The 72,089-nt window shown below is 40.1% G+C and overlaps 1 protein-coding gene, 1 long non-coding RNA gene and 1 other non-coding gene across 3 annotated transcripts; 1 reads left to right on the top strand and 2 right to left on the bottom strand.

The window, feature by feature from the left end:
* Window positions 1–32,311: 32,311 nt before the first annotated feature.
* On the bottom strand, window positions 32,312–33,003 carry LOC138886171 (uncharacterized). The gene is made up of 2 exons (XM_070167208.1): window positions 32,817–33,003; window positions 32,312–32,733 (listed from the first exon to the last, which is right to left on the bottom strand). The coding sequence occupies exons 1-2, from the start codon at window positions 33,001–33,003 to the stop codon at window positions 32,312–32,314; spliced, it is 609 nt and encodes a 202-aa protein (XP_070023309.1).
* A 6,827-nt stretch (window positions 33,004–39,830) lies between these two features.
* Window positions 39,831–39,902, bottom strand: TRNAH-GUG (transfer RNA histidin (anticodon GUG)). Its single transcript has one exon. It is a non-coding gene; the product is annotated as a tRNA-His (tRNA).
* A 10,492-nt stretch (window positions 39,903–50,394) lies between these two features.
* LOC138886445 (uncharacterized) lies at window positions 50,395–51,737 on the top strand. The gene is made up of 2 exons (XR_011405174.1): window positions 50,395–50,703; window positions 51,485–51,737. It is a non-coding gene; the product is annotated as an uncharacterized lncRNA (long non-coding RNA).
* The last annotated feature ends 20,352 nt before the right edge of the window (window positions 51,738–72,089 follow it).

The following is a 72,089-nucleotide window of genomic DNA, read 5'->3' as shown; positions in this document are numbered from 1 at the left end:
TTTGTTCAGCGCCGATTCTCGTGACATGACTTGCGCACATATTGGGCCTAATCTTAAAAGTTAATCATAAAACCCTGGGAAGGTGATCAAAGCATTTAAGGGAAATAAGAACAGTTTGAGATTATTTGAAGCCCGAGTCATGTGGAACTGGGGCAAGTAAAACTTAAAGAAAACCGTTAAATGCAAGATTCGCCAAATTGGCATGAGGGTCGTTCATGAGAATGAGAGTGTCGCCCAACGGTGCTTTAGAAATGACAATTGAAAAAGCAAGTGTTTAACATAATTGTCAAGTCCAACACCATCGGAAGAGACTATAAATCTATGTTCAATTGTGTTGTTTGCACTTGGCATGTTTTAAAGACTGGAATGACGAAGGCATTTTGTTCTGCTACCTAAACACTTTATCCTTCGTTACCCCTTTTGAGCCTTATTTATTTTCTTTCATACCCCTCGTTCGGAATCAATAGCAACGACTAGGAAATACGAGCCTGGAAGGTAAAGAAAAAATCAAAAAAAAAACGAAAAAAAGAAGATAGGAACTACGTTCGACCTGATTCCTCAAAGAGGATACGTAGGCGCTTCACGGCTCGATCATTGGGTGCATAATGGCCACAATGGTCACAATGCGCATGGTGTAATAAAAAAAATTTAAAAAAAAAATTATTATAAATGAATAAGCCCCAAGCAAGAAACTGGGGCAAGGGTTGCGCTTATGGTAAGCAAAATTGGTTCCGAAGGTTGTAATTTTAAACCCCAAATTTATTTTGTTTTTGAGCCTTTAATACCCTTTCTTTCTAGCCTATCCAAAAACCCACATTACGGTCCAAAGAAAGACCTTCTGACCAGTCTGCAAAAGATGCCAAGTCAGACAAATGAGAGTCTTACCGGTGAACATAACACTCTGTTCCACAACAGAAAGGACTCCAATCTCCAGCAGAGAGAGTCATACCGGCAACACTCCAAATCCTCAGCTGGAAAGTGATACAAATGAGAGAGTCTTATTGGTGAAAATCTTTACGGACACCATAAGGCGATGAAAGCTGAGAGAAAAACCCAAAATGAGAGAGGCTTGATAGTGAAAACCCTTCGGGCACTACAAGTCGAATAAGATTGGGAATCCGATGGGGAATTGCCAATTGAAGGTCTTGAAAGACGATTGACGGCAGAGGATAGGCCACAGGTGCATGTCATGACCATTAGAGTCGGTATTTGCGTTTGATAGGTTTTTTTTATTCATAGTTTCTTTTGTTAAAGAGTCACCTTTTTCCTTTGTCTTTTATTTTGTTCCCTTTTATCTTTTCCTTTCATAGAAAATTCCCCAGTAGAGTCTGTCTGGTCAGAACAAGTGGGAAATGACTTCAAAATAGGCCATCAGCTTTCCAATTATGCAAGACGAGATCTAACTAGTACATCCGAGTGGTATAGTCAGCAAGGAACAAGCGCGAGGCCAATATCAAGAAATATATCCCCAACAAAAGGATTGACGAGTGTCAAGAGGGATATCCTTGCCAAAATCAAAGGTTATTAAAACCTCAAGGCCAAGGCCCGTGGACAAACAAGGAGAGCAATAAACATGATTTGGGAAATTCATGCGAGACTAAAAGGTCGGAAAAATGCAAGTTTCCGAGACATGCCACGAAAGAAGAGGGATATCCTCAGCAGAAATAGATTATCCCCAGCAAATAATATCATACCCAACAAGTTTTGGAACGCAGAGCAGGGAAGGAGAAAGGGAAAAGTCATCCCAGTAGGAGTATCACAACCAACTACCACGTTTTAAACTAACAAATTTTGTTTGATTTGAAACAGGTAAAGGAAATGGCATTAATGACAGAAAGGCATACCATAAGGGAGACTGTCAAACTGGGGCAGAAATTTTTTTTCCATTTAGAAAATTTTCTGGAAGTCAGGTACCCATTCGGGGAAGAATAAAGATAACACCAGTCTCAAGGGAAGTGGTCTTTGAACCAGTGTTACCCCCGACATAATAAGTTTCCAATGGAGGAAGTTGATCCCCAACAGACAGAAACAAAGGGATGACACTTGTGCTCAGAAAAGAAAAAGCCATTATCATCCCCAGCAGCTTCCAGAAGAATGAAGCATCAATTTGAAGGGATAAAATTCCCCAGCAGCGTTATACTTAACAACGTTATCCCAAGAAGATAACACTTTTATCCCCAACAGTGTTAAAAAAATAATAAATAAATTTGAATTTGAAGGAGGGGAAGAAAGGAGACTCCCCCAGTGGTATTATCCCCAGCAATCAGGCGTCCACCTGGAGAACAAGGAAGAGCAATGGAAGTATTAGAAGTCAGGCGTCCACCTGGAGAACAAGGAAGAACAATGGAAGTATTAGTAATCAGGCGTCCACCTGGAGAACAAGGAAGAATAGGGGAAATATCAGCAGTCAGGCATCCACCTGGAGAACAAGGAAGAACAATTGAAGTATTAGCAATCAGGCGTCCACCTGGAGAACAAGGAAAAATAGGGGAAATATCAGCAATCAGGCGTCCACCTGGAGAACAAGGAAGAACAGTTGAAGTATCAGCAGTCAGGAGCCCCCCTGAAGAATAGAATGGCGATTTATTGGTTGAAGTCAGGAGCCCCCCTGAAGAACAGAATGGCGATTTATTGGTTAAAGTTAGGAGCCCGCCTGAAGAAAGGAAAGGCGTTTTATTTTTAAAAGTTGTTAAAATCTTGCCAGCCAAAGAAAGGAATGGCATTTTGAAAAGTTGTTGAAGTCAGGAGCCCCCCTGAAAAACAGAATGGCGATTTATTGGTTGAAGTCAGGAGCCCCCCTGAAGAATAGAATGGCGACTTATTGGTTAAAGTCCGGAGCCCCCCTGAAAAACAGAATGGCGATTTATTGGTTGAAGTCAGGATCCCCCCTGAAGAATAGAATGGCGATTTATTGGTTGAAGTCAGGAGCCCCCCTGAAGAATAGAATGGCAATTTATTGGTTGAAGACAGGAGCACCCCCTGAAGAACAGAATGGCGATATATTGGTTGAAGTCAAGAGCCCGCCTGAAGAGAGGAAAGGCGTTTTCAAAAGTTGTTGAAATCTCGCCAACCTAAAGAGAGGAATGGCGATGTATTGGTTGAAGTCAGGAGCCCTCCTGAAGAACAGAATGGCGATGTATTGGTTGAAGTCAGGAGCCCGCCTGAAGAGAGGAATGGCGATTATTTTCAAAGTTGTTGTTGAAGTCAGGAGCCCGCCTGAAGAGAGGAATGGCGATTTATTTTCAAAGTTGTTGTTGAAGTCAGGAGCTCGCCTGAAGAGAGGAATGGCGATTTATTTTCAAAGTTGTTGTTGAAGTCAGGAGCCCGCCTGAAGAGAGGAAAGGCATTTTATTTTAGAAGTTGTTGTTGAAGTCAGGAGCCCGCCTGAAGAGAGGAATGACGTTTATTTTTAAAAAAGTTGTTGTTGATGTTGGGAGCCCGCCCAGATAACAGAAGCATACATTTCAGTCTTTACATTTCAGTTGTTGAAGTTGGGAACCCGCCCATAGAATAGAGGCATACATTCAGTCTTTACATTTCAAGCATTGAAGTTGGGAGCCCGCCCAGATAACAGAGGCATACATTTCAAGATCAAGTAAGAGGACAATAAAACAGAGGGTTACAATAGGAATCCCCAGCAGGAAACAATAAAATTCCCTGGCACCGGGAAGCAGAAGGTTGCAACAAGAGGTCCCAGCACAAACTCAAGTGCATGTGTCAAAAGGAAGAAAAGCATCAGAAGAAAAGCACCGGAAGAAATGCAAGCCGACAAGAAAGCAAGGCAACAAGAACAAATTGCAGTCTAGCCTAACTTCTTGTTTTCTTTTAAGCACGGTATAACAAGTAGATCGGTAAGCAGTGGTAATAGCATGCAACAACAGTAACATTGCAGTCTCACGGTAGTCCCAGCTACCAAAACTTTCCGAACTACATTGACCTGATTCATGTTTAACCCAGGATATGTAGGAAACCTTTGAAGCAAAGGTTCGGTCAAATCTTTTTCAAAAAATGTTTCAACGGAGTACTCGGATGGGCAAAAATCGCTCGCTTTATCTTTGCACGAAAACCCTTCGTGTCTTCGGGCAAAGAGGGGCAGCTGTAAGCAAGTGATTTTTGCCCTATATGAGAATTACTCCCAAAAATTCAAAAATAAAATAATTTTTTCTTGGTGTGCCATTTTTGTGATATTTTGTGATATTTTGAATAATTATTTGTATTTGTTTGTGCATGTTTATTTGCTAAATTAATAAAAAATACAAAAATATGTCGTCTTTCGCATGTAGGATTTAATTCTACAATTGTTAGTAATTAAACTTGTTTTACAAAAAAAAATAAAAATTACAAAAATAGGCATCGTTTGCATTTTTAGCATTTAACGTCCAAATACACAATTTTATGCTTAATTATTACTTAATTGTGCGTTAATTGTTATTTGGAATTAATTTGCACTTTTATACCTTAATTTAGTTCTTAATAATAGTTTAAGTATTTTTATAATTTAGTTTTAGAAAAATAAAAGAAGAAAAGAGAGCAAAATATAATAAAGAAAGTCGGAATTGGGCCTCTTCTTCGATTTCAAGCCACAGGCCCAAAAAATGGCCCAATCTTCCCAAACGACCCAGTCCATTTCGAACTGGGTCGACCCGCTCCATTAACCCAACACCCTTTCTTCATTTTTGTCCTAACACAAAACAAAGAAAAAAAGAAAAACAAGACAAAAACCCTAAAAATTATTTGCCCGCCCCCACCCTCTCTTCTTCTTCTCCATCACCAAAATGAAGACCTCCCATGGCTTCCCTTTGCCTTCAACCTCAAGCAGCCATGGCTGCCCCTACACACCTCAGCCTGCTCCGTAAGTTAGTCTGACCACCACCCTTCGTCCAACAAGTCCCAGCTTCACGTCCGCCATTGATGAAGCTCGTCGAGCTCAAGCTTGAGCTCAGGTTGCCATGGCTGCCCGTTTCTCTGCCATAGTTGCTACTGTTTCGTCGAGCTCAAATATGAGCTAACATGGCCGCGTCAAGCAGTGTCGCTGCTTCAAGATTCTAGCTTCATCGACGCATCCAAAACCAGTTTCCCCGGCATGCTGATGCCGGTGCTTCTGCTCGCCGCAGCTGCTTCCTCATCGTTCAAACGCGCCACTGCTGCCCGTTTCTGCCCCCGCTGCTTCTGCCGATGTTTCTTCTTCTCCCCGTCGTCCTCCTCAATGGACAGCTGCTGCCATGGTCACCGCTGCTGCTGCCGCGATGCTGTTCATTTTCCTCCTTCCAGTCACGACGAGGTCGAGCTGATGCTGTTTTGAATCGGCATCTGCTGCTTCACTTCATCGTTCTAGCTGCGGGCTGCTTCATCTTCTCTTCGTCTTCGTCGTCATTTGTTCGAGCTTTGGTCGAGGCTCGTTAAAACAGTCCCTACATAGTCAAGTTCGTCGTTTGTTTAGTCGATTTCGTCGTTGATTCATCTCCGGTTAGTTGTTTTTGAGTTTTTTTTTTTGTCCATATTTTTGTTTGATATTTTCCGGATCCAAAATCGTTAAATGATTCAATTCTTGTCTTGTTCGTTGTTCATCGTTGAAATAATTTTCTAGTGTGTTCATGTGTTTGATTGAATTAATTTTCAGATTTCAAATGGAAAGTTAAATAGTGGTTCTTCATGTTTATTTCATGTTTGTTTTATTGTTTAAGTAAGAATTTGTTAGTTTGATGTTTGTTAGATTCAACTTGAAATTTAATTAATTGTTTCTTCAATTTGTTTCATGTGTTTATGTACTGTTAGAAATTGTTAATATTGTTAAGTTCAAGCTTAAGTTCATAATTGTTTCTTCGTCGATCTTGTTATTTGTCTAAAAAGAATTTAGTTGTGTTGAAGGAAATATATTGATTTAATCGTTTGAATCCGTCATGCTTGTTGTTTAATATAGATTTCATTCATGTTCATACTTTGTTTGTTTGATCTTGAATCCGAAATTTGTATAGCTTGATTTCTTGTTTACCATTTATGATTATTTCTTGAAATTGTCTCATAATCTTGTTTAAAGTTTAATATAGGAATTGTTTGTTGTAATGTTGTTAGAGTTAATTTTAAGTTCAATATTATTGAATTTAGAAATCTAAATATGCTTGTTTGATTGTTGTTGTTGATTGAATCCGAAAATAGGTTTGTTGTTGCTAAAAATATTGTTCAAACAAATCTTAGTTGTTCTTTGTTGTTCAATTTGTGTTCATGTGATATTGTTGTTATGATGTTCATCCGTGTTCATATTGTTGTTTGAATTTATATAAAAATTTGTCATATTGGCTATATTTTGGTTGAGTGTGATTAATTGATGTGTTATAGCTGATGGGGTAGTTTGGTAATTTGCAGTACGTTCAGGGGTTAGTTTGGTAATTTCAGTAAGGTCGGAGGGGTAGTTTAGGAATTGTATATTTTGTAATTTTTTATATGAAGCATGGGGGACAAAATGAAATGGGGTGGGTTGTGATATAGTTATTTAATATAAAGGGGGACAAGACAAATTTTAGTGTGGGGAATCTTGTATTTGTTTATGTTAGGCATGAGGGACAAAATATAATGGGGTGGTGTGATATATTTATTTAATGTAATGAGGATGAGTGGGAAGATAATGGGTTTGGTAGAGAAAAAGGGTTGATTTTAATTGATTAAAAGATTTATGGGATGGGATATATATAGAAGTCTTGAAACACAAAGATAGAAAAAAAATACACAGATAAGAGAACTAATCTGAATATAGAGAAGAAGAGAAAGAAAATAAGAGAGAGAAAAAAAAAGGTTGAACATTTAAGAGAAAGAAATATTCCGAAAAATATTTAAGCTTTCAAAATAAAAAATAAAACTAAAAAAAAAATCTTCTGCTTTCTTTCTTTGTTTGAAATCAGTATTAATTGTTGTTGTTTCATTCAAAGCTTGAAGCTTTTGTTTTTGGGATTACTGCTCTACTGGTTTGCAAACTCTTTTCCTGGGTTGTTACTGTTGCTGGGCTGTTGTTGTTGTGTTGTACTGTTATTACTGCTGCTGATTCTCATCTTCATTTTCTTTTGCTTCCAATATCAGGTATATATTTTAGACTCATGTTGTGGAAAGCTTCAACATTGCCAAATAAATGAAGTTCGGAATTATAATTATGTCTTTTACTCGTTTAAATCTATTAGTTTAAATTTCAGTTTTGTTTCAGCTGGTTAATATAGTAGCTTACATTTGATGTGAGAACTGTTAGTTAATCATCCTTTTGAAATTCGCATAAGCTTTGTAATAATGTTATTTATTTCAGAATTTCATTAAGTATAGCTATATTCAAATTATAAGATAGAGAACATGGCAGAAAGCTAGCCATTAATTAAATCTTATGATATTGTTGGCTAAGTATGGAATAGTATGGAAGTATCAAGAAACTACATTACTAGCATATTTTGTCACAAAAGTCCGATTTTATTTAAAGCTAGATTGATGAAAGTTGTATGTTGTTCGTACATGGCGTGATAACAGTTACATGTATAACCATAAGTGAAAGGTGAGTTGATATAATTCGTTACGAGGTTAGAATATTAGGAATGGTTCAAACGTACAACTATATTGCATGTGATGCAATTTTATTGAATCAATTTGTATAATAGTTCTCTTTCTTATCAACTTGATTCTTATCTACCATTGTAAACAAATTAACCAAACAATTATAACTTTGGACTAAAAACAAGTATATGAGAAGGATATGGGATTTATGAGCACGAATTGCAACATTTTATATCAAAGATATGTAGAAATAGAGTTTGCATTAAATATAACAATGAAAATTCTTCAGAAACTATTAATTTGTTTATCAAATTAATTCTTTTCCAGTTTTATATGCGATTCGATTTTTGGATATATTAATGTTGTATCCACGATAAAAATGGTAGTATTTTTAGTTACATGTTGTTTGTTTCTTTTTCATATCATTAATTCTTTAAAATTTGAATAGTTTTGAGGTATATAATTCATACGCGTAAAATAAGACTTGCGGTCAACACATAATAACTTTTGAATTTATTTTTTTTCAAGAAAATTTGGAGACGTCTAAATCAGTGTTTCTCTATGGCTTTCATATAAAAATAAGTGGATGCAATAAACAATTTGTAGAGAATTTTATCAAGAATATTTTGTGAAATTAGGGATACGTTCGCGTGGCCTAAATTACATTTTTTAAGGCAGTTCGGATTATGCGTTCGCGCAACTTTGAGCCAAAATTTTAATAAAAAGAGATTCGTCGGAGGATATTAAATTAATTTCATAAAACCCGAGATGTGCGGTTCACTATTTAAGAAAGACGAATGTTCTTAATTTTATTTAAAGCACAATTTCGAATATCAAATATTTTTTTTATAATAAAAATAAAAATATTATCAACCTTTTTGTGTACACGTATGCGTGGCACGATTCTCTACAATTATAAAAGGTATATAATACGAATATACGTACGCGTGATTCGTTTATATAATTGTAAACAATCTAAACAAAAGCGGTAATAAAATCGGGCAACAAGAAAAAAGGTATTTAGTAAATCAAGATAATTAAGCCAAATATAAAAATGGTTAAGCGACCGTGCTAGAACCACGGAATTCGGGAATGCCTAACACCTTCTCCCGAATTAACAGAATTCCTTACTCAGGATTTCTGGTTCGCAGAATAACAAACAGAGTCATATTCTCCTCGATTCAGGGATTAAAACCGGTGACTTGGGACGCCTTAAAATTCCCAGGTGGCGACTCTGAAACAAACAAACAAATCCCGTTTCGACTGTCCTTTAATTGGAGAAAACTCCCTACGCACCCTCGCGGGGGGAAAAGGAGGTGTGACAATGGGGACAAAACATAATGTAGTGGAGGGGAATATTGTATTTGTTTATGTTAGGCATGGGGGACAAATTGTAATGAGTTGCGAATGATGTATTTATTTAATGTAGGCATGGGGGACAAGGTTTAAAATAAAGAAAACATTAAGTAGTGGGGACAAAGCATGCCTTGGGGGAACAATTTCGGGTTGGGGATTCAAGACTTGTCTTGCTATATATATAGGGTCATTTGACACATTAAAGAGGACTTGAATGAGAGAGGGGAGAAGACTTAGAGATTATTATTGGGAGAATATTTTTGAGAGTAATACATTCTGGAAAATTTCAAGAGTGTTAGAGAGTAAAAGAGAAAGACAACTTGAACTTCTACTTGAATAATTTCCGGTTGATACACGTGGACTGTTGTGTTAAATGTCATGTAGTATATAGTAGTTACATTTTTGTTTGGATAATAGAAGTAGCCTACATGCTTAGTGTATCAATGCAGGTTAATGCATGCTAGTCATGTATGTGTGCTGTTAGGTGAAAAAACATTCCCAGTGTAATAAGTTGTACCTTTAGACTTAGTCTGAGGGTGTAATATATTCTCTAATGTAAGCCAAATAGGAAAACTATCCACTTTAGTTAAAATTCTTTCTCCTTTTGCCAGATTGTCCCATATAAATTGATAAACTCATTTCACAGAACAAAGAATCAGTCCTAGGCCTCAATCTCATGAAGGCCGAGCCCAAATCGAAACAAATCAGTTAGGCCCATATCGAAAAAGGGGGCCTAAGTCTGGCCATCTCGCATGAGCTAGGTTTGGGCCCATAATTTTCGGCTAGTTATCCATAATCGCAGTCACATTTTATTATTCTGTAAAAGCATTTTAAATCCTGTTATAAGTAAACTCGCAATCATGTAATTAATTAGGACTGTCTACCGTTTTCAATTGATAGAGACGAACACGACAAGAAACGTAGTTGCTATAGGATATCCTTTTAAAATAAGAACGAGATGAGCCTCGATGAAAATAAACAAAACACGCAGATGCGGGGCCCTTGTTAAATGTAAATCATTGAAGCATTTAGTTTCCCGGACGGGTTGTTTAGCAAATCTCACAACCTTCCTAAAATGACAACACGTTAGTCTCTTTAGGATACGCTTTAATAAACTTTACCTTCTTAAACTCGGGTGCACATTTATGTGACCCAAATCCAAATCTCGACGGATTCGAAATGCCTCTCTAATCACGGGTACATTGACTGTGACGTGGTTCGAGATGCATGTCCATGACGTTGCAAATTCATTAGAAATAAAGAACGAGGTGAGCCTCGCCAAATAAAAATACAAATTGCGGGGCCCTCAATAAATATTGCTTTAAAAATTGTTTAGGCTTCGGGATGGACCGTTTAGTAAAATTCCACGGTCCTACCCAAAATAAATACGCTAGTCGCTTTAGGCGCGCCTTTAATAATTTAATTTCCTTAAACTCGGGTGCACATTGATGTGACCCAAATCCAAATCTCAACGGAGTCAAAGTGTGTCGACGACCACGGGTACATTGATTGTAACGCGGTTCGAGATACATTTTCACAACGTTGCAATTCCTTGTAAAAAATAATAATAATAATTATGAAAGCGGTCAAAAGTTAAAATTTGCACATAAGTTCATATTTGTATTAAATCAGATAATCAAGCCGAATATGGCAGTTTGAGTGACCATGCTAGAACCACAGAACTCGGGAATGCCTAACACCTTCTCCCGGGTTAACAGAATTCCTTATCCGGATTTCTGGTACGCAGACTGTAATATGGAGTCACTCTTTTCCTCGATTCGGGATTAAAATTGGTGACTTGGGACACCCTAAATCTCCCAAGTGGCGACTCTGAAATAAACAAATAAATCCCCTTTCGATTGTCCTTTAATTGGAAAATCTCCCTTGCACCCTCTCGGGTATGTAAAAAGGAGGTGTAACAACAACTGCCGGGGAAGTAAAGTCTTTAAACCAAGAAATGAAAAAGTGATGATCTCAAAAATAGAAAAAGAAAAAGTCTTTCTGAACAAATGCTGGGGAACAGGAAAGAAAAGAACTTATCTGAATGATATAACTGATCCCAACGATCATGTCGCGCATTCCGGATTAATCAACCCAGTCTATTTGTATCAATCAACCTTTCGGATGACCTCATCTTGCTGGGGATCGACAGGCACTCAACTCTTTGCCAAATGCGGATCCTTTCCGCCAATCTTGTCTTGTCACCTTATAGTGCCCTTCGAGGGGTTTTCACTAATAAGACTCTCTCATTTATCTCAACTCCCATCGCCTTACGGTGCCTGTGAAGATTTTCACCGATAAGACTCTCTCATTTCTCTCAACTCCTGTCGCCTTACGGTGCCTGTGAAGGTTTTCACCGATAAGACTCTCTCATTTTATTTTATTTTTCAGCTGGGGATCGGAGTGCTACCGATATGACTCTCTCTGTTGAGGGATTCTTTCGGCTATCAATTCATTTCTAGCTTGTGATCTTTCGGCTATCAATTTATTTCCAGCTTGGGGATCAAAGTGTTATTCCCGACTTCCATTTGCATTGATTTATCACTTCTCGGATACTGATCGGGAGGTCTTTTTTGGACATCAATATGGGTTTTTGTGTATGGTTAAAAGAAAAGGGGTAACAAGAGGTTCAAAATAATTTTGATGGGTAAAATATTACAACTCTTGGAATCAACTTTCTTTCCCAAAATTATACACACAAACTTCTGCCCCAGTTTTTTCTTGCTTGGGGATTTTTATTTTTTGTTACACTATGACCGAGCCGTGAGGCGCCTACGTATCCTTCTTTAAGGAATCAGGTCAAACGTAGTTCCCAAATCCTTTGTTTTTCTTGTGATTTTTCTTTTGTCTTTATTATCATTGTTTTCTCTCTTTTTCTTTTTCTTTCATGCTAATTACTGATTCCAAAATAGGGATATGAAAGAATAAATAAGGCTCAAAAGGGGAAGCAGAGGATAAAGTGTTTGGATAGAAGAAAGAATTGCCTCCGTCATTTCATTCTCCGATAAATGCCAACCACAAACAACAATTACAATCAAAAGAAATCATATATAATATCTCTTAACTACGTCAGAATTGATGGCCATGTCGACGCATTTTCCGTCGATATCTGTTAAACATAAAGCGCCATTGGACAACACTCTGGTTATAATGAATGGTCCTTGCCAATTCGGGGCGAACTTTCCTTTTGCTTCGGCCTGATGTGGCAGGATTCATTTCAACACTTGCTGCCCCACCTCAAATTTTCTAGGGCGCACCTTCTTGTTGTAGGCTCTCGCCACTCTCTTTTGATATAACTGGCCATGACACACAGCTGTCAATCTCTTTTCATCAATCAAGTTCAACTGCTCCAAACGGGTTTTGACCCACTCGTCATCATCAATCTCAGCTTCAGCGATAATCCGAAGGGATGGAATTTCAACTTCCGCCGGTATTACTACTTCAGTTCCATATACCAACAAATAAGGAGTTGCACCTACTGAAGTCCGAACAGTAGTGCGATAACCCAACAATGCAAATAGTTATTTCTCATGCCATTGTCTGGACCCTTCTATCATTTTCCTCGGTATCTTCTTTATGTTTTTGTTGGCTGCCTCAACTGCTCCATTCACCTTGGGACGATATGGGGTGGAATTGCGGTGTGCAATCTTAAACGGTTGACATACCTCTTTCATCAAATTGCTGTTAAGATTAGCACCACTATCCGTGATGATCACTTTTGGGACCCCAAATCTACAGATGATATGGGAGTGAACAAAATCCACCACTGCCTTCTTGGTTACCGACTTGAAAGTTTTAGCTTCAACCCACTTAGTGAAATAGTCGATGGTCACCAGAATGAACCTATGACCGTTGGTAGCTGCCGGCTCAATAGGTCCAATAACATCCATGCCCCAAGCAACAAATGGCCATGGCGCTGACATTGTATGCAATTCTGTCGGTGGAGAATGAATCAAATCTCCGTGTATCTGACATTGATGGCATTTCCGCACGAAATTGATACAATCACGCTCCATAGTGAGCCAATAATACCCTGCTCGAAGAATCTTCTTCGCCAATACATATCCGCTCATATGTGGCTCGCAAACTCCAGCATGCACCTCTGTCATAACTGTCGTGACTTGACTGGCATCTATACATCTCAGCAATCCTAAATCCGGGGTTCTTTTGTACAACACTCCTCCACTGAGGAAGAATCCACTTGACAATCGCCGAATGGCCCTTTTTTGATCTCCGGTGGCCTACTCCGGGTATATCCCCATCCTGAGGTACTCCTTTACGTCATAAAACCATGGCTCGCCATCCACTTCTTCTTCTACCATGTTGCAATAAGCATGTTGATCACGAACCTGGATATATAATGGGTCAACATGAATTTTGTCTGGGTGGTGCAACATCGATGCTAAAGTGGCCAATGCATCGGCAACCTCGTTGTGGACTCTTGGGATGTGTCTGAACTCTACTTATCGGAATCGCTTGCTCAGATCGTGCAAACATTGTCGATATGGTATGAGTTTTAAATCCCATGTTTCCCACTCACCCTGAATCTGATGCACCAGGAGGTCCGAGTCTCCCAAGACCAAAACGTCCGGGACATCCATGTCTGTAGCTAGTCGTAGACCCAAAATGCATGCCTCATACTCAGCCATGTTGTTGGTACAATAGAATCGCAGCTGAGCTGTAACAGGATAATGACGTCCTATCTTAGAAATAAGTACCGCTCCTATTCCAACTCCCTTCGCATTTGCGGCTCCATCAAAGAAAAGCTTCCAACCTGGTTCCTCAGGTAATTCCAACTCATCAATATGCATTACTTCCTCGTCAGGAAAATACATCCTCAATGGCTCGTATTCTTCATCAACAGGATTCTCAGCCAAGTGATCGGCCAGCGCTTGGGCTTTCATAGCCGTCCTCATCACATAGACGATATCAAACTCCGTGAGTAAAATTTGCCATTTTGCTAACCTCCCTGTAGGCATAGGCTTCTGGAAAATATACTTTAGTGGATCCAAGCGGGAAATGAGATAAGTAGTATATGCGGACAAATAGTGCTTCAATTTCTGAGTCACCCAAGTTAGGGCGCAACATGTCTTCTCGAGTTGAGTGTACTTGACCTCATATACTGTAAACTTCTTGCTAAGATAATAGATGGCTTGCTCCTTCCTTCTTGTAATGTCGTGTTGCCCCAACACGCAGCCAAACGAATTCTCCAGGACCGTTAGATAAAGAATTAATGGTCTCCCCGGCTCAGGTGGAACCAACACCGGTGGGTTTGATAAATATCCTTTGATCTGATCAAATGCCTCCTGACATTCCGCCGTCCATTCTATCGCAGCATCTTTCTTCAATAGTCGAAAGATGGGTTCATAAGTTATTGTGAGTTGAGCGATAAATCTGCTGATGTAGTTCAACCTTCCCAACAGACTCATTACTTCTGTCTTATTCTTCAGTGGTGGCAAATTTTGTATAGAGTTGATCTTTGACGGGTCCAGTTCAATACCCTGCCGACTGACGATGAATCCCAACAGCTTTCAGATGGAATACCAAAGGCACATTTAGCCGAGTTGAACTTAATATCATACCTTCAATGTCTTTGGAAAAACTTCCTTAGGTCTGCTACATGGTCTTTCTGATGCTTAGACTTTATGATGACATCGTCCACGTACACCTCGATTTCTTTGTGGATCATGTCATAAAACACAGTAGTCATTACTCTCATGTACGTTGCCCCAGCATTCTTCAAACCAAATGGCATCACCCGGTAGCAATAAGTTCCCCACGGTGTAATGAAGGTCGTCTTTTCCGCATCTTCTTCATCCATCAGAATCTGATGATACCAGCATAGCAATCTATAAAAAATCCAATCTCACGCCCGGCACACTTGTCGATTAAGATATGGATATTGGGTAAAGGAAAGTTGTCCTTTGGGCTTGCCCTGTTGAGATTACGATAATCGACACACACTCTGATTTTCCCATCTTTATTCGGCACCGGCACCACATTAGCCAATCAATCAGGATATCGAGTGACACGAATAACCTTTGCTTGCAGCTGCTTGGTTACTTCTTCTTTAATCTTCACACTCATATCCGTCTTGAACTTTCTCAATTTCTGCTTGACGGGAGGGCATACCGGGTCAGTGGGCAATTTATGGAGCACTAAATCCGTGATTAACCCCGGCATGTCATCATATGACCAAGCAAATACATCTTTGAATTCAATAAGTGTTTTGATAAGTTCCTCCCTGATATTTGGTGCAATGTGGATGCTTATTTTAGTTTCTCTGATATCACTGGCATCCCCTAAATTGATGTCTTCTGTGTCATTTAAGTTGGGCCTGGATTTTTCTTCAAACTGGCTTAACTCCCTATTTATATCCTCGAAGGCTTCATCCTCATCGTATTCCGATTCATTATCATAATCGACCTCTTGTGTGGTTAATTTGAAATCAGATTGATCTTTTAGACTAGGTTGAAGATCTGTTGTGCATGCCATGTCGTTAAGACCAGTATGAAAAGAACTGTTCAGAAAAAGAAAAGAAAGAAACAAGAATTAAAAATAAAAATAAAATAAGGAATGAAAAAAGAAACTTCTCATTTTATTGAATCATGGGATAACAAGGTTTCACACTTTGTTGAGAAATACTAATAATAAAAGGGAATCCAGATTACAACCCTGGAATAATCCAGAAAACAAAAGGAAAATCAGAGCCAACTACCAAGACTCCCTCCAAGTAGGAAGAGGAGTAGTTGTCCAATTGTTGACATTAGCCCTAGGCCCCACAAACTGTATTTCTGCCTTACTGGAACCCTCTCCAACCTCTATCATGTTGACATCTGCGAACATTCTCTCAAGGCCCTCATTCCAATCTCCATCTGTCCCGATCCAAGGTCCAAGAACTTTCGGGACAGGTAACTTTCTGCACCCTGCTTTGACAAATGATCTGGACAGTCGTGGGACTGGCTTAGGAAGGATCCAGACTCTTTTCTTCATCTTGCGGGACCGTTTTACGTCCGCTGCGGTAGGCTTGAATCCCAACCCAAAAGTATCCAGGTTCTTGGGCAAAGAGACTGACTCAACCATTCCCTGCAGATCAATCCCCAAACCTTTCCCTGGTACAAACCCGCTGTTCAACATCTCTGAGGCTATCATGAAGGTCGCAACTATGATTCTGGGAAGTGGAAGGACCCCACCCTCGGGAATTTTGTCCACTGATACTGAGTCAAAAACCTGATAAACCCATGGGCCCTTGTCATTGTCGGTTTATATGAAGGGCACAATAGCATCACTGATGGCATGTGTACCGTCATCCCCGTGTACCACAATCTCTTGTCTATCCCATTCAAATTTGACCATTTGATACAGCGTAGAAGGTACTGCTTTAGCTGCGTAGATCCAGGGTCGTCCCAACAAAAGATTGTACGATACCGCCACATCTATCACTTGAAATTCCATGGTGAACTCGACTGGACCAATGGTTAATTCTAGTACGATATCACCCACTGTGTCAGTACTGCTTCCATCAAAACCTCGGATGCAGACGCCGTTCTTGTGGATCCTACCATCAGCAACCTTTAGTTTGTTCAGAGTGGCCAAAGGACAGATATTTGCACTTGATCCATTATCAATTAGTACTCGAGTGACCGCCGAGTCTTCGTATTTTACCGTCAAGTAGAGTGCCCTGTTGTGTTCTGTACCCTCTACCGGTAACTCATCGTCAGAGAATGTTACTCGGTTTACTTCGAAGATCTTGTGCACTATTTTCTCCAAATGGTTCACTAAGAGCTTGTCCGGGACATGGGCCTCGTTCAGAATCTTCTTTAAGGCCCGACAATGATCGCTTGAGTGGATCAACAAGGATAGCAATGAAATCTGGGCTGGGGTTTTTCTCAACTGCTCTATAATTGAGTAGTCCTGGGTCTTCATCTTCTTCAAAAACTCTTCTGCTTCTTCCTCCGTTACTGGCTTTTTTATTGTTACAGGATTGGTCCTTCTCAGTTCCGCGGGAGCAAAACACCTTCCTGAACGGGTTAAGCCCTGGGCCTCGCATATTTCTTCCACAACTTCCTTCCCCTTATGTATCACTATCATTTGACTATAGCTCCATGGCACTGCTTTCTCACTTGTTATCGGCAACTGCATTACTGGCCTGATAACGATTGGTTTTACGCGGGCCCCCTTCACTACCAACACTGGGGTGCTTGATACTCCCGGCAGTACTACCTCGACTGACTCTGGTTTCTTTGCAGCAATAGATGAACCTTTCCCCACTACCACAAATGGCTTTCATCTACCTTTCCCAACTGTACCACTGCCCTTCCACTGGTCGACTTTTCATTTGGGCTAGCCTGAATCATCATTACCGTTTGTATGGGCTTTTTGGGTTTCCCTCCTTTGTGCACTAGTTCGATCATGTGGGCCTCATGGTGCACCGGTAATGGGTTTTCATTGATGTTGGGTGCCTCTGGTGCCTGAACCTCGATCCTATTTGTGTTAATAAGATCTTGTATGGCAGTCTTCAACTTCCAACACTTCTCGGTATCATGCCCAGGAGCCCCCAAACAATATTCGCAGCTCACTGAGTGGTCCAGATTTTTGGGAAGGGGATTAGGCAATTTGGTTTCGACAGGACTTAACAAGCCTATCTGCCTCAACTTGTGGAACAGATTAGTATAGGTTTCTCCCAACGGAGTAAATGTTCTTGGCCTCTGCATCCTTTCGTTCCTAAAAGCTTGATTTCTGTGGAAGCTTGGCCCTGAAGGATTCCTATATGCCATTGGTGGTGGATACGTGTTTTGGGGAGGTGGATATGTATGTTGGTGAGCCGGCGCACGCCATTGCGGGCGAGCCGGAGGCTGATTGTAGGTTTGGGCGTGATGGACAGAGAAATGTGGCTCTTGTGGTGGATGATAGGGTTGTGGAGGGTTGTATGGAGTGTGTGGATTATTTGGGTAGTGGGGTCCGGGCTGGTATCGAGGGGAAGGACCTCTTGACCTGGACCAAATGCCCACTTCGACTGTGGCGACCTCCTCTCTCTTCTTTTTCCCGAACGCACCCCCCATGCCGCCCTGGATAGCCTGAGTTGTGGCCTTGATTGCCGAATAACTCATTATCTTGTTGGACCTGAGTCCCTCTTCAACCATGCCGCCCATTTTTACTATTTCATTAAAAGATTTACCAACTGACGTAACCAGGTGACCAAAGTAAGTTGGCTCCAAAGTTTGTAAGAAGTAGTCCACCATTTCACCTTCCCTCATTGGCGGATCGACTCTCGCTGCTTGTTCCCTCCAACGGAATCCGAATTCCCTGAAGCTCTCTCCAGGCTTTTTCTCAAGTTTTAACAGTGTGAGACGGTCCGGGATGATCTCAAGGTTATACTGGAAGTGACCTGCAAATGCTTGTACTAGATCGTCCTAGGTATACCACCTGCTAGGATCCTGCCTCGTGTACCATTCGAGTGCGGACCCGCTTAAACTTTGACCAAAATAAGCTATCAAGAGCTCATCCTTTCCACCTGCTCCTCTCATCTTACTACAGAAACCTCGTAGATATGCCATGGGGTCACCATGTCCCTCGTATAGATCAAATTTGGGCATCTTAAAACCCGCCGGCAATTGAACATCGGGGAAAGGACATAGATCTTTGTAGGCCACACTAACTTGGCTGCCCAATCCATGCATATTCCTGAAGGATTGCTCCAGGCTTTTCATTTTATGAAGCACTTCATCCTGCTCCAGATTCTTAGCCGGCCTCTCAGTTTCTGCCGGGAGTTGAAGGTGAGGGGTGTAAGTGTATGGCTCGGGTGCTTTAAAGGTTGGTTCAGGGGGATAATACTGGTGATCGTGAGCCTGAAACAACGGCTCGCTTGAGGATCTTTACAGTGTGGCTGGTGGAGGTACCCCGAAGATAGGGACAGTTGGCGGAGGAAGGTTTTGTTTGGGTGATGGAGCTTGGGGATTATAGGAAGTTTCCCCTTGATAGTATTGGGCAATGGGGAAGTTCGTTGATGGACCAGTGGGAGGGTGTTCCGGAGTTTGAGCTGGCAAGAGGGTAGGAGTAGGGGAAGGGTTGGTGATGTTTGTCCCCTAGCCCAGGCTAGGTGCATCCCCGTTATCTCCTGTCTCAACCTGTCTACCTCTTCTTTCATTACTTGCATCTCTGTCTTTTCCTCCTCAACACTTTTGTCCGAACCAGACATACTTTTCAGAATGGGCCCTTTAGATCTTGTGTGATAGTGGTACTCTGCCAGAACGTTCTAACGAGCTAACTGTTTCGAAACTTCTTTCTCTGATATAAACAACAAACTTGTTAGCATTAGAATTTAACACATAGTGTAATTTCACATTAGGAATGCAATGTTCCTAGGCAGTTCCACCATTTCTAACATGTTTTTGCTTTGACTGCATGCGTCATTCCGGCTTATGTCCTTTCTTTATTCACTTTGCATCTTCTTTTTATCTTTTAGTGGTGGTCGAATCTTATGTGGATTGCCTACGTATCATGTCCCCGCATGAATCAGACCGGGCGTAGTTCTGCCACAAAGTAAAGACACAAAATTCTTTTGGAATCATTCAATTCATCACCAAAATTTGCTATTACAAGCTACTTATTTTAAACAAAGAACAGCAAAATACAGATTCCAAAATACTTAACCTGACTCGATGAAAAAACAACATATGGGAAGATAACAGACCCATAAAGTCAACAAACAAGACTTTAACTAGGGATACATTAAAGCTTTCAAAATAGGTGCCCGCGAGGCATCGTTCGGCCATGAAGGAGGCAAGACGGGTATCACGAGGTATTTGGTCACATTCTAGGCATCTCATGTAGATGTAGTGCCTAATCTCATCAATCCTACCCCGGATGTTATCCCTTTCCCTGAACAGTTGCTCTATTCGCCGGTTCTTTAGTCCCAATACTTGAGCATTGTCGACGAGTCGATCCTGGAACCTCTCCATTTGTTCTTCCATTCTGGCCATTAAATCATAACAGCGCCTTCTGTCTGCTCGGGCATCTCGGGCTTGTTTAAAGACCCGCTCCTGAAGAGTGGAGTTTGTTTCTCTTAATAGTCCAATGGTCGCTTTGTAATCCCTTATGACTTGCTGTAGATGCTTTTTCCGCGCCATTGTACCTTTTGCCCATCTGACTCGCATTCTTGCTATGCAAGCCTCGGATCTCTCCAAGTCCTCTCGGCTTTTGCTGACCTGATTCCTCAACTCTGCTATCAACCTCTCGTCGGACCGACTTTTCTGTCGGTCACCGGCATTCCTTCTGTCTTGGCGGATTCGGGCTCTCAGGGCCTTGTTTTCTTGAGTCAACTTGCTTTTCTCTCCTGTATCAATATCAATTTGCAAGCTGCTTTGATATTTCAGCCCCTCAATTTGTTGTTTTAGCTTTCCAATCTCGACCCGATTTTCTTTCTCTTTCGCTAGCCAACCCCATTGTGCTTGTGATGATTCTACAAAGTCTTAGACGTGAGCTCTCTTAGTTGGTCTCTGGTGCTCAAGCTCTCTTCTGTACCATGTGAGGTATTTTGGCGACACTTCGCCTTTGGCCCGGCCTTGTATACAAGTATCTAATTTCAGGGTTTGACATTCATTCCAGATTTTCCGAACGACTGCTTCAGGGAACTGCCCACTAGGCCCGATTTCGACCACCTGGACGCTGAGATCTTCTTCCTTTGGAACTATTTGGCACCGCCCCAACTATCTCAATACTCTGTATGGCGCATAGGGCTGGATACTTTGGAGACCCATCAACAACAAATGAGATTCGGCGGCTGACATGTGTATGATTTCATCTATGGGTAGCCACCCAAATGCCCATTCTATCTGGTTTGCTGAGACGGAACGCAGCAGAGTGACCCATTCAGTGACCCATTCAGTGACCCCTTCTGGCAAGTTGAACCCGTCGACCCTTGTGGAAAACTCTTCTATACAAGTCTTTTGTGATGACCCATTTTTCAGAAACTGAGGGGATGACATAAGTGTTCTATTATCCACATTTGCAGTAGTACATTGCAACCCTCAAAGAAACCTCCTCCGGTTTTGCAAACAGTAAGAGCACGGAAGATGTCTGCTATTATCATCGGTGCCAGAGTGATGTTGTCTTGCTTGAGCAAAGTGCTCACGACCCCAGCGACTTGTATGTTAATTTTCCCATCTTTTCTAGAGAATACTAGAAGGCCCAGAAAGGCCACCATAAAAGCAATACACCTATGTCTTTCCCATTTCAGCCGGTTTTCCCCGCTGCAGATCTTACCCTCGGGATTGTTGAACCCTCCAAAATGACCGTAGCTGTCGTACAGGAATGCCAAACTACAAAAACCCTCTGATAACTCTAGGTTGTGTATAATTCTGCGGATCTTCACGGTGTCTAAGAACCTGTGTATGGTCACGGTCCTTGGTGCAATAAGATACTGCTCTCTCATAGGGATTTTAGGACCCCCGATGTACCCTGCCAGTTCCTCTAGTGTCGGTGTGAGCTCAAAGTCTGAGAAATGAAATACATTGTGTGCTGGGTCCCAGAATGAAATTAACGCCCTTATAATGTCCCCTCTCGGATCAATGTCCAGTAACCCAACCAAGTTTCCCAAGTATATCTTGATTGTATCTCGCCCTGATTTTTCTAAGTCGTTCCACCACATGCGTAAGCCCAAAGGGATCCTGTTTATAATGGCCCCGGATGAATTCCTACTCGTGCTCATTCTGCACATTTATTAAGGTGATTTAGACAAAAAGTAAAATCTTTATTTGACTCAAAAACTAATTTTCCCATTTTCCCCTAATTTTCGAGAAAAGAAAGACTGATTTTCCAAACACGGCCTTTCAGCTCTTCAGGGATGAAGATTTTAAGGCTGTTTGGATTAACCGGCCAAAAGGTTAAAAGAATGACCAAAGGTGGTTGTTTATGCAAAGACAGCCTTCCGGCATCCCTTTAGGGAACATTTGGCTATTTTTGCAAAATGGCATCACCTGACTCTTTTATGAAAGTAGCAACATTTTGTCATTTTTCTGGTCATTTTTGCAAAATGGGAAGTTGGACCCGATAAGGGTTGCCTACGTATCTCACATCCGGTGAGAATCAAACCGACGTAGTTCGGGTAAGAAAAGTTAATTAAACCAAGAATCCAATTTTCTTCCTTAGAAAAAAAAAATATCAATATTTTGGCAGAGTTCTCACATTACTTGGACATTGTTTTTTTTTCTAAAGGAGTAGTTTTCAATTTTTCAAAATTCCCGTTTTCACAAACCGGTCAACATGCAAGTTCGAAGCAAATTAAATGCGCCAAACAAACAAGATGCAGCAGGATGGTCTTTTTTGTTTCAGGTTGATTTTCCTAGACGGGCCCAACCCCTGTGTTGAGCCCCCTAAGTCAAATGCAACGTGATGCAAATAAACGTTTCCTACTAGGGATCCAGCATGAAGTCATGTTTTACTAAGTTTCAAAACTGGGTTTTGTTCTAGACCTGGCTTACCCGAGCGGACAACTCGAGTCGAGGAGGGGGCAACTTACCGGGGACCTGCGAGATCGTCCGGCTTCGTAACTTATCCGAGCCTCTTTCTACTTGGGTATGACACTAACAGAATAGGGAGTCTCAAACCAGTGAGCAGCATCCCCGGAGGTAAGAAGAGAAGGGTTCGACACAGTTTATATATACAGTCAAATAATATCAAAGCGGTAACACACATCATTTTGCACATGAAGCACATATCACATGAAAATATCAGATAATAAACAAAGCCAAATAGAACAATTATTCTAAGCTCGAATTTCTAACCCTGAACCAGTGGTTTTGGGTTACGTCCCCAGCAGAGTCGCCAGAGCTATCACACCTCCTTTTCGCCCGTGCCGCTCGCAAAGAGGCATGGAAGGGAGTTTTTCCAATTAAGGGACAATCGAAACGGGATTTATTTATTTATTTCAGAGTCTCCACTTGGGAGATTTATGGTGTCCCAAGTCACCGGTTGAATCCCGAATCAAGGAAAAGAATGACTCTGTTCAACAGTCTGCGCACCAGAAATCCGGATAAGGAATTCTGTTAACCCGGGAGAAGGTGTTAGGTATTCCCGAGTTCCGTGGTTCTAGCACGGTCACTCAACTATCATATTCGGCTTGATTATCTGATTTTGTACAATTATGAACCTATGTGTAAATTTTAATTGTTTACCGCTTTTGTTATGATTTATTCATAGAATTGCAACGTCGTGAGAATGCATCTCGAATTACGCCAAATAAATGTACCCGCAAATTTTTTGCTACATTCCAACTTTGTTGAGATTTGGATTTGGGTCACATAAATGTGCACCCGAGTGTAAGAAAAGTAAATTATTAAAGGCGCGCCTAAAGCGACTAGCGTATCATTTATTTTGGGTAGGGCCATGAAATTTTGCTAAACGGTCCATCCCGAAGTCTAAGTAATTTTAAAACAAATATTTATTGAGGGCCCCGCAATTTTGTATTTTTATTCGGCGAGGCTTATCTCATTCCTTTTTATTAAAAAGGAAATCCTAAAAGTGACTAAGGATTTCTATTAAATTTGTCTCTAAACATGAAAGAAGACAAAGTCCTAATTAGTTTACATGCTTGAAAAGTCCGGGCTTTTTAATGATTTTTTTTGCATATTTGATTAGTTCTGAAATGTCGTTACAGAGTAAAACGTACAGGAATCCTGGCATGTTTCGAGCCACAAGAAATTGTTAACCCACCAACTCACGACTGCCTATCCTTACTCGTTACTTTAACTAACAACCTTAGACTTACAATCATGCTTATTTTTCCTTAACATGTTGCAGTATTTTTTTTAAGTAACAATTGATGGCCAAATTAATGCAAAGATCTAGTTGACCAAGAACTCACACAATCATGCTATGATCTAAGATTGGTTAACAATCTACTAGCTATTTCAGGGATCCAACCACAAGTGCTGCTTTACAAATTATCGGAATCTATATCCAATATCCATTACGTGGTCAAGTTATGATTGAATACGAGCTAAACTACGTTATTCCAACAACACGATTTAACGCATAGCAGTTTTCTGCAGCCCATTACAAACAACTAGAATGATGAAACTATATTTTTACAGATTACAGATTCAGTAATGCTTTAAAGAACTAAATAAAATAGTAACAACAAGTTTCAAACAAATAGATTGCTTTACTGGTTTTCATTTCAACTTCAACTTTTCACATGAACTCATGCTTCACATTTCAGCTTACAACAGCCATGATAAAGTCGTGTACATGGTAGAAGAACAGAAATATAGTAGAAGAGGAGTCAGTAGTAGTAGTAGTAGTAGCACAGCAGCAGATTCAACAACACAGCAGCAGCCAAGGAAACCAATAATAATAACCAGTAGGAGACAGCAAGAAGGACCTAGCGACAGATTCTTAAAACCAAACAGAAATCCAGGAGTAACCCAATGGAACAATGCTTAACCAATAGAAAACTAGGGACTAACAAGCTGAAATCCAGCAGTACCAACAGAACACAGACAGGTGCAAGAAACAGTAATTTTTGATTTTTGTTAAACACTCAAAGGCAAAGACAAGCTGAAGTTCTTTGATGTAAAGCTTAGCCTATATGAGGATCAACCAGCCTTAACACTCTTGTTTTTCTTTTCTCTCTCAGGATCAGAAAAACCAGCCCCTATTTTTGTTCTAAATGAGCCTATTTATAGGCAAAGTATGCAAGCACCAGGCTGCCTTGATACCTTAACTCTGCCCATACCCATTAAACATGCTAAAACTAATCAGAAAATGCCCATGATATTCCTAACAGCCCCCATACTGCATGCTTTTCTCCTTTTTTTAATCAAAGTTATGGGTATTTTAACTTATTTTAATCAAACTCCCTATGCCATTAAATCTTGTTCTCCACTATTCTTAAACAATGTATCAGTTTAAAGGTATTTTAATACCCTATTGACAGCCCACTAATACTAAACATTTGTCAGACTTTGACACCTCAAATTAACCCTGAATCCACTGATTATTACTGTATTACCCTAAGTTTTAGAAGTCTGAAGTTTAAACCTATAAAAGTTCAAACTCAACAACTGACCAAAACTAATTTCTAACTATATCCTAATTGCTCATTTACGGCTATAAACCAACATCCTAATACCAACTCACACAGATTCAATGCAGGAAACTAGACCAAATCAACAAGAGGGCCATCAATCAGAGGGACTGAGTTGATAACGCAAGCAGAAATGAGGATCAATCACATGTTCAAACAATTAGCAGGCTGGTTCTTAATCACAACACTAGAACAGAGAAACAGGGTAGGAACCCTACTGAAAAATGGAACAGGCTTTCTAGCATCCAAGCATGAAAAATCAATCGACGACACTTACGCAATCAACTATACTAGCTATAACATATAACAATTAATCTATAAACAAATAAAACTAAACAGGCCACCAAATGATTTCAGCGGCTTTGCACAAAACAGGGAACCTACATGAATTAACCACTCGACGATATTAATCAAATCGAATACGTATCTTACCACACGTATTTAACAATGGTTAGAAGAAGAGTCGACCAAATAAAAGGTCTTATGAAGACGGAGAGAATTGAAAGAAAATAACAGAAAAATCAACAAATTAACTAGACATGCTAACAAACACAAATAGAATTCAAACAAGAACAGAAGGGAAAGAGAAACTTATCTTGGAAGCTCAAAAACAAAACGACCCAGGCTTGAACCAGACTCGATCATTTGAGGTCGAACGGACTTTAATCGAAGTGTTCTCAACTGAGAACACCTCGATTGAGGTCTATTAGACCCCAATCCTTTCTTGATTTGGACAGACCCCCAACTTTTGGATTTCTAGGGTTCACACGGGTGTTTTTGGGATTCGAGGGTTTCTGGTTAGATTCGAACCCAACCTTCATTGGTCTAGGCCTAAGGGGGGGTTAGGGGAGTGTTAGGTATCAATTTGGGATGGTTTGGCGTGGGTTGAGTCTTGGCTCGAATCTTCAATTGAAGATTCGAGAAGATGCTGCTAGATTCGAGCCAAGGGAGTAAGGGATTTGGGTTCAGGGAGTGAAGGAGGTGCTATGGTGTTAAAGGGGTAACCGGCGGCGTAGATGCCACCGGGTTTCAGGCGAAGGAGTCTTAGTGCGGCTAGGGTTTGGGAGGTCTGGGTTCGTCTCTGGTGTTGAGAGAGACGAGTAAGGAGGGGGTGGGGTTGTCTTTGGGGGCGTGGGGTGTGAGGAGGGATTTATATATGGGGTAGGAGATTAGATCCTGGCCGTTGGATCAAGTTGGATCTATGTCCAGGATCTATTTTGTAATAGGAAACGGCGTCGTCTCAATTAAATGAGACTGGATCGGTCTAAGGTTTAAACGGGTCGGGTGCTGGGGAAGGCCATGGGATCGTTAGATTAGATTGGATGGAAGGCTCAGATCAAATGCCCTATGCAGCATCGTTTTGGGGGCGTCTCTAAAAGACCTGGTTTGGACTGGGTCAATGTAATTGGTTTGGGCCTAAATTTTTGATTTCACCTGGCCCAATCCGAGTTTCCTTGATACTTCACCCATTTTCCTTCTTTCTTTAATTACCAAAATTAAACAAAAATCCTAAATAAATTGTAAAATCAAAAAATAAAATTACACACATATTATTTAACACCTATAATAATTAACACACAAATTAAACATTAAATAAAATCACACAATGACAAGAAACACACATGCATATTTTTTTGTGATTTTCTTTTAACCAAATTATGGTTAATTAATTCCTAAATGCATGCAACATGTATTTTTGTATTTTTAACTATAGCAAGGTGAGCATTTACGGACAGAACAATTATCAAAATGTCACGCAAATTCTCAAAATTGTACCCGAAGGTAACTTGTTTTATTTTTTCGATTTCTTTTGGAGTAGTTTCCATGAAGCAAAAATCACGTGCTCACAATATATACATACATTGAAGTATCCTCCACCCCACACTTAAAATGTAGACATATCCTCATGGCATACAAAATTAAAGAACAGTGAGGTAGAGGAAATTCCCTGAAAGATCACTCCTGATCGGAGACGGTGTCTGGATTCACATTGCAAGCACGACCCAGAGCTCTCAGCCAGCCTAAGAATTTCTTCTCCAACTTCACCTGTTGTTCAGCTACCGCATCTACGCGGGCACCCAAATCAATGACTGAGGTATGCAACTCAGCCATCTCCTGCTCTAAAGCTGTCATGCGGGTACTCCAGCGGGGCTGTGATGGGCCTGCCTCTTCAACTCTCGGAGGTGGCGGGACCTCAGCTGCCTCAACATCAGCATCATCAGATTCATCAACATTCTCACCGGTTCTATCCCAATTCTGATTTTTCTTGCCAGGAACAGGGCTTTCAGTGGCAATTTCCCATCAACCCTAAGGTCTTCAGGGACTCTAGTAAGACGGCACAACCTGGTGACTAGACAAGGGGAAGCATAAGCCTTTGAGTAACTCAGGTGATCTAATGAGCATCTCGTCATGGAGTAGTTGGGCCACATCAAAATCCCTGTGAGACATGAAACAGTAGATCGCTGACGCCCATAGTAGATTGACATCAGTCGTGTTGTTGGAGGGCAACAACCCACTATTGATAATAGTTAGCCAACACTTAGCCTCCCAATTGAGAGATTGGGAGTTAAGTGTGATCCTGGGCTTTATCCATATGTATTCTCTATCTGGCACAGATAGTTTCAAAAAGAGTTCCCCACAAGGCACTTGTTCGGCTAAAAGTACGATACGCATCAGCTTCTCCCCTGAACACTAGTAGCTGGTATACCCTGCGGATGGTCTCGAGGAATGCATTTACCCGGGTATTGCGCACAGTAACAACCCCATTCTCATGCTCCGAGCAGTTAGCATAGAACTCCCTGACCATCTGAACATTGGCCTCCTCCGGTACCTCGAAGAAGATGTCCAGCTGACAACTCCTCAATTCATTGAAGATATTCGGGCATTCCACCTCTAAGGCCTATCGGTCAATATGCACCTCATGTAGCAATTTCTTAGCTGCTTTTGCATTGTACCTGTCCTCCGCCGGTTTAGAGACAAACCTAGTGCTGTCAAACTATGGCGCACTGGCCTGCCCCTAGCTCTCGAGGAGCTTCCCGGTCCACTAGCGGAGGACCCAGTGTTGTGTCTCTTCCTAGATGGATTCATTATACCTGTCAAACAGAGAAACGCCTATCGGTGAGTGTGTGAAATGTGTGACTATGGGTGGATACTCAGACTTCACCACAACCATGTCACATTAGCCCTTATAACTCCATTGGGGCAATTTCCCAAACACCTTGTGGGCAAGACAATTTCTTCATACACATAGCCCATATGGATAAAATACATCAACGTTTCCCCCAAATCACCAATTCGACTACACCATTACACCTCACACAATTAGTGCAATCACCCATAAACCTCTACCTTACCACCACATTATACACACAGCCCCTTCACCAATAAGTCTAAAAACGAATTTCCAAAGAAAACAAGAAGAAAACTAACAAAAATCTACTAAAAATTACTACACAATTAAAAATCACTACACAATGACTAAAAATCATACAACTACACAAAACACAAAAAGAAAAGATAGGGGTAGGTGAGTTGCATACCTTGATGGAGGAAGGAGTGAGAGGAATAGAGATGGGGGAGTAGTGTGAGTAAAGAAGAAGGAGGAGAAGAGAGGGAATTTGGGGAGTTAGGGTTTAGAGAGAGAGAGAGAGATTGAGATTGAGGGGTATGGGGCGGGTGTTTTCTTTTGTTTTATTAAAGGGGGTGTTGATTAGGGGTAAAAATAGAAGAAGAGGAAAAGAACGAAAAATAAAATAAAATAACCGAACCTAGAATCCACCGCGGTCGACCACGGTGGAATAAAATTTTCGAAGAAGAAAACTTATGTCTCACCGCAGTTCTACCGCGGTCCCACTACGGTTGCGGTGGGTTGTGCGACGCAAGGCAGAATACTCGCCTCTCACCACGGTCTTACCGCGGTGCTGCCCAGTTTTTTTTCTTCATAGGAAGTTACGTAAGAAAACACTAACAACAATGTTCGTGGGTTGCCTCCCATGCAGCGCCTGATTTAACGTCGCGACACGATGCAGACAAGCATATTTAAGGCTCGCTCGATATCTGAGGTTCCGTCAGGTGGATCTCTGACACTTCCTTTGGTTATTTCATGCCTATATATAGCTTCAATACTGCCCATTTACTCTAAATGTGTGAGAGTCCTTCTCTGAGGCAATCTCTACATCCCCTGAAGGGAATACTTCAACCACTCAAAACGGATCAGACCATCGTGACTTAAGCTTACCTAGGAATAGCCTTAATCTTGAATTATAGAGAAGTAACATGTCCCTGGGTTTGAAATATCGCTCAACAATGTTCTGGTCATGCAACCTCTTCATTCTTTCCTTGTACAACCTTGTGCTCTCAAAAGCAAAATGTCAGAACTCGTCAAGCTCATGCAATTCAGTGATTCTAGTTGTGCCCGCAGCCTCAATGTCTAGGTTCAGCTGTTTTAGTGCCCACCAAGCTTTATGTTCAAGTTCCACTGGCAAGTGGCAAGCCTTCCTGAACACCAACTTATATGGTGACATACCAATTGGTATTTTAAAAGCAGTTCTATAAGCCTAGAGTGCATCATCTAGCTTTTCTGCCCAATCAGTTCTTGTGGCGTTTACAGTCTTTGTCAATACACTCTTTATCTCTCTATTAGACACTTCCACATGTCCACTGGTCTGCGGGTGATAAGGGGTTGCCACCTTGTGGCATATATCATACTTTGCTAGCAACTTCTTGAAAGCTTTATTACAGAAGTGAGTGCCTCCGTCACTGATAATCGCTCTCGGGGTCCCAAAACGGGTGAATATGTTCTTCTTCAAAAACCCCATCACCACTCTTGAATCATTAGTTGGCAACGATGTAGATTCTACCCATTTGGACACGTAATCCACAGTAAAAAGTATGTACTTATTGCCAAAGAAGCTGACGAAGGGTCCTATGAAGTCAATCCCCCAGACATCAAACACTTCCACCTCTTGAATCGGGTTCATGGGCATCTTATGGCGACGGGAAATGTTCCTGGTTTGCTGACATTCATTACAGCCCTTCACCCATTGGTGCGTATTTTTAAACACTGTTGGCCAAAAGAAACCAGCCTCTAGCACTTTCGCAGCTGTCCTGACTCCTCCAAAATGCCTTTTATACGCCGATGCATGACATGCCTACAAAATAGAAGATTGTTCTATCTCGGGGACGCACCTCCGGATCATATTGTCAACACATATTCGAAACAGGTAAGGTTCATCCCAATAAAACATGCGGCAGTCACGGTAAAACTTTTTCTTTTGTACAGAGGAAAGGTCATAGGGAACTATACTGCTGGCCAGGTAATTTGCAAAGTCTAAATACCATGGAACTTCCTCAAGACTAGTAGCGAGCATCTGCTCGTCTGGAAAGGTTTCCAGAATATCCTCAAACTCAACTAATTTTTCAGCTCCCTCAAGTCGTGATAGATGGTCAGGGACTTGGTTTTCTGTGCCCTTATGGTCATGAATTTCGAGGTCGAATTCTTGCAGTAGCAGCACCCAACAAATTAGGCGCGGCTTAGACTCCTTCTTCTTAATCAAGTATCTGAGCGCTGCATGATCAGTGTATACAATTACCTTAGAACCAATTAGGTACGATCTGAATTTGTCGAAAGCAAACACCACAGTCAACATCTCCTTCTCAATCATAGTGTAGTTCAACTGGGCTCCACTCAGCGTTCGACTGGCATAGTAGATTGGATGCATTAGCTTGTCCTTTCGATATCCCAGCACTGCTCCCATTGCGTAGTCACTAGCGTCACATATGAGTTCAAAAGGTTGCTCCCAGTCGGGGGCAACAATGATGGGTGTTGTGACTAGCCTCTTTTTCAACTCCTCAAATGCTACCCTGCAATCATCAGAAAACAAGAAAGGGTGATCTTTTTCTAACAACTTACAGAGAGGGTTGGCAATTTTTGAGAAGTCTTTTATGAATATCCGGTAGAAACCGGTATGCCCGAGGAAGCTCCTGATTGCCTTGACTGAAGTTGGAGGTGGCAGCTTTGCTATCACGTCAACTTTCCCGCGATCCACCTCAATTCCTTTACTGGACACCCGGTGCCCCAAGACTATGCCCTCTTGTACCATGAAATGGCACTTCTCCCAATTAAGAATCAGGTTAGTCTCAATATACCACTTCAGCACACGAGTCAGATTTATAAGGCACTCATCAAATGAGTTCCCCACCACTGAGAAATCATCCATGAATACCTCCATTATGTCCTTTACCATGTCAGTGAATATGGCCATCATGCACCTTTGTAATGTGGTGGGTGCATTGCATAGGCCGAAGGGCATCCTCCGAAAGGCATAAAATGCCATATGGGCAAGTGAAGGAGGTCTTCTCTCTGTCCTGCGGTGCAATGGAGATCTGATTGTACCCTGAGTACCCATCCAGAAAACAGAAGTGTAACCTCTCTGCCAATCTATCTAACATCTGATCAATGAAGGGAAGTGGAAAGTGGTCTTTCTGGGTGGCCAAATTTAACTTTCTGTAGTCCATGCAAATTCTCCAGCCCGTAACGGTTCTTGTTGAAATTAGTTCATTGTTATCGTTTTTGATCACCGTTATGCCACCCTTCTTAGGCACACATTGCACTGGGCTAACCCAGCTGCTGTCAGAGATTGGGAAAATGATTCCCGCCTCTAACCACTTTATCACTTCTTTCTTCACCGTTTCCTTCATGTTTGGGTTCAGCCTTCTTTGGTGTTCCCTAGATGGTTTGTGTCCCTCTTCCAGCACTAGCGTCACACATGAGTTCAAAAGGTTGCTTCTAGCAGAATTTTAATGTCTGTCATGGTCCACCTAATGACAGTCTTACACTCTTTAAGTACTTGCAAAAGTTGTTATGCATGTACATCTAACAAACTAGATGAGATAATAACAGGTAATGTGGAGTCAGATCCAAGGAACTCATACCTGAGATGGGCGGGCAGTGGCTTCAATTCCAGCTTTGGTGGTTCTTCGATGGATGGCTTGGCTGGAGGAGTTTCTCTATTTTCTAAGTGCAAGGGCTCAAATTCAAGAGTTCTATACCAGAACCCTCTGCCCTCTAATGCCAACACCCATTTGCCAGTTCTTCTCCATTCACCTCATCTAAATTCATCAGACATACAACAAGAGGGTCCTCAATAGTCAGCATCTCATCATCAGTTTTTACAATTACATCCACGGTATCAATAAGAGAGCAATTGGCGAATTCACTTGGTCGTCTCATATATTTTTGTACATTGAATGTTATTTCTTCATCGTTCAATCTCATATTGAGCTCCCCAGTTTCACAATCAATGAGAGCTCTCCTAGTGGCTAAGAACGGCCTTCCCAAGATTATGGGAATTCTTCATCCACCTTGCAGTCTAAGATCATAGAATCTGTAGGGAACACAAATTTCCTTACCAGAATCAACACATCATCCAGGATACTAGAGGGTCTTTTCATAGTCCTATCAGCCAGCTGTAATAACATAGAAGTGGGTCTAGCTCTTCCAATCCCTAGCCTCTTATAAATCGCCAGGGTCATAAGATTTATGCTAGATCCTAGATCACAAAGTGCCTTAGCAAAAGCAAAATTACCAATGGTGCAAAGAATTATGAAACTCCCTGAATCAGACAGCTTCTCAGCAATTGGTCTAGTCACCACCGCACTGCAGGTCTGAGTAAGAGTCATTGTGGCCAGGTCTTGAAAATCGAATTTTCGGTACATCAAGTCATTCATTATTTTTGCATACCCAAGCATCTCTTTCAAAGCATCTATCAATAGGATATTTACTTGGATTTGTTTCAGCATCTCCAAGAATTTCTTGTATTGCTCCTCTTTTTGGTACTTGGCCAACCTCTGAGGGATGGTGCGGGAGGTCTTTTCTTCCCAATGATTTGGGATTGCTCTTTATCAGCTGCCACCTCAACTACTTGTTCTTGGGTTATCTCAGCTTCTTTCTCAGTCTCAATCTGAATATTATGTTCTTCCTGGGCAGGGTGGACTGTCACCTCTGTCAGTCTCATTGACTCATCTAGCTCCATGGGCACTGGTATGAGTGTCTCAGCTTGTTTGCTTTCTCAAGCCCTCTCTTGCTCCACGTCTAAATCTTTGCCATTCCGTAGACTCACTGCCATCAGCTGCTTCGAGCCTTGATCTTTTGGGTTTATTTGAGTGTCTGCAGGTAATATCCCATGAGGACGATTATTTAGAGACATAAGAAATTTGGCCCATCTACACTTCAATATTCTTGATAGTTGAATCATGAGTATCTACTCTTTCACTAATTTTTGCATTAGACCCAATAACCTGCTACATCATTGCCTCAAGTCTAGCAAACCTATCTTCCTGCCGTCCACCATGCTGCTGCTGAGGAAGGTGATACCCATGCTGCTGATTTTGATTGTTATATCCCTGTGGCCTTGGGTAAGGTGCCATATTGTTAGAGTGTCTCATGCCTCCCATGTTCCCATTGTTGAACTATGGCTGGACTGGCCCCAATTCTGACCACCCTATCTCTGGCCTCCATAATTAGACACATAGTTCATGTCTTCAGGGTTGTGATGAAGATCACGTTCTGCATTCCACTGGTTACCAATTGGCTGACTAATGCAAGATGTGCACAAGCCCTCATTAGTAGTATTTATGATGTGTACCTGCTGCTTCTGCCCGACTCTTCCACTTTTTTGGTGAGGATACTCATCTATGTCAATAAGGTGGCCATATTTTTAGCCATAGAGTTGGATAGATCTAAGGGCACTGAGTGAACCACTAGAGTGATCGGTGTATTCCTGGTTGTCCATCCCGAATTCTGTGCCATCTTGTCAAGAAGACTCTGGCCTTCTCTCCATGTTTTGCTCAAAAATGCTCCACCAGTTGAAGCATCAACAATGTTCTTCACGCTATCTAACAATCCCATGTAAAATCATTGTCCCAACATTAGATCTGGAATACCATGGTGCGGACGTATAACTAGCATCCCTTTGAATCATTCGCATGTTTGATGCAGTGTCTCCATTGGTCTCTGTTTGAAACTCAAAATTTCATCAATTTGTTGAGCAGTCTTGTTGGGTGGGTGGAACTTGTTAACGAATTGCTTGACTAACTCTTCCCAAGTTGTTATCAAATTAATGGGGAGTGAGTTTAGCCAGGACTGGGCAGCTCCTATCACTGAGAATGGAAACAATAACAGCTTGATTGCTTCCGGAGTTACGTTGGATTGCCTTTGGGTTTTGCAGATTGACGGGAAATTCTTCAAGTGTTGTTGAGGATCTTCGACTTGTGTCCCCGAAAATAGTCCCTTGTTTTGCAACAAGTACAGCATGTTGTCCGTGATTTGGAATGATTCAGCCTATATCTGCGGGACTAAAATCGCTGTGGCCAGATTTTCAGCTGTGGGTTGTGACAGATTTTCCGGTTGGCCCGATTCAAGGCCTTGAAAACTCTCTCGGGATCTGATAATGCTTCAAATACTTCACCAGTTCTCGATGAGTTTCTAGGCATGCACCTATACAACCAAGTCAACAAACGTTAAAATTTCAATGTAAAGATTGGGTATAGAGAAAACTGACTACACTAAGAATTTTTGTACTTCTTTCAATTGTATTTGATAACACCGTTAATTCCCCGGCAACGACACCAAAATTTGATCACGCCCAACTATGCCTTATAAAAAGGACACGCGGACGTTGCAAATATAATCTGAGTAATTAGCCCAGAGCGAACCCACAAGGAATTAACCTATCAATTACTCTCGTTAGACTTACTAAATTCCACGGAATCAACCTCCCAAACGTTGTAAATAACAGTTGAGGGTATTTCTACTAACTACGAATGAATGCAAATAAGCAACTGAAAACTAACTATGATTGAGTTGTAACCAATTAAGAGAAGGTTCCAAGGTTATGATTTCCTCTGTTGATGGAATCCCTTCCGGTTATGTTTCATATAGATTTACCCAATAATCGTCTCTATCAATCATGAGCACTCTTATTACCGTAAATTTCTCCCGAGTAATCACGATAATTTACTAAATGCACTCTCCCGAGTTATGCTAGCTGGCTTTATTTATTACAGTTCACTTTAGATTACACCCAAGGCTTCCTTATCCCTAATCCCGCCTTTAAACCCTCAGTTATTGATCCCTCATATGCTTTGGGAGTGGTGTTGTTCAACAATTGCCTAAATATACACTCTCTCCTAAGCTATGCCCACTAAATAGGCACAGCCAATTGAGGATCCTGTCAATTAACTACAACAAGCACATAGTTGAACAAATAGAGATTAAACCGGGCAAACTATATTAACATAACAAGAAGTTCGTCCTTCAATAGGTTCCATCAAAATCCTAGACTAGGAAATTAGCTACTCATGATAAAACTACTAAATTATTCATAATGAGTAATTGCACGAAAATAAAAGGAGATAGAAAAACTCTAATATTTGGTTGATCTTCTTCCACTTGTTCTTGCCTCCAAAGTTGTCTAAAAACAAGCTTCCCCATGTCTTGGGCAAACTTCTTAAGTTTATAAGGGTTTGGAACAAGTTTTCCCCGAATTACACTTTGGTCCTCAAATTTCTGGCACGTGAACAGTTCACCGCGGTCGCGGCAAGACCACGGTTCGACCGCGGTGAACGCTGAACATTCTGCCTCGAACACTTGGTCTGCCGCAGTTCCACCGCGGTCGTGGTGGAATTCACTCAGTCCATTTTTTGCTTCTTTGTGCTCGGGTCTTCTTGATTGGGCGTTTTCTTCACATTATTGCCTCCAAAACACTCTGTAGTGCTTCCTCACTTAGAATATTCCCTGCGAAGCAAAAGAACACCATTTAGATCATTTTGTTATCAATTTACCTGTAAAACAACAATAAAGCATGGTAATATTAAGGTGTAAATATCATCTATATAGCCTAATATCAGTGGCTATAAATTATATCGTTAAGGGCAAAAATATAAGTTTAAAGTTACATTCCTTAAAAATTTAATAATGAATCATTCTTTTTGAAACTGACTAAAAAATAGGGGGTTTTGGCATGGTATAACAACATACTCATATAATTGGTAGAAAATAACCCCAGTTATAGATATTGGCATCAAATAGCCAATAAACGTATATCAGAATAATAATATGTATATTACAACTCTTTTTTTCTTCTTTGTCTATATCAACATGTATATTAAAATTTTATTTTTATTCTTTGTGTATAAATAATATTATTCTTTGTATATCAATAATATAAAATTATATATATAGTTATTGATGCCTTTATATCAATGTATATCACAATAAAAATATTATATTATTTGTATATCACAATGTCTAGAACATCAGACATGTGTATACCAAAATAGATCATAATTTTATTTTTCTTCTTTGTGTATATCAAAAATTATTTTTTTTATATACCAAAATATTATTTACTCCCAAAGTTATATTTATTATTTTTATATCTTAGAACTTGCTTAAACATGCTATATCAAAAATCAATTTTCCCTTTTTGATCAATAATTAATAATTATATTATTTGTATATCACAGTGTATAACATAATAATAATGCGTATATCAAAAAAATTATTAAAATTTTATTTTCGTTATTTGTATTACACATTTAAGATTGAAAACTCAAGTTCAAGATGACTCCACGTGTGTATCCCCTATTGTAACCCGTGTACATCTCTATGTACATTAGTAATATCTCATGTATAGTATGTGTATATTCATGAAACTTTGTATTATATATACGATATACAATGTGATATACATGGGCGTCCATAAATAAATTATATTGTATACATGATATATAAAGTGATATACACAGACGTCCATAAAAACTTGCGTGTGATATACACTGATATACACGATATACAACATGATATACACATGTCGTAGTTAGATTTTTAGGTCTGATTTTTTGCTTGAAACCAGTCTAAATCACTTCTAATATTGCTCAAAATTTGTATATAGCCTCGTTTAGGTATTTTCAACCAATTTCAATCAGATCCACTCATTCAATCCAACCAAAAAAGAGGAAGAGAGAGAAAAACAAAATTGAAATATATTTTTTCTCTTTTAGTTTTTGCTAATCTTGCTCAAATTTTGTATATAGCCTCGTTTAGGTGTGCATCTATGCTGAATGAATCACCGTCCATTTCAATAACATGATTAATTGCCCTCATGTATTTCTCTTAAGTTTGAGAAGTATCCGAAATTTCCTCAAAAACCTATGAATCTCGTAGAGTTCACATCTTGTAGGTTGATCTTCTTTGGTTGCGGCGGAAATTAATTGGACGACGTCGGCAAGGCATCGGTGGTTGTGGATGCTGATTTGACGATGCAATTGGTGTGGATAAAAGGAAAAATTAAAAAAATCCAAAATTCTCTCCCCTCCTCTTTGAGATAGAAAAAGAAATACAAGGAGAGAAAGGGGAGGAAAGCCAAAATAAGCGTGTAGTTTTTTTGGGAGAGAATATAAAAGAGAGTAGTTTTTTTAGATTTGGCTATATAATGCCAATTGTTTGGGGCTATCTTTGCCAAATCTAATATAAGGCTAAAAAATTGTCAATTTTTGTTATGTGTTGTTATAGGATGCCAATTTTTCTTTTTTAAAACGGATGGAATATCAACTTTAACGAGAAAATGATGCCTTCTTTTGGATGCAGCACCGAGTACAACAACAACAACAACGACCCAGTATAATCCCACAAGTGGGGTCTGGGGAGGGTAATATGTACGCAGACCTTACCCCTACCCCGAAGGGTAGAGAGGCTATTTCCAGGAGACCCTCGGCTCAAAAAAACAATAGGAGATGATATATTAGTACCATAAAAATGCGTAATAAAAATAACAACAATATATAAGAGATATGAAATATGAAATACAGGATACGAAATACGAAATACGAAATAGATGGCTGGTATAGTACAACTAGAAGGTACAGCCCTGCATCAATAGACGACCAATGACATTCCTAGTCTAACTCCTAACTAGATAGTCTCCCTCTATTGTGTTGTAGAAATATTCACACTCTCCCCTAACCTACAACCTTAATGCTCGACCTCCATAATTCCCTATCACGGGCTATGTCCTCAGTAATCCTAAGTCGCGCCATGTCCTGTCTGATCACCTCTCCCCAATACTTCTTAGGTCTTCCTCTACCTCTCCGCGTGCCCACTACAGCCAGTCGCTCACACCTCCTCACCGGTGCATCAGTGCTCCTCCTCTGAATGTGCCCGAACCATCTGAGTCTTACTTCCCGCATCTTGTCCTCCATGGGGGCCACACCCACCTTCTCTCGAATATCTGCATTCCTAATCTTATCCATCCTTGTATGCCCGCACATCCACCTCAACATCCTCATCTCTGCTACTTTCATCTTCTGGGTGTGTGAGTTCTTTACCGGCCAACATTCAGTTCCATACAACATGGCAGGCCTAACCACTGCTCTATAAAACTTACCTTTTAGTAACGGTGGCACTTTCTTGTCACACAAGACTCCCGACGCTAACCTCCACTTCATCCACCCCACCCCTATACGGTGTGTGACATCCTCGTCAATCTCCCCGATCCCCTGAATAACCGATCCAAGGTACTTGAAACTACCTTTCTTGGGAATGACTTGAGAGTCAAGCCTCACTTCAACTCCCGCTTCCGTCGGCTCAACTCCAAATTTGCACTCGAGGTATTCCGTCTTCGTCCTACTCAACTTGAAACCTTTAGACTCAAGAGCATGTCTCCAAATCTCTAGCCTCTCGTTGACGCCGCCTCTTGTCTCGTCAATTAGAAGGATGCAACACTGAGTAAAAGGTAAAAATTGCACGGGGCGCCCTATTTGGTCGCCCCCATTTAACCTATACCCATTTTTTTTAAAAGTTTTAATTTGTATCCACTTTTTAAACAATTTCAGCCCCCTTTCTCCTCCTATAGAGCCAAACGTTTATACATGTATTTGTATAGGTTCTTTTACTTGTGTTTTTTGTTCATTGTTCTTGAAAAGATTTGTTGTTATCTTTATATTTCTAAATTTATGTTGCTTCTACAGTGAGAATGATGATCAGAAATGGAAGAACCATTGCACCCAACAGCATTCCTCTGTATCTGAACAATACACATTTAGTATGCCTAGGGGATTTGTGGTCGGACACCATTTGAAGGAGGCAATCCAATCAAACCAAATTGACATCGAATCATATGGAAAGTCAGTTAAAACTTCAACTCTAAGAAGGCTGAAGGTCGTCAGTTACAAAGAAAAATTTAAGCTCTAGAGCTGAAGTTCGACAGTTAAAAAACAAAAACTTCAGCTCTAGAGCTGAAGTTCGGTAGTTATAAAACAAAAACTTCAGCTCTAGAGTTGAAGTTCACCAGTTACAAAAACAAAAACTTTAGCTCTAGAGCTCAAGTTCGCCAGTTACAAAACAAAACTTTCGCCAGTTACAAAAACAAAAACTTCGGCAATTACAAACAAAAACTTCAGCAAATAGAGAACAAAACTTCAGCTACTATGCTTAAGTTCAGCAATTACAAACAAAAACTTCAGCACACTTGGTTTAGCACACTTGCTACTTCAGTCCTGTCTACTAGAATGTTGAAGTTTTGCGTGATTGTCTTTGCTACTTCAGCCCCGTATGCTGAAGTTACGTGAAAAAAGTGGGTAAACTTGCAAATTTTTTTTGCAAAGCAGGCACAAGTTAAAATGTGATCCAAAAAGCGAATATAGATGCAAATACCCCGAATAAAAGACAACGTAAAGAATAATGAAATTGGATATTTGATCGAGAGGCCCAAAATGGTGGGCCTAACTAATGTAGCATGAAACCCAAAATGAAGATTAAAAAAGCCCAAAATTAAATGGTGGAGAGCGAAAAAGGTTACTTTGTGGCTGCTGGGATTCGAGCCCAGGTCTCCACGGCCACAACGTGGAATTCTCACCACTAAACTACAGCCACATTCGCACTTGTTCGGTCCAATAATAGTACTACTATTAGCAGATTATTTTATGAAACTACACTACAGTATGGCCGCTGTCGCATTTGAACCCAAATTAAGGTGTTTTCTCCTTATTGTCTCATAAGTCATAATATGCTAGTATATGTTTATATCCTCGTGTTAATTTTTCTTTTTAAAGAGTTAGTAGTACAGTACCAAATGTAGGAGTTGCTGAATTGGTGGTTCAAGAAATGTTGTCTCATCGATGTCTCTCTTAGCGCTTGTACTTAGATAAAATTAAAATCATAATTATGGATGTCAGAGTTATGAAATGACAAAAGCTTTGTAAAAATTCTTTGTAGTCGATTCTTTGTCTTAAGTCTTAACTAATCACTTTACTATGTTTATTCTTCTTAACGAATCACTCTGTAGTATTTTTATTTAAGGGCATACTTATGGTTACACGGTGCCTTCTGAGATATCTTAGAATTAGGACCACGTAAAGGCAAATTAAAACAACCGACTACCGTGTGATTAATCTCAGCCACCTGAAGCCCCCTTCATACGCTAAAGTGCGAAGATCTGTCAAACAGGACGTCGCAGTGAACAAATGGGAGAATTGAATGGAAGTATACTTATATGAAAGAGAGCGCCAATTAAAAGAAGGCCAATTTGATGGCAGGGAATGAGAGACTAATACAGAGATTTGTTTGCTCTTTGCGTACGGTAACATCGGGGACAGAATTTTCCCCGATTTCTCTATGAGGAAATAAAGGGGAAGTACGGCTCGACATAATTATAAGGGAGGTCCAAGAACCCCTCGTATCGAAACCTGGGAGGAATAAACGATGTATTTGGGATCGGGCGCGGTAAAATAACGGACCTAGACCAAGGACAGTTTATGGACCACGGGAAATGCGGAGAACGGTTATGCACGACGAGTAGGGAACCGTAATATTCGTCCTCAACCGGATATTACGGAGCGAATCTCGTCGGATATCACTATCACGACCCGGATTTCCCACCATCGGGAGTCGTGATGGCGCCTACTCGTAGAAGCTAGGCAAGCCACAAAATATAGAAATTCTAACTCTTTTCATTTTAATCCTTTTATAAACTTGAATTAACAAGTAATCAACAATTTAAAGATTAACGATAACAGAATAAGCAGAAGACTTAAACAGCTGAAAATGATCAAAATCAGTACTACAATGTCAATATACTTCTCTATCCGGAATCTGGTATCACAATATTCACAGACTGTCTAGGAGTACTACATACAAATATCTGAAAAAAGAAATACAGTCTGCCTCGGAAGCAAGTGAAAACAGAGCATATAAATGGATAGAAGAGAACGCCTAGCCCACGGACGCCTGCAGGACTACCTCGGGATATCTGGATGGACAGAAGGTTGGCTCCCCAAGTGCTACTGTCCCAACTGCATGGAGTGCAGAGTGTATCATCAGCACAACCGACCCCATGTGCTGGTAAGTGTCTGGCCTAATCCTGGCGAGGTAGTGATGAGGCTAGGACCAGACTCCAGATAAACATGTGCAGTTCAGATATATACAGAGGGAAAGAAATACAAAAATAAACAAGTAAAGATGGGAGGAGGGAACATGCTTTGGGGAATAGCAGGTAAAACATAATATCAAGAGAATTATAAAGGAATCAAAATCTAACCACTAACAAGAATAAGGAAAGCAAAGGCATATTTCACTTTATTTTCACATCTTGTTGCAGGTGTGCAACCCGATCCCATTTTCTGTGTCTCGTGGCAGGCGTGCCACCCACTCCCATTTCATGTATCTTGTGGTAGGCGTACCACCCGCTCCCATTTCATGTATCTTGTGGTAGGCGTACCACTCGCTCCCTTTTCATGTATCTTGTGGCAAGCGTACCACACGCTCCCTTTTCATGTATCTCGTGGCAGGCGTGCCACCTGCTCCTATTTCATGTATCTGGTGGTAGGCGTACCAAATGCTCATCCCTCTTCGGAAAGCTAGAGTTTGCAATTACCAACCCAAAAGCCTTAGCGAAGTCCAGTAACAAGGTTCCTCCTCCGTTCCTCTCCCCAAAACTGACTCCGTTCCTCCATGCACTTCGTCATACCCACCTGCGGTCGACCCAATATGACAATTGAAATCTCCTCCTATGAATAACTTCTCAGTAGGTGGTACCTGACGCATAATCTCATCTAGCCCCTCCCAAAAGTATCGTTTAACCTCCTCATCTAGGCCCGCATGTGGCGCATAGGTGCTAACGATGTTTAGGGTGCACTGTAAAAACACCAACTTAATAGTCATCAATCTATCATTCACTCGTTTAACCTCAACCATAGACTCTCTAAGTTCTATATCCACCAAAATACCCACTCCATTCTTACCCTTCTGGGTTCCTGAGTACCAAAGTTTATATCCATCCACGTCCCCCGCACTCGACCCAACCCACCTTGTCTCCTGGACACACGCTATATTGACTCTCCTTTTCTGGAGGATCTTCGTCAACTCTATAGACTTACCTGTCAATGTACCTACGTTCCATGATCCAATTCTCAATCGATAAACACTCTTGTTCCCTTTACCTACCTTGCCTCCCAGCCTACCCCATAGCCCTTGCCCTACCTCCCGACCCACCGTTCGCTCCCCCCGAGGACATGAACTCACTCGACCATCCCAGACCACAGCCACTACTCTGGCGGGGTAAGGGGAATCACTATCACACACAACAGACTAAACTAGAAGACTACAAGATGTTACTACATGCACACTAATACGGTGAATAAACTAATAACAACTAACACGATGACAATTTAACTAACACAATAGAGGGAAATAGGAAAATGGAAGGTACCAACTCCCGTAAGTATAACCTAGGAATTGTCTTGGTATACCCGACGGAGTTGCGGCCACCTAGCTTATTCACGTCCAATTCTTGTTGTTCCTTGCTGACACTTGGGTTGTTCTTCACTATTTGCATGTGCCCATCTTGCTCGCCGCCCAAAGCCACCGGCCCTAACCTGAAATACACACAAAATACCACGGAGCTAAACAAATAGGAGGTTGTCACCGCTACCACTGGTGATGCCAGCTGTTGCAACAAATCACAAAGAAAAGGAGGCGAATTTGAAAGTGTTGAACGGAGACTGTCGGAGAATCGAACCATCTCCACAGCGTCCGGCGACGACGATACTCAAGATTCCGGCGAGTTACGTCTGCTAATTGAAAGCGAAAACCAAAGAGCCAAGTTGCACAGAAACTAACGGTCTCCTTTAAAGATTAGTGAGATAGGAACAAAATAATGAATGTCCAAACAACAAGGTCCTACCAAAATATCACTTTCATACATATAACATATAAACAAAACCAGCAAGAAACTGTAATAACTAAACAAAAAGGCTCAAAATATGCAGTACCCAAAAATAGAGAAAATCCAAGCTTTATCCAACAGAATTAGCTGAAAATAAGCGTTACCTAGAAATAGAGTAGATCCAAGCTTTATCCCTCCAACTGGAAATAGATCGTCCTCGCCGGAAAAGAATCCCGGCAAGGGAACAATGATGATAATAACATGTGAGGCACAATAAACCACAACGGAGTCATAACAATTTATAATACAAGACCCACGGGCATGCTTGACACCGATGTATAGATACTTGTCACCATGCCAATACGTCGTACTCCACAATTAACACGTAGCAAATAGACACAACTCTTAATCCCTCAATCTAAGGTTAGACCAAACACTTACCTCAAACTTCCATGGCCAACTCAAGCCTCAAACACCGCCTTTCCTTTCGAATTCAACTCCAAATCAGTTGTATCTAGACATAATCAATTTAATAACATCAATAAATGCTAAATAATCCAATTCCAATGCTTAATTATAGCTTTCTAATCATTCTTCCCAAAAAGTCAAAAATTTACCCCGGGCCCGCTTGGTCAAAATACGAGGTTCGGACCAAAACTCGATCACCCATTTACCCACGAGCCTGAATATATAATTAGTTCCAAAATTCGATCCCAAAACGAGGTCTAAATCACAAATAATCAAAAAGCCCTAACTCTACCCAAATCCCTAATTTTCTACGCTTAGGAACATGATTTAAGCCTAGAAATCTAATGGGTGTTAATGGAAATTGAAGAAAATGAGTCTAAGATTACATACCTATGAATTCGTGGTGAAATCTCCTTTCAAAAATCGCCCAATTTGGAGTTGTAAAGAAGAAGTTATGACATTTGGTAATAATCCCGTAATGGCTACTGTTCTGGACTATTAAAATAACTGGGCAAAATTGGTCATCGCGTTCGCGATGAGTTAGGTCTGACAGGCCTTCGCATTCGTGGAGCTTTGGCTCCTCAAGCCTACGCATTTGCAGGCCAGTGGCTGCGTTCGCGATGCACAAAATGGTGACCCCTCCCCAGGCCTTAACCTTACACGTTCACGAGTGCATGGACGCGTTCGCGAAGGGTATTCTCCCCTCAGCCTCGCATTCGCGTCTCAAGCTTCGCGTTCGCGAAGAAGAAATTTGGCACCTGGGAAATTTGCCTTACACGTTCGCGAGAAGGACCACGCCAACGCGAAGAGTAAAATCCCTGGGCACTGAACCGCAGAAACCTGCAACATTTTGAGTTCCAAAAACCTTTCGAAACACACCCGAGCCCTCGAGGCTCAAAACCAAACATACGTACTAACTCAATAACATCATACAAACTTATCCGTGTGATAAAATTGCCAAAATAACATCAATAATAATGAATTAAACCTCAAAATCAACGAAATATTTTAAAACTTCCTAAAGCATCAAACTTTGCATTTACGGTCCGAATCACGTCAAACGGATTCCGTTTCTTACCAAACTTCACAGAGTTATCTTAAATTATATATAAGACATGTATCGTACGCCGGAACCAAAATACGGCCCGATACCAACACTTTCTAATCCAAATTCATTTCCAAACCTTATGAACAATTTCAGAAAACAATTTTTTTAAAAATTTATTTCTCGGGCTTGGGACCTCTGAATTCGATTCCGGGCATAGGCCCAAGTCCCATATTTTCCTACGGACCCTCCAGGACCGTCAAATCATGGGTCCGTGTCCGTTTACCCAAAACGTTGACCGAAGTCAAATTAACTCATTTTATAGTCAAAATTTATCATTTTTTACAGATTTCACATATAGGCTTTTCGGTTACACGCCCGAGCTACGCACGCAAATTGAGGTGATGCTAAAAGAGGTTTTTAAGGCCTTGGAATGCAGAATTTCATTTTAAAACAAGTGATGACCTAACAATCGATCAATTGTGGATCGACATTTAACGAAATTCTTTTTTTTTACCTTATTTAGACTTGTACAAAGATTGAAATTCCCCTACTATATAAAGGTAAAAGTTTCTTTTATTTTGACACATTGACACAAAAATCAAAGCAATAAAAGTTTATTTTGTGTTATAGCTATTATTCAAAGTGTTCTTCATTTGTTCTCTTATTTATTCGCGACCGAGCTTGTATCGAAGGTCCGATCGAGGATGAATTTCACCGTTCAACCTAAGATCGGGCTTGATCATCGCATTACTATAGGTTTGATATTTTATTTTATCTTTAACTTAATTACCTGATGTTCTTAGATCATTCATATTGAACTAAATTACATATCCTTTAAACCGCGTACAAATTTAATTGTTACTTATTTTTTAGGGTAAACAGTTTGTCGTCACCATGGGGAAAAGGATAATAGTGGTGATTTGATACGAATCTCCATAACATACTCTACTTTTTTCTTGTTCTTTGATGTTTTGATTTTAGGTTAGCCTAAGGATGCCAAATTCTCAGTCTGCTCACTTGAACGTTGATGCTGAGTCAGGCCATCATGGTGAGAATAAAAGCATGATGCTAGCAATGATGTGCCTCCTGTCGATCCCAATGGTGTCCCAGCTACCGACCCGATTGATGCTAACTCACAGATGTCCATCAACATCAATCTACCGACTGATTCCGAAAAACATACGTTCGTGGGGGACCTCGGCCAGCGGCTCGAGAGGCGCCCGAGGGTAAAGGTGATGGGGTGAGCCTGCGATTGATTTTCGAAATATTTCAGGCTCAGCAAGCAGTGATAGCGCAGTTGTAACCAAAGTCATGCCCCTAACATAGTCGAACCCGAGCAGTTTCAGGAAAATACTCGGAGGGATGAATGACTTACCGTAGAACCTGGTGAATTCAGGCCTGAGGAAACTTCCGAGGTGATGAAGATGCTTGAAGTATTGAAAAAACGGGCGGAGTCAGGCGAGAAGAAGGTTGAGGTCAGCGACAAGATGGTGGAAATGTATAACTCCAGGGTCGATCAGATCTCGGGAGCGACTCCGATATTGAAGGGACCAAACTCTAAAATGTTTATTAAGAAGCCTTTCCCTCCGAGCGCGGTACCAAAGTCGATTCCAAAGAGGTTTCGAATGCCCGACATTCCCAAGTATAATGGGACCACGAATCCAAATAAGCGCGTAACCTCTTATGCATGCGCAATTAAAGGGAATGACTTGGAAGACGATGAAATCGAGTTGGTGTTGCTGAAAAAATTGGGGAAACCTTGTCCAAGATAGCAATGATATGGTATCACAACTTGCCTCCAAATTCTATCGACTCATTCGCTATGCTTGCAGATGTTTTCGTGAAGGCCCATATCGGTGCGATCAAGATCGATACAAGGAAGTCAGACCTTTTCAAGGTCAAATAGAGGGATAATAGCATGCTCGGGGAGTTCGTGTAGAGGTTCCAGATGGAACGGATGGATCTGCCACCAGTTGCGGATGATTGGGCCGTACTCAAGGGCTCAACCCCCAAAGTTATGTGGCCTCTTAACAACAAAAGCAAAACTTGGTGGAGTACCCAGCGGTCACCTAGACCGACGTCCATAACAGATATCAATCGAAGATCAGGGTCGAAGACGGCAAACTTGGGGCCTCTTCGGATCTGTTTACCCCATCAAAACCGATGGCAGGTGTAAGAGAACCATTAATCAGGAACCAAGGCCAGTCTGAGATCGATATCATCCATACAGTAGGTATCAGAGGGGAAATAGATCCAGGCGCCACCCCACAAGACATGAGAAGAGAAATGATCGAGGACCCCACATGAAAAAGATAAAATTACTGATTGATATATTCAAGCAATACAAAAGTAATAGGATTGTGAATATGTATCTCATTTTGAAGAAATACATTTGGAATATGATATTATTCATCAAATAACTATCCTATACACGCTCCAATCTAATGAGATTGCAGAAAGAAATAATTAAAGGAGATAATGACTGTCTTGTTGATAAGTTGTGACACCCTAAAACTTGTAGGGATATTCCCAAACATGCTCTAAATTACACTGATAATGTTCTACATTATCGATACATATAACATAAATCCTTAAGAAAATAACAATAAGCTTATATATTTCCCTAACCTTATAAATCCAACTCAAAGTTAAGTAACGTAATTTTGAGGAAACAATTATGACTTGCTTGGAAAAAACCTTCTATGAAGTTGGTCATGTGCTCCCCAAGTTTGTAAGATTTTCGTTAAGGCTCCATATATTTGAACTTGTGTAATTTGATTGTCAATACTTCTATTCTGTAAGTTTTGTAAAGGTCCAAGTATATACCCTACAAAATTGGGGGTGCGGAATGTGTTGCTTGTTGATAAGCTCATGCCACTAGACCCAAGCAGTAGTACAATTATTAAGATCATGAGTTTAATAGCTTGTTTGGCCAAGTTTCTCCAAGCTGAAAAGTATTTTTTTTTTAAGTTGAAGTGTTTGGCCAAGCTTTTAGAAGAAAAAAGTACTTTTGAGGAGAAATAGAAGCAGTTTTGGAGAAAAAAAAAGTAACTTTTTCCTCAAACACTTTTGAAAAAAATACATTTAGAAGCACTTTTTCTAAAGCTTGATCAAACAATAATTGTTGTTTAGAAGTGTTTTTCAAATTAATTAGCCAAACATAAATTGCTTTCACTATAAGTACTTTTAAAAAAATACTTTTGAAAAAAAGTACTACTTTTCAAATTAAGCTGATTTTTCTAGCTTGGCCAAACATGCTATGAATCTCAATGATTTTCTGATCATACATTTTTGAATTAGACTCTTTTGAAAAATAAAGAAATCAAAATTTTTGATAGACCTTTAAATCTGTTATAAAATAAAGACTTTAAAGTAAAGAAATCAAAGACAAGTATAGAGAGAGAGAGAGAGATTTATTATTCAACTTCAAATTCATGTACATAATGAATTGAAATCTCCTCTATTTATAGAAGAAAGGAAGTTGATGTGTAAGATGCTATTGCAAGCTGTTGTGTAAGCTGCTACGGCAAGCTGCTTGTAAGCTGCTTGTAAGCTGCTACTGCAAGCTGTTGTATAAGCTGCTTGTAAGTTGCTTGTAAGCTGCGACTGTACCAGATATAGATAATCTTCTGTCGGGGGTAATATTTATCCATAACGGAGTACCGAAATGATAAGGTTCTTCAGGAAGCTTATTTCCAGTGGAGTACTAAATAGATAATCATATTTACGGCAGAGTCCCATATGGATAAACTTCTTCAGGAAGCTTATTTACAACGGAGTACTAAATGAACATCCATAATATAATGTATATTTATAACACTCCCCCTTGGATGTTCATTAAGAGATAATGTGCCTCAGTAAAACCTTACTAGGAAAAATCATGTGAGAAAAAATCCTAGTGAAGGAAAAAGAGTACACATATTTAGTAATACGCATTGCTAGGTGCCTCATTAAAAACCTTATAAGGAAAACCCCATGGGAAAAAACCTTAGTAAGGAAAAAAGAGTGCATCGCGTATTTTACTCCCCCTGATGAAAACCTTGTTTTAAATATTCGAGTCTCCGCATTCTAATCTTGTATACCATCTTCTCAAAAGTTGAATTTGTAGAGAATATTATCCACAACTACTTCAGATTGATTTAAATTAATCTCATCAAAACCAAGAAGTTGCTACAAGTCATTTCATTGAGTTGTTTGCAACCTGCCTGCATCAGCTGCATGCTTGTAGAAAACTTCAATGGAGTACTAAATGGATAATCTTCTTTAGGAAGATTATCTACAGCGGAGTAATAAATGAACATCCACAAAAATATTTTCAAAATACTCCTCCTTGGATGTTCATTATTATGTACCTCGTTAAAACCTTACTAGGAAAAACCCTATGGGAAAAAATCCTAGTCAAGGAAAAAGAGTACACTAATAATATACATTGCAAGCTGCCTCATTAAAAACCTTACCAGGAAAAACCCAGTGGGAAAAAATTCGAGCAAGGGAAAAAAAGTACAGTGCAGAGACTTGGGTATATCTGGACCAAGGAGTTCATCATTCTCTTCTGGAGGTAAGAACGGATCCTTAACCCGTGTAGGAGAAGGACTATATCTTGCTAGTAAATTAACAGAAAATGCTATGTCAGGCATTGTAGCATTAGCACGATACATTAGTGCACCAATTGCACTGAGATAGGATACTTCGGGACCAAAGAGTTCCTCATCCTCTTCTGGAAGTCGGAACAAATTCTTATCCACTTCAAGTGATCGAACAACCATTGGTGTACTCAATAGGTGCGCTTTGTCCATGTAAAAGCGTTTTAAGACCCTTGTTGTATAGACAGATTGATAGATAAAGATCTCGTATGCTAAATGTTTAATTTGCAGACCAAGACAAAGTTTTGTCTTTCCAAGATCTTTCATCACAAATTCTTTCTTAAGATATTCAATTGCCTTTTGGAACTCTTCTATAGTTCCAACAAGATTTATGTCATCAACATAAACAACAAGTATATCAAATTCTGAATACATGGACAAATAACATTATATATGTAACTTTCTTTCAGCAAATATTCACTGAGGCGATAATACAACATACTGTGAACACCTAATTTTTGCACTATTTAACACCTCCTAAAGTTATTAGTGTTTTGTTATTTTAATTATTTTTCTCAATTTTTGTGATTTTAATTGCATATTTATTATCATAAAATACTAAAAAAAATAGTTCTTTCTTCATTTGTGCATTTTAAGAATTAACTAGCTGTTTAGTTGGTGAATTAATCTAGTTAATTGATCATTAGAATAAGTTATTTAATTAATTTATTTGTGTAAAATTAGTTTAATAAGTAGGATTAAGGAAGAAATTTGGCCAAATTTGAAAGAAAAAGTGTCCAAGAGTGCAAGATAAAGGGTTTCCATTGAAAGGGTCTGAAACTACGTAGTTTTGCCTCAAAACTACGTCATTTCACTAAATGAAACATGATCAAATCATACCCATCCATTCCATCTTGATCCAATGGATCTCATTCACTCTTAGCTTAGGTATTTAAAGCCTCAAAAATCTGAAATTGTCCTCATTTTCACCCATAATTCTTTTCTCCTTCTTCTCTCTTCACTCTCTCTACGCCGCCCCAGCTCTGCCCACCACTGCCTGCCGGAAATCGCTGCCGCCGGCGGACCACCTCCAAACACCTCCAAAATGCCACGTAATCTCCACAACTTCCTCTTTCCATATCTTCAAACCAAATCCTAAAATAATCCCTCAAACACCTTGAATCTTAGATCTAGGAAACTTTCCTGTCACTTTTTTGCCCAAATTCTTGAAGCTCCAACCACTACCGCACCACAATACCTACATCAATGGATAGAGCTCCCCAAGACCTAGTTATTGATGCCAATTTTACCCTGAAAATCCGGCGACCAAAATCCGGCCAAATTCCGGCGACCTCCCCGAACACCCTCTTTGGGCATACCACCTATTTTTTCGGCCACTTGAATTATAAAATGGTAAAAATCCTATTCTTTTGTGGCTATTTTTTCTATTTTATTTTTATTTTTTCAGATTTTATTTTTGTCTATTATTAATTATAGTTTTTAAAGTTTGAAATGTTAAATTTTCTGTTTTTTGCACTTGTTGAAGTAGTAAAATAGTTTTGTGTTGATAAAAGTGAGGTAGTGAAAAATACTTAAGAGTATATGGTACTTGTTTGGTTGTTTATTTACTGCTTCAAGACTTTTTAAGTACAACACTCAAAAGTCAAATTGTTTGGTAAGAAAATGTAGACCTTTGGATAGTGTTTGAATAAAAGTCTGTCTTTGAATAGTGGAGAACAGATTTTGTTTGAAATACTTGACAAGATTTGAACCAGAAAGTCTGGCATTTTGAATTTAAGAGTAGATTTTGTAGAGAAATCTGTCAAAAAGATTGATTTTTTAATTTTTTTGAAATACCTGATTGTTTTGATATATAGGAGGACACTCCATCTTACTGAGGGAACTCTACACACAAAAAAGAGAGAAAAAATCAGTAGCTATAATATCCCTTAGCAGCTTTTGTGAGTTGATTCTTAAGTGAAAAACTTGTTTAAGAAGAATAGAATAGTCTTGAAAGATTTTTCTGGAGTTACATAATTGTACTGTTTTGCTGGGTATTTCTAGTTTATTTTCTTGGGTTTGAATATGCCAGTTGTCGCTGTCTTTTGCTGTTGTTGCTGCCCATTTAATTGTTCTGCTGTTGATTTTGGAAAGAGATGACTCTGCTGTATTTGTTCTTCTTTCTGCTGTCCAGGTAATTTTCGGACCATGTAAACTCATAAAATCGAGTTGGAATGAAAGATAATGACGCTGGGAAATATTAGTAGCTTTATCCTTCTATTGTAATTCATTTTTATATGTTCTTGAATGTTTGATAATGTTATAACAATATGTTAGTTAATTAAATTGTGTTAAGCATCTTTAATTATTTTTATTTTTGCAAAGCATTAGATATAATTCCACTGGCATTTGGTTGTCTGAAAGGAGCATATATATTAAAATTTGAACCCTTGTAGCCATGTTTGTCCCTTTGTTGTCACCAAGCTAAGTTTTTATTATTATTATTATTATTATTATTATTATTATTATTATTATTATTATAATATTTTAGAGTCCCAATAATCTTTTTTTATATCTTAAAAATACTTATTTAGTAAGGTAGTTAAGTTGTAGATTAGAAAGACAATCTGTAAACTTATTTTTGTAAATAGTTGGCTACGGATTGCAAATAGCAAGATATGGCCAAATCTGTAACATAGCTTTAAAAGGCCATATCTGCAGATTTAAAGTCCAAAAGCATATGGGCTTTTGGATTTTGTCTTGGACATGAGCCCATTTGACTCCATCAACCCAATAGTGGGCTGCCTCATTCAATGTCAAGACAAGCCCACATCTTACTAGTTTTAAGCAATGTCAATTGATAATTTTCTCTCATTACTCTCATCTTTTAAATTAGTACTCATAACAATAATTTTCTCTCATTAGTTAAGTTGTAGATTATTATTCAAATCTTTTCTTTATTTTTTTAAAATAAATAAAAACGGACATAAGAAAAGCATAAAAATCAAATAAACCACAGTTTATCCAAGTTTAATTCAAGCCAAATGTAGTCAATAAAGCGACCGTGCTAGAACCACGGGACTCAGGGAATGCCTTACACCTTCTCCCCGGTCAACAGAATTCCTTACCCGGACTTTATTTTCGCAGACCAACAATAATAGAGTCAAACCTTCCTTTGAATAGGGATTCGAATAAAAGGTGACTTGGAACACCAGTAAAAGTCAATTCCAAGTGGCGACTCTGTAAATAAAATAATCCCTACTTCAAATTTGTCACTTTAATTGGAAAAGCTCTTTAACCCACAATCCGTTACATTTTGCACACATATTTCTTAGAGGGAGAAAAGGGGTGTGACACATACGCCCAGATTGTTTTAAACCATACAAAAATCTTTATAATTTGATCGAGTACATTTTCTGAGACTTTGAATTATATGATTCAAGCATTTTAAATCCTTCAGGGATCTTTATAGAGATTTAATCAAATGAGTCATATAGGTTATGACTTGCATTTAAATGGCATGACATCTTTAGGTGTCTGGACTACAGGTTCGATCCTCACAATCTTTTACAATATTGTGCACTATATTGTATCAAATATATCATCGACGATTATTTTGTATCGGTTCGCAAGCGACATAACTTGTTGAGATTTCATCACTTTCTTTATTTTTAGGTACCTGAACTTCTTCTGGAGTTTCATGAAATGTTATGTTGTGGGCTCTTCTAGAGCTCATTTCCTCCTCATTATGATCATTTTGATCATTAGTTTCTTATCATTTTTCAAGGATTGTTACCTTTGGAACCGATTGGTCTACCACGCTTTATGCGTACAATAAACTCTATCCTTTAGGGACTTTAAATTTTAATAGGAGAATTTGCAGCTGAAATATAATATTTAATTTTGGATCAGCAAATGCTTCTGGCATTTTACTTGAATTATCTTCTAAGTGAGGATTATATTAATGATAGTTCGATTCATATAGCATATTTTTCAGTAGTTTATTACATCCCCCAAATGTTAGAAAAACTAACATATATCCCCAATCTTCTTTGGGAAACATATTTTTGTGCATTGTGGTAGAGAAATTAATCATATACCACACATCAAAAGATAGTAAAAATATTTGGTTTCTGATCCTAAACCAATTGTGAGGGGAGGACTTATCATATATTGTTGGTCTGATGCATACAAGTGCTACTATATGCAATTTAGAAAATCTTAGACCAACACATGAAGCTTTGTTCTCATAAGCAATGGTTTAACCATTAATAGGAGGTATTCAATATTAAACCAGCTTGGATATAAACCAGCATCATCAAGATGAACTATCTTGATTTAATAATCTGTAAATTATTCTCATAACTGAGAAAAACAATTTTACATGCCAAACTGCAGGTTGACAATAATCGCACATGTAATCATCTCATATATGCATCTATAAGTGGTTCACATGATAGGTGAATGGACCCATACTCACCTTTTGTATATTTCAGAATTAGGGATCTTAATCCCAACTTTAGCTGGTATAATCAATTTATTATGAGAACAAGCAACACAAGAGAATTCTTGAAGAATCTTCTAGTTCTTCAGTATATGCTTATTTGAATTCTCAAATAGCTCAAAAAATAGCAAATGAAAACTTCAAGTTTATCATGGCATGTGTTATCTCTTAGTAAACTTCTAATTTACTATGGCATAAACTTTTGCATTAGTAAACATCTGGTTTACTATGATACATGATGTAGTACAAATTGAAGATATAAGGCGGGTAACTTCTCATATACATATTAATTTACCCCTTATGATTGTGGAAACGTGAAGATTTTCAATCCTCTAATCATTTGTAGTCTCAATATGATAGCCAGTTGTATTAGTAAACTTTGTATTTACTACAACATATGTTTTGACCACAATCATATAATATGAATGACAAATTTGCATATAAGCTCTTTGGGAGCCTTCAATTTATTTTCCACAATCAAATATTTATCAGATACTACTGGTGTCATGTGTCTTCTATACAAACAGTTAGCTCTTCGGGAGTTTTTGATATATTTTGTACTATTATTGCTCAGACATTTCTGGTATCATGAGAGAAAATCATAACAAAATGAACATTATAAAGACGATTTTAAATTTATAAATGTAAGAAATTAAGAATTTCAGTATTTTTACCACCAACTTTGTGACAAATATCTCCTTCAGGGAGAAACGCAATTAACATCTGAATATTTTATATCAAAGCGGCAACCACATAATCATTACATCCTTCAGGAAAAGATACATGAGTTGTTATTTCCTTCGAGGAACTCGATAACTAACCATAACATATTAATGTGGTTGTAGTACAAAGCATTCTACAAGAATGCTTTTTGCCTTATAATGATATTTAATAAAATTATTCAAGATATTTTACGTACAACGGGTACGTGCGGCAATGTCTTTATGCCATAAAAACAAGATTTATATCATTTGTTATTCTACCTCTTCAGGAGGTGAGCTGTGGTATTTCTTCATTCACTCCAGAGAACGAAAATGTGCTTCAAAAATAACTTTGAATAGCTTATTATTTTGTTTAAGCACAGAAAGACACAGTTTCATAATATTTTCCTGCTTCAGGAGAAAATTTCAATTGTGTTACTTCTTCAGGAGTAAATTTAAAATACGAAAAAATGAGTATATATTTCCTCAATCATATTACCTCTTCTGGAGGCGAATTGTAATATATTCACATCAAAAGCGCATTCATATTTACGAGCTTTATTAATATTATCACATTCACTTCAGGAATGGATTAATATTTATCAAAAGTTCTCATCCTTCAGGGAACGGAACATAATTATTTGATCGTGCATTAATCACACCAAATTGTGTGACGGCTTAGAACCTCTTTTAAGATATTGCTACTTTATGAGCAAATCGAGGCATGCAAGTAATATAAAGAAATTTTTCTCTAGCTTATCTTCAATTGTAACCATAGAAAACCTAAATTATCACTTCTGGTGGCCATAGGCATATACCACTTCTGGTGGGTAACAAAATTTTAGTTATAATGAGATATACGAAACATAACCACTTCTGGTGGTTGTATATTTCTTACAAACTCTTGTGACGACCCGGCTAGTCGTCTCATGGGTTACCGCTTAATTTTTCCCATTTCTACTTCTTTATGCTTTGTTATCCATATTTTTTGGTATCGGGTTGGCCGGATCGAGTCCGGAATGAGTTTGGTGAAGTTTGAGATACTTAGTCTCTTTTAAGGAAGTTTAAGTTGGAAAAGTCAACCGGATGTTGACTTATGTGTTAGAGGGCTTAGATGTGAGTTTCGATGGTTCGGTTAGCTTCGGGAGGTGATTTATGACTCAAGAGTGTGATCGGAACGGGTTTTGGAGGTATGAAGTATATTTAGGCCTGAATTGGCAAAGTTGATATTTTGGCGATTTTTGGTTGATAGGCGAGATTTTGATATAGGGGTCGGAATAGAATTTTGAGAGTTGCAGTAGCTCCGTCGCATCATTTGGGATGTGTGTGTAAATTTTCAGGTCATTCAGACGTGGTTTGGTTGGATTTTTTATCAAAAATGGAATTCGGAAGATTTTAGAAGCTTAGGCTTGAATCCGAGGTATTTTGGGTGATTTGATATTGTTTGAGGTGTTTTGATGATTGGAACAAGTTTGAATGAGGTTTTAGGAAATGTTGGTGCCTCTGGTTAAGGTCCTGGGGGCCTCGGGTGAGTTTCGGAGGGTTGAACAGATCATTTTGAGTTAAGAGAAATTGTAGAAAAATGGTTTCAGTTGTTGCAGGTGATTTGTTCTTCGCGTTCGCGAGAGGGCCCTCGCATTCGCGAAGGGCCAGGAAGGGAGGCATCATGTTTGGCCTTCGTGTTCGCGAAAGGTAGTCCCACATTCACGAAGGTTGGATTTATTAGGCATCGCGTTCGCGTGTGTCTGGGACGCATTCGCATAGGTTGGTAAAGCTGAGGCATCGCGTTCGCGATGGGGGATCACGTTCCTGAAGAAGAATTTTGGTCAACGAAATTTTTTTGCTTCGCGAACGCGAGGCTTTGACCGCGTTCGCGAAGAAGGATTTTAAGGCCAGGGCAGAATGTTTAAAAGGTTGTCTTGTCCACGAATGTGGGTCTATTTTCCTTCATAGTTGCTCGTTTTTTGAGATATTTGAAGGGGATTGAAGAGGAAACGTTCGAAGGTAAGATTCTTGGACTAGAAACTTGATTGTTATGTGAATTTCACCTAGAAAATCATGGAATCTAAGCCTAAAATTGAAGAACTAGGGCTTGAAATTGGAAACCAAACATTTGGGATTTGAACGGTCATTTGTGGATGGATTTTGATGTTTTTGGTATGTATGAACTCGTGGGGAGATAAGCAATCTATTGATGTAAAAATTTCTGAATTTCAAGACATGATCCCGGGGGTCAGGTTTTGGTAATTTCGGGATTTTTTGGTACTTTTCGATTGTTTTTGCTTGGGCTTCGTTCCCTTAGCATATTTTGACTAGATTCGACGCGAGTGGAGGCCTATTCGGGGGGCAAAGGCATCGCGGAGTAGTATTTTCACCGGTTTGAGGTAAGTAACCATTGTAAATCTGGAACTGCAGGTAAAAAACCCCGGTATTTGACTTGTTTTGATAAAAGCAGTGGCACACATGCTAGGTGACGAGCGTGTGGGCGCGCACCGATAGGGATTGTGACTTGGTCCATCCCGTAGCAACTATTAAATCGCGTATTTGATTTGGAAATATTATGTTATCCCTTATTTTGGATATTTATATTGTATTATGGGTTGTATGCCATGTTTGGGGCCTTGTGCCGACCTGTAGCAACCCTTAGGAGCATTTTGACCGTTTTTCCTCACTTTACTTGCTAAAAGCATATCCTTAGTCATGTTTTACCTGTTTAAATGTTAAAAACTGGTTTTATCACTTTACTCCTAATTGTGAGGACTGTTCGGGCTGAGAACCCTAATTTCTATTGATGTGCCCGAGAGGCTGTGAGGTTAAGGACTGAGAGAGGTTGAGAACCCAATTGTGAGGATACTTATATATTTATATGTGAGGTATGGATTGGGCTGCACGCCGCAAAAACACTTATATGGATCGGGCTGCACGCCGCAACAACACTTATATGGATCGGGTTGCACGCTACAACAACACTTATATGGATCGGGCTGTACGCCACAACGGTTACTATGATTTCTATTATTATGAGATATAAATGATCCAAGTGCTGAGAGTGAGTACTGAGTGACGAGAGTTGAGTCACGAGTGACTGAGAGGCTGCCCGAGGTGCCATATTCTGAGTGATTCCTTGCCCAATGGGCCCTATTATGATGTTTCCACTGTTTTCACTCTTCTTGTAAATAAGCCTCTGTTGGATATATGCTAAGTAACTAATTTCAATGTTTTAAACTAGAAATGATGATTTTTTGACGGAACTGATTTTAAAGTTATATATTTTTTAACTGCTCGCCACTGCTTTCAGTTCATTATTTACTTTAGTTACTTACTAAGTTGGCGTACACACGTTACTCCCTACACCTTGTGTGCAGATCCAGGTGCCCGAGCGATCGAGTGAGCATTTTTCAGCTGATTCAGTTTCTGTCGAGGATTTCGAGGTAGTTGCATGTCGTTCGTAACCCTATTTTCTCCCTTCTATCATGTTATTTTCCGCATTTTCTAGACTATTGATGTATTAGGAATTCAAACTTGTATTAGAGGCTTTAGACTCGTGACACCAGATTGTTGGGGCTGTATAGTTTATTGTTATTTAGACTTCCGCATATTTTCTGTCGTTTTAAACTTTTATTATGAAATCAGTATTTAAAACCTGTGTTGAAAATGGTTTATTACTAAAGGAAATGGGTTGTGGTTAGTTGATTGGTTGGTTTGCCTAGTAATGTGATAGGCGCCATCACGACTGGTACTTGGGGTCGTAATAAGTTGGTATCAGAGCCTAGGTTACATAGGTCTCGTGAGTCATGAGCCGGTTTAGTAGAGTCTCGCAGATCGGTACAGAGACGTCTGTATTTATCCTCGAGAGGCTGTAGAACCTTTAGGAAAACTTCATATTCTTGAAATTCTTGTCGTGCGGATCTGTTTGTCCGAGTACTAAACTTATGTTATTTCATTCTCTCACAGATGGTGAGGACACATGCTACTAGGCAGGACGGATGACCACCAATACCACCCGCTAGGGCCACCAGAGGCTGAGGTCACAGTCGGGGCCGTGGCAGGGGCAGTGCAGCTAGAGTAGCACCGACAGATCCACCAACTGCCCCAGTTCCAGATTAGGTCCCAGTTGTGGACTCTAAAACAACACCAGTTTAGGCACCAGCTGCGCCTATTGTTATCCCAGGTCTCTAGGAGGCTTTAGCTCAGATCTTATTAGTGTGTACCGATTTGGCTCAGGTGGTCTCAGCTACTACGGCCGCAGCTACTTCCCAGGCCGGGGAAGGCACCCAGACTCCCGTTGCTCGCACATCTGAGCAGGTTGTTCAGGGACTCCAGACATCGGGGGCACATCCATCCCAGCCGGTTGCACCAGCTCAGGAGTTTGTGGTACCAGTTATGTCGGATGATGAGCAGCATCGACTTGTGAGGTTTGGTAGACACCAGCCTCCGACATTCAGCGATACAGAGGGCGAGGATGCCCAGGGTTTCTTGGATAAGTGTCAGCGGATGCTTTATATAGTATGGATTCTTGAGACTAGTGGTGTGGAATTCACCATCTTTCAATTTTATGGGGTTGCCTTCACTTGGTGGGAGGCGTATGAGAGGCGTAGGCCTGTTGGTCCAGCGTCCCTTACTTGGCAGCAATTCTCTGTTCTCTTCCTGGAGAAGCATGTACCATAGTCGCGCCGAGAGGAGCCGCACAGGCAGTTTAAGCAGTTACATCAAAGGGAAATGACGGTGACGCAATATGAGATACAGTTCTTTGAGTTAGCCCATCATGCAGTTTGGATGGTTCCCACAGATCGAGAGAGGATCAGGAGGTTTGTTGATAGCCTCACGTACCAGCTTCGGATTCTCATGACTAAGGAGAGGGTGACATGTGCTACCTTCAAGGAGGTTGTTGATATCGCCCGTGAGATTGAGACGGTTTGCCGGCAGGAGCGAGAGGAGAGGGAGGCCAAGAGGCCTCGGGGATCCGGTAGTTTTAGTAGTACTCCTTTGAGGGGTCAGTTCCAGCAGGGCAAAGGCCGTTCATTCAGGCACGCACATTCTGCTCGCCCATGTTACCGTGGAGCATCATTAGGTCATGGCTTTCATAGTTCTCATTAGGGCCACTCATCACTTAGTGCCCTTCCAGCTCAGAGCTCGTCTTGTGCTCCAACAGTCTAGGGTTCTTCCATGTCAGGTCCTTCTACTGGTCATTCCAATGCTAGGGGTTCCCTTCAGTCCCCATCTCCAGCACTGGGGAGTTGTTATAAGTGTGGAGAGTTTGGATATATGAGGAGGTAGTTTCCTCGTCTTCATGATAGTCAGTCTCAGCAGAGGGGTCAACCATTGACTGCTGCTCCAGTTACTTCACCACCACCCCAACCAGATAGGGGTAGAGGTCAGACAGCCAAGGGTCTCCCCAGAGGGGGAGGCCAATCAGGCGGTGGTCAGGCTCGTTTCTATGCCCTTCCAGGTAGATTAGATGTTGCTGCTTCAGATGCCATGATTTTAGGTATTGTTTCAGTCTGCCATAGAGATGCCTCTGTATTATTTGATCCTGGTTCCACCTTTTCTTATGTGTCATCATACTTTGCCTATTGGATACGCCCCGCGAGTCTCTTGTTTCACCTGTTCATGTATCTACTCCGGTGGGCGATACTGTTGTTGTAGACTGTGTGTATTGGTCGTGTGTGGTGACTATTGGGGGTTTAGAGACCCGAGTGGATCTTTTACTATTATGTATGGTGGATTTCGATATCATTTTAGGCATGGATTGGCTATTTCCATGTCATGCTATTCTGGACTGTCATGTTAAGACAGTCACATTGACTATACCGGTGTGCCACAGATCGAGTGGCGAGGTGTGACTAATCATGTTCCTAGTAGAGTGATCTCATTCTTGAAAGCCCATCGTATGGTTAGGAAGAGTTGTCTTTCGTATCTAGCCTTTGTGAGGGATGTCAGAGCTGAGACTCCCAGTATTGATTCCGTTCCAGTTGTGAAGTATTTTCCCGATGTGTTTCCTGTAGACCTGTCGGGCATGCCACCGGACAGGGACATTGATTTTGGTATTGACCTGGTGCCGGGCACTCAGCCTATTTCTATTTCGCTGTATCGTATGGAACCAACGGAGTTGAAGGAGTTAAAGGAGCAGCTTCAGGAACTCCTTGATAAGGGGTTATCCGGCCTAGTGTATCACCTTAGGGTACTTCGATTCTATTTGTGAAGAAAAAGGATGGCACAATAAGGATGTGCATTGATTATAGGCAATTGAACAAGGTAACAATTAAGAACAAGTATCCTTTACCTTGCATTGATGATTTATTCGACCAGCTTCAGGGAGCGAGAGTGTTCTCCAAGATTGATCTCCGTCTAGGCTATCACCAGTTGAAGATCAGGGATTCGGATATTCTTAAGACGATTTTTAGGACCCGTTATGGTCATTATGAGTTCTTGGTGATGTCTTTTAGGCTGACCAATGCCCCAGCAGTGTTCATGCATTTAATGAGCAGCGTGTTCCGACCTTATCTTGATTCATTTGTCATAGTCTTCATTGATGATATTCTAGTGTATTCACGTAGTCAAGAAGAGCACACAGAGCATTTGAGGGTTGTATTGCAGAGATTGAGAGAGGAGAAGCTTTATGCAAAATTCTCCAACTATGAGTTTTGGCTCGATTCAGTGACTTTCTTGGGGCACGTGGTGTCCAGTGAATGTATTCAGGTCGATCCGAAGAAGATAGAGGCGGTTCAGAGTTGGCCTAGACCGTCCTCAGCCACAGAGATTCGCAGTTTTCTTGGTTTGGCAGGCTATTATTGTCGGTTCATTCAGGGATTCTCATCCATCGCATCGCCCTTGACCAAGTTAACTCAGAAGGGTGCTTCATTTGTATGGTCGGATGAGTGTGAGGAGAGCTTTCAGAAGCTCAAGACAGCTTTGACCATAGCTCCAATGTTAGTTTTGACATCAACTTCAGGTTCACCATGTATTGTGATGCTTCGAGAGTTGGGATTGGTTGTGTGTTAATGTAGGAGGATAGAGTTATTGCTTATGCTTCTCGTCAGTTGAAGCCCCATGAGAAGAACTACCTCGTTCATGATTCGGAGTTGGCTGTCATAGTTCACGCATTGAAAATTTGGAGGCATTACTTGTATGGCGTATCTTGTGAGGTGTTCACTGATCATCGCAGTCTTTAGCATTTGTTCAATCAAAATGATCTCAATTTGAGGCATCGTAGATGGTTGGAGTTTCTTAAGGATTATGATATCACTATATTGTACCATCTGGGAAAGGCCAATATGGTGGCCGATGTGTTTAGTTGAAAGGTAGTGAGTATAGGGAGATTGGCATATATTCTAGTTGGGGAGATACCTCTTGCAGTTGATGTTCAGGCCTTGGCCAATCAGTTCGTGAGGTTAGATATTTCGGAGCCTAGTCGGGTGTTAGCTTGTGTGGTTTCTCGGTCTTCCTTATATGATCGCATCAAAGAGCGCTAGTATGATGATCCGCATTTGCTTGTCCTTAGAGATAGAGTTCAGCATGATAATGCTAGAGATGTGACCATTGGTGATGATGGGGTGTTGAGGATGCAGGGCCGAATTTGCATGCCCAATGTGGATGGGCTTCGGGAGTTGATTCTAGAGGAGGCCCACGGCTCGCGGTATTCCATTCATCTGGATGCCATGAAAATGTATCAGGATTTAAGGCAGCACTATTGGTGGAGAAGAATGAATAAAGATATTATGGGATTTGTAGCTCGGTGTCTCAATTGTTAGTAGGTAAAATATGAGCATCAGAGACCGGATGGCTTGCTTCAGTAGATGGATATTCCAGAGTGGAAGTGGGAGAGAGTCACTATGGATTTTGTAGTCGAACTTCCATGGACTTTGAAGAAGTTCGATATTATTTGGGTGATTGTGGATCGGCTAACCAAGTCCTGCACTTCATTCATGTGTGTACTACCTATTCTTCAGAGCGGTTGGCAGGGATCTATATCAGGGAGATTGTTCGTTTGCATGGTGTCCCAGATTCCATCATTTCAAATAGAGGTATTTAGTTTACTTCGCAATTTTGGAGGGTCGTGCAGAGAGAGTTGGGTACTCAGGTTGAGTTGAGCACATCTTTTCATCCTCGGATGGACGAGCAGTCCGAGCGCACTATTCAGATATTGGAGGACATGTTGCGTGCTTGTGTCATTGATTTTGGAAGATCATAGGATGAGTTCCTACCGCTTGCAGAGTTTGCTTATAACAATAGCTATCAGTCGAGTATTCAGATGGATCCATATGGGAGGTGGTGTAGATCTCCAGTTGGTTGGTTCGAGCCCGGTGAGGCTAGGCTATTGGGGACTGATTTGGTACAGGATGCCTTGGAAAAGGTGGAGGTGATTCAGGAGAGGCCTCGTACAACGCAGTCGAGGCAAAAGAGTTATGCTAATAGGAAGGTTCGAGATGTGTCCTACATGGTTGGCGAGAAGGTTCTGTTGAAGGTTTCACCCATGAAGGGTGTTATGAGATTTGGAAAGAAAGGGAAATTGAGTCCGCGGTTTATTGGGCCTTTTAAGGTGCTTCGGAGGATTGGGGAGGTGGCTTATGAGCAGCTTTGCCACCCAGTTTGTTGAGTGTGCATCCAGTATTTCATGTTTCTATGCTCCGGAAGTATATTGAGGATTCGTCTCATGTTTTGGATTTCAACACGGTTCAGTTAGATGATGATGACCTATGATATGGAGTCAGTAGCTATTTTGGGTCGTCAGGTTCGGAAGTTGGGGTCAAAGGATATAGCTTCAGTGAAAGTGTAGTGGAGAGGTCGGCCTCTGGAGGAAGCTACCTAGGAGACCGAGCGGGAGATGTGAAGCAGATATCCTCACATGTTTGAGGCTTCAGGTATGTTTCTCGACTCATTCGAGGATGAATGTTTGTTTAAGTTGGGGAGGATGTGATGACCCGACCAGTCGTCTCATGGGTTACCGCTCCATTTTCCCCATTTCTGCTTATTTATGCTTCGATATCCGTGTTTTGTGGTATCGGGTTGGCCGGATCGAGTTCGGAATGAGTTTGGTGAAGTTTGAGACACTTAGTCTCTTTTAAGGAAGTTTAAGTTGGAAAAGTCAACCGGATGTTGACTTATGTATTAGAAGGCTCGGATCTGAGTTCTGATGGTTCGGTTAGCTTCGGGAAGTGATTTATGACTTAGGAGTGTGATCAGAATGGGTTTTGGAGGTACGAAGTATATTTAGGCTTGAATTGACAAAGTTAATATTTTGGCGATTCCCGGTTGATAGGCGAGATTTTGATATAGGGGTTGGAATGGAATTCTGAGAGTTTCAGTAGCTCCTCCGTATCATTTGGGATGTGTGTGTAAATTTTCAGGTCATTCAGACGTGGTTTGGTTGGGTTTTTGATCAAAAACAAAATTTGGAAGATTTTAGAAGCTTAGGCTTGAATCCGAGGTGTTTTGGGTGATTTGATGTTGTTTGAGGTGTTTTGATGATTGGAACAAGTTTGAATGAGGTTTTAGGAAATGTTGGTGCCTTTGTTGAGGTCCCGGGGGCCTTGGGTGAGTTTCGAAGGGTTCAACGGATCATTTTGAGTTAAGAGAAATTGTAGAAAAATGGTTTTAGTTGTTGCAGGTGATTTGGTCTTCGCGTTCGCGAGAGGGCCCTCGCGTTCGCGAAGGGCCAGGAAGAGAGGCGTCATGTTTGGACTTTGCGTTTGCGAAGGGTAGTCCCGCATTCGCGAAGGGCTGGATTTGGTAGGCATCGCATTCGCGTGAGTCTGGGACGCGTTCGCGTAGGTTGGTGAAGCAGAGGCATCGCGTTCGCAATGGGGGATAAAAGCGGTACAAAACCTCGGTATTTGACTTGTTTTGATAAAAGCAGTGGCGCATATGCTAGGTGACGAGCGTGTGGGCGCGCACCGGTAGGGATTATGACTTGGTCCGTCCCGTAGCGACTATTAAGCCGCGTATTTGATTTGAAAATATTATGTTATCCCGTATTTTGGATATTTATATTGTATTATGGGTTGTATGCCATGTTTGGGGCCTTGTACCAACCTGTAGCAACCCTTAGGGGCATTTTGACCGTTTTTCCTCACTTTACTTGCTAAAAGCATATCCTCAATCATGTTTTACCTGTTTAAATGTTCAAAACTGGTTTTATCACTTTACTCCTAATTGTGAGGACTGTTCGGGCTGAGATCCCTAATTTCTATTGATGTGTCCGAGAGGCTGTGAGGTTAAGGAATGAGAGAGGTTGAGAACCCAATTGTGAGGATACTTATATATTTATATGTGAGGTATGGATCGGGCTGCACGCCGCAACAACACTTATATGGATCGGGCTGCACGCCGCAGCGGTATATGTATTGGATCGGGCTGCACGCCGCCGTAATATGACACTTGCATTGTAGGAGCCCCTCCGGAGTCTACACACACCCAGTGAGCGTAGTCGACTATTATATATGGATCAGGCTGTACGTCGCAGCGGTTACTATGATTTCTATTATTATGAGATATAAATGAGCCAAGTGCTGAGAGTGAGTACTGAGTGACGAGAGTTGAGTCACGAGTGATTGAGAGGCTGCCCGAGGGGCCATATTCTGAGTGATTCCTTGCCCGAGGGGCCCTGTTATGATGTTTCCACTGTTTTCACTCTTCTTGTAAATAAGCCTCTGTTGGATATATTGCTAAGTAACTGATTTTAATGTTTTAAACTAGAAATGATGATTTTTTACGGAACTGATTTTAAAGTTATATATTTTTGAACTGCTTGCTGTAAGCACGTGATTTTTGCCCTATATGAGAATTACTCCCAAAAAATTCAAAATAAAATGATTTTCCTTGGTGTGCAATTTTGAGAATTTTTGTGACATTTTTGGATAATTATTTGTATTTGTCTGTGCATGTTTATTTGTTAAATTAATAAAAAATACAAAAATATATTGCATTTTGCATGTAGGACTTAATTCTACAATTGTTAGTAATTAAGTTTGTTTTACAAAAATTGAAAATTACAAAAATAGGCATTTTTTGCATTTTTAGCATTTAATGTCCAATTGTACAATTTTATGCTTAATTATTAATTAATTGTGCGTTAATTGTTATTGAGAGTTAATTTGCGCTTTTATAACTTAATTTAGTTCTTAATAATAATTTAAGGATTTTTAGAATTTAGTTTTAGAAAAATAAAAGAAGAAGAGAGAGCAAAAATATAAAGAAAATCTGAATTGGGCCTCTTTTTCAGTTTCAAACCACAAGCCCAAATAATTGCCCAACCTTCCCCATGACCCGGTCCATCTCCACACGGGTCGACCCGGTCCGCCCCATAACCCCAATACCCAACCCCTCTCCATTTTTTTATTTTTCCCAAAACAAAACAAAAACAAAAACAAAACAAAAACTCAAAAAAAAACCTAAAACCTAAGAAAACCACCCCCCCTCTCTTTCTCTCCTCTCTTTCACCATCTCCAAAACTCTAAGCCTCTCCAATGGCTGCCCGAGCCTCCATCGTCTTCTCCTTCACACCCAAGTCGACCCCTCGTCCGCCATTAAAACCAAACGACCCTTCCAAGCTCTAGCTTCGACAACCCAAGCCATGAACGACCCCTCCTTCCTCCTCCTCGCGTCCAGCCGCTGCCACTGTTGTGTCTTCATATTCTCCATGGCGAGCTCAGGCTCATCCATGGCTACCCTCAACCTCATGTCGCAAACGACAACCAGTCCTAGCGCTGCCCCTGCTGCTTCATCTTCTCCATCCAAACCCAACAACATGAACGACCACTGCCTCGTCGCCTTTGCTCCAAAGCCAAGCAGCTTCTGCTGCTCCTGCTGCATCCAGCATGGTCGAGCAGTTGGTTCGAAACCAACCCCATCGCCACCCTCACATCCATAGCAGACCAAACAAACCAGCTCCTCCATCGGTCACAACCCCGATAACGAAACCACTAGGATTAAGCTGCCATCAGGATCCAAGAAGATTGTTCCCAGTGGGTGTCGTGCCATGATTGATCCAGCAGCTAACGGAGGAGCAGATAGCTGAGTTCAAGGAGGCCTTTAGCCTTTTCGACAAGGACGACGATGGTGATGGGCAAGTTAATTACGAGGAGCTTGTCTGCATGATGCTTGCCAAGAGACTTTAGATTCTCGTGTATTTTGTGATGCACCACCTGGCCAAAAGGTCGGTTTTATTGTTGCAAGGAGAACTGGTCGTCTTCATGGCCAAGCTGCTTTTGTTGCTCCTGTTGCATCCAGCCTCGGGGAGCATCTGGTTCGAAACCAAACCCCATCTCTGCTGCTTCACATTTGTGTTCGTCGTTTTCAGTCCAGTCCGAAAAATGAGACTCAACCATCTCGTTTGTTCGAGCTTTGGTCGAGGTCGTCAAAACAGTCCATACGAGTTCGTCGTTGGTCAGTCATTGTTCGTCGTTTCGATCCGGTTAGTGGATTTTGAGTTTTATTTTTGTCCGTATTTTGTTTTGATATTCTCGAATCTAAAATCGGTAAATGTTTGATTTTTGTTTTGTTCATGTTCATTGTTTTGTTAATGTTTCAGTTTGTTCATGTGAAATTGTTAGTTTAATGTTTGTTAGATTCAAATTGAAATTTAAGTAATTATTTCTTCAATTTGTTTCATGTGTTTTATGTATTTTTTCAGAAATTGTTAACGTTGTTTAAATCGTTTGAATCCGTCATGTTTTGTTGTTTAAAATAGATTTTAATGCATGTTTATTCTTTGTTTGAAGTTCATCCAGTAATTTAATTTGAGTTTGTTTTGGTTTTTGATTTGTTGATTTAATTTGAATCATGTATTTGTGTTGTTAATATTGTTGTTTCCTTGCTCATCCATTTTGGTCTAAGTTAACCAGGATTGGTTCCCAATATGGTTAATTTATTTCCATTAATTTGAAGTTGAATGATTCATCTGTGTTCATATGGTTTGTTGTTGAGTTTGTTTAAGAAATTAGTCTTATTGGCTATATTTTGGTTGAGTTTGATTAATTGATTGGTTATAGCTGATGGGGGTAAAATGGTAATTGCAATAAGGTCGGAGGGGTAGTTTGGTAATTGAACATTTTGAATAATTCTTTATGTTAAGCATGAGGGACAAAATGTAATGGGGTGTGGGTGATATAATTATTTATGTTAGGCATGGGGGACAAGAGATAATGGGTTGGGGTTGATACATTTGTTTAATGTAATGGGGGACAAAATATTAGATAGTGAGATTAAAAGGGGGATGAGTGGGAAGATAGTGGGTTTGGTGGGAGAAAGTGGTTATTTTATTAATGGTTTAAAGGGTTTGGGATGGATATAAATAAGAAAACTTGATCAGATTTTTGCAGAGAGGAGAAGAGAATACAAAAAAAAGACAGAGAAAAAAAGGGGACAAAATACAGAAGAAAATTTTAAGAGAGAGGAAATTCCGAAAAATACTAAGACTTTAGAAAATAAAAAGAAAAACATTCTGGAAATTCAAAAGAAGAATAGTATACACCTTATATACAATCCAAATATTCTGATATACGGATTCAGAAATTAAGGGTTAAACACTAATTAGTCTTTCAAAATTTGAAAAAATTCCCTTTGCTTCTATCCGTTGATTGTTGTTGGTGTTTCTGGATTTTTGTCTTGATTTTAAAATCTGTCACTAAGTTTCTCGTTGCTGGTTGTTACTGGTTGCTGGGGTTGCTGTTGTTGTATGCTACTGAATTTCTGCTGATCTCCCTTTTCTTTTGCTTCCAATATCAGGTACACAACTGCACGCTGATTATTGTAAACTGAAACAGAAAGCATAAATACGAAAAATGAAGAGTTGAAGTTCTAAATTTATTTTAATTATATTCTGAATTTTATTTGTATATATAAATTATTTAGCTTACAAAAATCAGAATCATGTAGTTATTTAATATATATAGTGGAACATCTGACGATAGCTTAACGGATGAACTATCTATATATATTGCCTAAAAATAAATGAATGGTGTAGTAACTCCGTCTAGTTAAAAATCAAACGAATAGACCATTTCGGAACTTGTAGGAATATTGTTTAGTAATATTGGTTAATTTCAGCATGTAAATGGCTTAGGATTAAAATTAGATTGCTAAGTTTTTTTTTAATTTGACAAACTGAGAACATGCCTAGTATAATGTAACTAGGTAGTAACATGCGAATAAGACGGCCCAGGTCTGGTTTTATGTCATACACGTTGGGCCTGGGCCCGCATTGGCAACGGACTGCCCTGCTTGCATCATTTTTCAGAATTTATGAATCATATTTGAAACCCAAATATGACAACTCAAGCATGTAAATAAATTAAGACCTTTTCTCTTTCATTTTATAGAGACATAATAGAAAAATGTAGTCATTGTAGGTTTATCCTTTCATAAAATGAGACGAGCCTCGCCAAATAAAACAATGCAAACTGCGGGGCCCTCAATAACTGGTCACAATAAAATACTTAGAATTTGGGATGGATTGTTTAGTGAATTTCACTGCCTTCCCCAAAGACAATAAACGCGTTAGACTCTTTAGGCGCGACTTAATTAAATTACATTCTTAAACTCGGGTGCGCATTTATGTGACCCAAATTCAAATCTCAACGGAGTCGGAATGTATTAACAACCATGGGTGCATTGATTGTGACGTGGTTCGAGGCGCATTTTCACGACGTTGCAATTCTATAAAAATAATAATAATAAAAGCGGTTTAAACTTAATGAAAGCACATAAGTAATAACATGTATTAAATCAGATATCTAGCCATTATAACAATTTAAGCGACCGTGCTAGAACCACGGGATTCGAGGGTGCCTAACACCTTCCCTCGGGTCAACAGAATTCCTTACTTAGAATTTCTGGTTCGCAGACTTCATTTGGAAAGTCGAATATTTTCCTCGATTTGGGATTCAAGATAAACCGGTGACTTGGGACACCAAAAGCCAAACCTTTTCAAGTGGCGACTCTGAATTAAATAAATAATCCCATTTCGAATATTGTCACTTAAATTGGAAAAACTCCCTCGCGCATTTTACCCTTCGGGGCTGGGCGCGCAAAAAGGAGGTGTGACATTTGCCACTGCTTTCAGTCCATTATTTACTTACTAAGTTGGCGTACACACGTTACTCCCTGCACCTTGTGTGCAGATCCAGGTGCCCGAGCGGCTGAGTGAGCATTTTTCAGTTGATTAAGTTTCTGTCGGGGATTTCGAGGTAGCTGCATGACGTTCGCAACCCTGTTTTCTCCCTTCTATCATGTTATTTTCCAATTTTCTAGACTATTGTTGTATTAGGTATTCAAACTTGTATTAGAGGCTCCAGACTCGTGACACCAGATTGTTAGGGCTGTGTAGTTTATTGTTATTTAGACTTCCGCATATTTTCTGTCGTTTTAAATGTTTATTATGAAATCAATATTTAAAATATATGTTGAAAATGGTTTATTACTAAAGGAAATGGGTTGTGGTTAGTTGATTGGTTGGCTTGCCAAGTAATGTGATAGGCGTCATCACGACCGGTACTTGGGGTCGTGACAACTCTGCTGGAGTATAAGTAGATCTAACAATGTTATCCACTTTATAATCCTTTATTATGATCATTAGGATGAAGGAAATAAATACCAAAATAGGTACTGTATACGTAGCATATAACCAAGCAAGCGATGATAAAGATATTAAACCAAATATAAGCAAAAGGCTCAAATTACTTCACACAAATTTGGCCACTCCAAACGTAAGTGATATCCATATCTCTACCGCCAAGAAGAAAAGCTCACCACATCAAGGATATAATCTACCTTATGATGCTCGGAATGAACAAGATCTACCACGGATGTAAGAGCGTCGCCATACATCGGAGATGAACACTGAAATAGAATTTAAATTTGAAGTAAATGCTCAAAATGACAGAGTCTCGTACTGATAACGTGTTATAAAATAAAGACTTTAAAGTAAAGAAATCAAGACAAGTATAGAGAGAGAGATTTATTATTCAACTTCAAATTCATGTACATAATGAATTGAAATCTCCTCTATTTATAGAAGAAAGGAAACAGCTGTGTAAGCTGCTACTGCAAGCTGCTGTGTGAGTTGCTACTGCAAGCTGCTGTGTGAGCTGCTACTGCAAGCTGCTGTGTAAGCTGCTACTATACCAGATATAGATAATCTTCTGACGGGAGTAATATTTATCCATAACGGAGTACTGAAATGATAAGCTTCTTTCGGAAGCTTATTTCCAATAGAGTACTAAATAGATAACCATATTTACGGCAGAGTCCCATATGGATAAACTTCTTCAGGAAGCTTATTTACAACGGAATACTAAATGAACATCCATAATATAATATATATTTATAACAAAATCATATTTATTGAAATTGAAGTATATAGTAATATTCATAGTAGAAGTAGAAAATGAGTAGTTCAACATAAATTTAACTCAATTTTTTGGTGAAAAATAATTTTTTTAAATAAACATAACTGCTATTTTACTTAAAATATTTCTCAAATAAAATTTTCAATTTTTAATGACCATATTAATATTGACATGTCAATATTAAAACTTAATATTTAAAATTCTAAATGTAACGACCCGACCGGTCATTTTGAGTTCTAGCCCGACGTTCAGCAGTTTGAGGCCATGAGCAACTTCACTTCAGGTATTATGATTTGTGCACGTGGTCGGAATAGAATTCCGGGAAAATCGGAGTTGATTTGGAAAGAGAATTCTCATTTCGGAAGCTTTAAGTTGGAAGAATTATCTAAGATTAGATTTCAGAGTAAACGACCTCAGAATCGGGACCTGAGGTTCCAACAGGTTCGTATGATGATTTCGGACTTGGGCGTATGCCCGGATCGGGTTTTTGGATGACCCGGGAGCATTTTGGCACTTATTGTGGAAGTTAGCATTTTGGAAGAAATTTCATAAGTTTGGCTTGAAGTGCATTTCAGTGTTATCGATGTCCGTTTGGGATTCTGAGTTTGGGAGTAGCTCCGTATGGTGATTCTGGAGTTGGGAGCAAAATCTGAAGTGAATTTGGAGGTCCGTATGTCATTTTGAAGTCATTTGGCTAAAAATAGAAATTTGAAGGTTTTTGAGAAGTTTGACCGGAAGTGGACTTTTTGATATCGGGGTCGAAACCCGATTCTGGAAGTTGGAGTCGGTCCGTAATGCCAAACATGACTTGTGTGCAAAATTTGGGGTCAATCGGACGTGATTTGATATGTTTAAACATCGAGAGTAGAAGTTTGAAGTTCTAAAGTTCAAAAAGCTTGGATTGGAGGTCGATTCGTGATTTTAGCGTTGTTTGATATGATTTGAGGCCTCGAGCGAGTCCGTGTGTTTTGGGACTGGTTGGTATGATTGGCTGGGGTCCCGAGGGCCTCGGGTGGATTCCGGGTGGTTAACGGATCAAAAATGGAATTTTTGGAAGGCTGAAGTTGCTGACATAACCGCACCTGCGAGAAATGGCCCCCAGGTGCGGAGCCGCAGAAGTGGCCAAAAGAGCCGCAGATGAGGTATTGGCGGAGGAGAGCTGGGACCGCAGATGCAGTCATTTTGCCGCAGATGCGGGACCACACCTACGGTGGAGAAGACGCAGAAGCGAAAAAGGGCAGCCTGGTG

Source organism: Nicotiana sylvestris, chromosome 2 (assembly GCF_000393655.2).
Source record: "Nicotiana sylvestris chromosome 2, ASM39365v2, whole genome shotgun sequence".
Lineage (NCBI taxonomy): Eukaryota > Viridiplantae > Streptophyta > Magnoliopsida > Solanales > Solanaceae > Nicotiana > Nicotiana sylvestris.
The sequence above is the reverse complement of the archived record's forward strand: the minus strand, read 5'-3'. Positions and strand labels throughout refer to the sequence as shown.

What these genes read in the sequence shown, in the direction of transcription:
- LOC138886171 (XM_070167208.1), bottom strand. Translation starts at nt 33,003, where the DNA reads ATGGAGCTAGATGAGTCAATGAGACTGACAGAGGTGACAGTCCACCCT. An exon ending in TCCCGCACCATCCCTCAGAG is followed by an intron (nt 32,734 to 32,816) that starts GTTGGCCAAGTA and finishes TCCTATTGATAG; the next exon opens with ATGCTTTGAAAGAGATGCTT.